Source organism: Ovis aries, chromosome 21 (genome assembly GCF_016772045.2).
Source record: "Ovis aries strain OAR_USU_Benz2616 breed Rambouillet chromosome 21, ARS-UI_Ramb_v3.0, whole genome shotgun sequence".
Taxonomy (NCBI): domain Eukaryota; kingdom Metazoa; phylum Chordata; class Mammalia; order Artiodactyla; family Bovidae; genus Ovis; species Ovis aries.
In genome coordinates, this window is record NC_056074.1 from 23,304,839 (window position 1) to 23,376,927 (window position 72,089).

Consider the following 72,089-nt stretch of genomic DNA (forward strand, 5'->3'; position numbering starts at 1 on the left):
ACACTGTCCCTGGACACCACCCTTTCCTCCCACCCCAGCCCCTTATTCAGATGTGAGCAGCCTGTGGAACACGAACTTGGCAGGGGTTGGTGAGCGAAGCAGAGAGGATATAACCTGACAAAGCCCACCTGCCCCGAAACGGAGAATCAGTCTTCAAACACCTCGGATCACATCATGTTCTGCTCAAAATCCCTTCAATTCCACTCAACAGATTCATTCAAATACTTACTGAGTATATACTACATGCTAGACAGTATTCTAGGTGTTTAGGATGCATCAGTGAACAGAACAAAGAGCCCTCATGGACCGTATATTCTAACGCGGTGGAGAAGGAGGCCGTATGCAGTAGACACAATGAATAAAGAACACAGTGTGTTAGAAGGCGGGAAGTGTTACGGGGAAAAATGCAGTGTGGGGCAAAGAGGAGGAAAAGGGCAAGAAAAAGATGCTACCACTTTCAAAATGTGGATGAAGGCAGGCCTCACTGAGAAGTGGACATTTCAAAGAAAGCTGGGAGGAAAGGCACTGTGGATTTCTGGGGTTACAGCAGTCTCGGCAGAGAGAACAGGGAGGGAAAGGCCTGAGGCAGAAGTGTGCAGGGTGTGTGGGATGATCAAGGGGGAAGCAGGGCAAGCGGCCAGCCCGACCCTGCAGGCCAGTCAGGGCTTCGCCTCTTCCCCTGGTGACATGCGGAGCCACTGGAGGACTCCTGAGTGCTGTGCCTCAGTCTGCCTTGTACAGGAATTACTCCACTGCTTGTAACCGGGTGAAGGTGGAAGCAAGGAGACCAAATAAGAGGGCTGTAGTAATGCAGGCAAGAAGTGATGTAACTCGGTGGCCACGAGTCACCCCCTTCTGGATATATTCTGAAGGTAGAGCCAGTAGGATTTCTCAAAGAAATGAGCAGGCAGTATCATGGGGAAAAGTGATCAAGAAAAAATTGTGAAGTTTTGGCCTCAGTAATGGAAAGGATTAGATTTCTGATCAATGGGTACAAAGAACACTGAGGGTAGGGAATAAGGTTGTTTACTTTTTATTCACTTATTTAAAAATGTATTCTCTGTTTTATTCTTATCTATTTTTAAAAATCTATGTTGTGGGGGCAGAGCTAGGATAGAAATCAGTTCAGTTTCAATTTGGACAACTAAGTTTTAACATGTCTACTATTAGACGTTGAAGTGGATACGTCAGGTACACAGTCTGGAGTTTGAGAAAGTCTCAACTGGAGTTAATAACCTGGGGTGTATGTCACCACGAAATCAGATGAGATTATCAAGAAAGAGGAAGTAAGTTTAGATAAAGAGCAAGGAGATCAAGGACTTGCCTCTGGGACATTCCAGCACAAAATGGTAGGGGTGGAAAAATAGCAAGATGTCAGACTCTCAAGAGCAACCAGTGAGATGAGCAGGAAACGCGGGAGTGCTCGCTTCTGGAGGCCGGGTGAGGAGCTGTCAGATGCTGCTGTAGGTTCTGTAAGATGGACCTGGAGCTAACGCTGAATTAACAACACGGAGTACTTGACAGGAGCAGCTTCCATGAAGTGCTGGAGGTCGAAGCCTGACTGCAGATGGGTCATGAGGAGGATGGGAGAGAGAACCTGGAGATACGACAAGGTTTTCAAGAACTTTTACTGACATCAGAGTAAAGAAATAGCTCCTTGGAACTTCCCTAGTGGTCCAGTGTCTAAAACTCGAAGCTCCCAATGCAGGGGGCCCATGTTCAATACCTAGTCAGGGAACTAGATCCCCAATGCTCCAACTAAACATCTCACATGTCACAACTAAGACCTGTGCAGACAAATATATATATATATATATATATATATATATATATATATATATAAAGAAATAGCTCCTTATTGCTCACTTTAATCTTACAGCTCCTTCAAGACCCCTGGTGATCTATAATAGCTCCCGTCCACCTTTCCAACTTGTTAACTGAGTTCCCCACTTCCAGCACCCTGTGGGCCCAGGGTGTCATCGTGCTGACCACAGAGTTTCCTGTTGTCTTTACTCAAAGTTCTTTCCATGAGAATGCCTTTCAATTCCAACTATCTATCTGCTTTCAAATTCAGTATCACAGAAGGCTGTGATACTTTCTAATGCCCTGTCATCCATAAACACTTCCCTGATCACACCACTGAGGCTCTCCCCAACCTCTAAACTCTAACAATATTTTATTTGGGTCCCTCTTATGGCTTTTAGTAGTTTCTACATTATCTTACATTTTTTCTTCTACATTCTAAATGTACATTCTTCTAAATGTAGAATTATCTTCTATATTTATCTTAGCTTCCCCTCTAGACTATAAATGCCAAGGTTAGTAATGCCCAACTAAATGTTTTCTGGCCTACAATACCTAACATGGTGCTCCATAAATATTTGTGAAAGTGAAAGTGAAGTCGCTCAGTCGTGTCCGACTCTTTGCGACCTCATGGACTGTAGCCTATCAGGCTCCTCTGTCCATGGGATTTTCCAGGCAAGAGTGCTGGAGTGGACTGCCATTTCCTTCTCCAGGGGATCCTCTCGACCCAGGGATCAAACCCAGGTCTCCTGCATTGCAGGCAGACGCTTTACTGCCTGAGCCACCAGGGAGAATGAAATGTGCTTTCCATGTTACATATCAATTAGATATGCTAGAATACAGTGGCTCTGGGAATCTGAATTATAAACAAGTGAGCTCCAGGTCCCTGCCCTATCCCTGTGGTTCTGATCGAAACGGTCTATGGATCACAATTTGAGAATATTTTGGGAGGAGTTGATAGGAAAGGAATGGAGAGAGGATATAGCCTGAAAAAGTCATTCTGCCTCTCAAATGAGAATCAGCCTTCAAGCACAATTCTGGTCACATCATTTCTTGCTTTAAAATCACACATTTAACAAGTTCACTCAAATATTTACTGAACACATACATGTTAGGTGATATTCTAGGAGGCCGGCACTCCAGAGTGGGTAGCTCACTTAGTATCCATGTGACCTTGGAGAGCATGCATACGTCTTTAGGCTTTACTTTCCTTATCTCAAAGGCTCTGTAGAAAAAATGAGACCAGACCACTGAGGAACTGAAAGTCTGTGTGGTTAGAGGACAAAGTGTGGTCCAAAGTAAGATGGTAAACAAAATAAGGCTCTAAAATGCAAGGCTATCTTGACAAGGAAATGGCAGCCCACTCCAGTATTCTTGCCTGGGAAATCCCACAGGTGGAGCAGACTGGCGGGCTACAGTCCATGGGGTTGCAAAGCAGCTGGGCATGACTTAGTGACTAAATAGCAACAGTACAGGGCCAGCAGGGCATGATGGGAATTTTAGCTTTTACCCCCAGGGCAATGGGAAGCTAAGGAAGGGTTTCCAGCAGGCAGGCGCCATGTCCAGGGATGTATATATATCTGTGTGTGTGTATACATATGTGTGTGTGTGTGTGTGTGTGTGTGTATGTATATAAATAATACCAAGAGTTAAAGTTGAACTAGCATTTCCTCCAGAAGGGGGAAATTAGCATTTACAATCACATCCATCTAATATTTTAAAAGTGCTAAGTAAAAATTCTAATTAGTCTTTAATATTTCCTATGTTCACTTTTCTAAGTAAAACAGAAAACAAAATAAAAACTTGCTTATTTGTATTAACAATGATCTCACCTCATTCCTGGAACTGGGAATGTTTCTTCAGTCCTAAATACACCTTTTCTTAATTTAAGATTCAAGAAGTGTCAAGTTTCAGAAACTAAATCTCAGCTACAAAAAAATTGTTTTATTACATGTGAAAGCAAAACAGGTACATCTATTTAAATATTTTTTTTACATATTTATAGATAAAACAAAGACAAATAATTTATCAAAAATTACAAGTTTAAAGAATAGTACTACTTTGAAACAGCCAATAAAGTATCTGAAAATACCACACTTTCTCCATAATCGGTGAATATTATCGCCAAAAAAAAAAAGGAACTTGCATTTTCTCGTGAAAAATATAAAAGTTCTTTTTAGACGTTGGCTAAGATTGTTCAGGAACAGTCCATCTTACTAAACCTGAAAACGTGTAAATGCTTTCTTGAGAACTTCTGTTTTTACCAAATGGCTTTAAAAGCCACCTGTGCCTTCCTTTGGGCTTAGGTGAACTCTCAGTCTTCATTTCACTTGCAGACCACAGAGCATTGATGTAAGTACAAACAAATCAAAGTGAGAGTTATGGGGTGCTTTTCTTCATACTGAGCGAAGAACTTTCTCTTTAGCCGGGTGAAAGACCATGGTGTACTGTGAAGTCCAGTCTACTGCACAGGGCTTGACCAAGCCAAAGCAGCCGCACTGGAAGAAATCTGCGAGGTTTTGTGTGAACCCAAGGCTGCCAAGAAAGGAACAGAACGTGTCTTACTACATTTCCTGTTAGCACTTGATAAACATTTACTCAAACCCTAAATGTGCGCTGAGAATTTACAATACACATCCTTCTAAGATCCCACAGAAATCCAGGGGTGAATCAAGACAGTTCCTTGAACCTGGGACCCTTTGGTAAAAACTGAAGCCTGGTTCCATTTCTGAACGTGAATCCCTATTCTGAGATTCCTGGCAACTTAAGTTCATTTTGGATCCTCACTTACTGGAACGGTCACCACCACTATTAAGTTTTTGTTTTTTCATTTCCACTGCTCTAATTCAGACCTGGACTATCTCGAAGGCCAGACGGGCCAGAAACACACACACACACACACACAATCAATAAGATGGGATTCTTCTAAGAAACTCTCTAAATGATGCTTCTGTCTCAATTCCTTCTAATTCATCTTACATACTGGAGACTGGGCCTCCAAAAACATGATACATCATAGCTCCTCACCTCCCAATCAAAACCCTTTAAAGACATTCCTCTGCCCAGAGGCTCAAATCCAAATTCCTCATCTTTGTACTCACAGCCCTACACAATAAAGCCCCAAGACTCCTCAGGTTTCCATGTTCCAAACGTACCTTTTGTGATAGCTACCATGGCTTTACTTTCCCCATGATCACAACTGCACGGGCCATTCTACTACCCTGGAACACACATTTCACTAATCTCGTATCAGGTAACACCGTCATCCTCTTAAGTCCTACCAGCTCTCAAGGCCCAGGGCAAGGCCCACTTCACCTTTGGAGCCATCCTGACTGCATGTATCTTCACCATCTTTATTGTCCTCCATTAAATTCCTGAGTGCTACTATCTGTTCCAGTTACCAGGAATATTCATTTTTACGCGTGTGCCCCATCGTACATGAGGACACATCTGTGAGTGAGGATGAGCGTGTGCTGCTGCTGGTTAGTGAGAGCCATTGGAAAGAGTTCCAAGGCTGCTCAGAAGGCAGCTTCCCAGGCAGAGGGCTGCCCACATGGAACTGACGGGGTAGAAGCGGGAAGGCATGCTGGAGATTGACAGGGCCCAGCTCAAGAGCTGGCTATGCGTAAAAGTAACTTAGGGAGGACAAATAAGACAAAACTTTGGGTTGAGCAGCATTTGGAAGCCAGATTCAAAGTGGCTCCAAGGCTTTACCTTTAGTTCCTCCAGGGATGCTGCTGTTACTCGTCATGCCCCAGCTCGCTCACCTCTGGCCCTTTATTCAGACTCTTCTCCAGGGCTTAGAATGCCCTTCCTTCCTTCTCCCCAACCCCATGTCTTTCAAGGCTCAGCTTAAAATTACACCTCTATCGCAAAGAGGTCCATACTTTGGTGGACTAAATATTTATTCTTCTGGTTACATCCCTGAGAAAGAGACTTATTACAGCTGCCAGTCTCCAGCAATCAACACAAGCTTAACACCAGTCTCTACTCTCCATCACTTTGGCCCCCTCTTCCCAATTAAGTCAATTTCTCTTCTCCAAACACACATCACAGTCATATTACGGGCTCTGACTTCCCTGTCTAACAGCCTAACAGTTTCATCTTGTACCATGAGTGTGCTTTAAAATAGACTGCTCATGAGATATGCAGTAAGCGTTCAAATCCCTGGAGGGCCCTGGGTCACCTCTGCAGTGCTCCCAGCCTCCAGATCCCGATATATGTGACAGGGAGATAAGCTTCAAAGCCTGATCATTCACATCATAAGAGGATGGCCTTCCTACAGACACACTCATTTTTGACAGAGGACGGGTTTTATACAGCTGGTGCTCTCGGGAGAACATATCCCAAACCTGAAAAAGTAGCTTTTCTTTGACACGGGTGGGCTCATTAAACCATAGGGCTAAAAGATTACTGGTGATAGAAAGTCAGGTTGAAAATCCTGGCAAAGCTCGCAATCTAACGCTTTCTGCAGAGAGCCCTGTGGCTGGCTTTCTCACCCACGTGCTCAGTTATCTCACACTGACTTCATGCCAGCAATATGCAACCTTGTGACCATGTGGCTTGACTGAAAAGATCCCCCGGCTTGGCAAAACTTCAAAGTCACTTACTGTTTGTGCTTGGTCCAGTAGACTAAATCCCAAATTCTTACCACCTTGGGGCTCATGACCTTACCACTCTTCTGCTATCACTGAGGCTTCCAAGAAAGAAGAGGTCCAACTCCATCAGGAAGCCAGTTGGGAGGATGGCAGCAGGGCCACAGGTGGTGACGGTGAGGCCAGCACCTTCCATAGACCCAGAGGGAGGAACAGGTCTCACTTACTTGTAGGGGGTCCTCCTGAGGGACAATGTCTGTTTCATGTGCTTGCTCTGCTTCAGCAGGCTGGTTCTCTCATAGGAGGTCAGGCCCAGAAAAGCAATCTGAAAAAGAATATTGGAAGGTATGCAAAAAAAAACCCCACCCCACCACACTGAGGCTCATCACTCTTGGCAGAGCATCACAGGACACTGATAAACAATCAGCTCTTCGCCAAAGACAACATCACCAAGCCTTCTAACCAAGGATCGTGGTAAGGGAAAGGACTTGATAGCTCAAACCCAGACTCTCCTATGTAAATCTAGTAGCTGGGCTTCTGTTTTTTTGGATTGTCTGCTTTTTATTAACCTTCAAGAAAGCAGAGGGCATTGACTGATAGTCCTAAAATGATTGCTTTAGCAATCACTGCTTGTGGCAGTGTTTAGATTCTCAACACATTCAGCATTCAAATTTCAGATGAATCAAGCAACATAATGTCAGTATTAATACAATTATCTCAACCTCTGTATGCTTCTTAGTATCTCTTTGAAAAGGGTCAAATAAAGTTAATCTGAAGTGAAGGACATTTGAAAATTGTCCTTTATTAGGACAGCTATAAATTTGGGGAAGGGTAAGAATTAAAGAAGCTAAAAAAATTCTTGAATCATTAAAACCAATATTACTCACTGAGGTATCTCATCCAATTCTCAAACAACTCAAACATCAAGTTCCTTATCTGTAAAACACAGATTATCACAGCACCCTCTTCAGCTTGTCTAAGGACTTGCAATAGTATGTTTAAAATGATCTAGTGCAGAGGTTGGTAGAGGTGAAGCAACTGGTCCAAGGCCACACAGCTTAGAAAATGACAGAACTGGGATGGACACCTCAGTCAGCATGAGAACAAAGTCCATGGTCCCTGTCAGCAGTCACCCTCTCAGTTTGACTTGCTACAGTCAAAACCATGACTCATGAGAGCACTTAGGAAATGAAAGACTTCAAATAACTGGACTATTTTGTTTATTAAGAAAACAACTTTACTCTGAATTCTCCTATTTGAAAACTATCCAAAACTTTGAGCTCACTTTCCGGCCTTAGAGAGTATAAACAAACTTTCTTTTAAAAAGCAAAGATATTATATCCTCAAATACTTGTACTTCTTTATAGAGTCCAGAAAGAAGAAAGAAAATTAGAACTGATGTCTCAAGTCTTAGGTTCTGCCTCTAACTGAGCCCTATGGCCATAAGCAAGGCACTCAACATCTCTTAAGCTTGGCTTTCTCATCCATAAAATGGACACACGGCTTTGGCACAGTCTCCATCTCAAATGTTTGTGAGGCCACTGACGCGAAAGTGCTTTGGAATACGTAAACCATATATAAATAATCATTTGCATTAATAATACCTAATATATATATTATTTATATATGCTTTACATATTCCAAAGCGCCTTCCCGTCAGTGGGCTCCTCAACATTTGAGATGAAGACTGTGCCAAAGTTGTGTGTCCATTTTACGGATGAGAAAGCTAAGCCTAAGAGATGTTGAGTGCCTTGCTTATGGCTGAGCTTCCCTGGTGGCTCAGATGTTAAAGAATCGGCCTGTAATGCAAGAGACCCAGGTTCAATCTCTGGATCTGGAAGATCTGCTGGAGAAAGGCATGGCAACCCACTCCAGTGTTCTTGCCTGGAGAATCCCATGGGCAGAGGAGCCTGACAGGCTGCTGTCCATGGGATCACAGAGCGTTGGACACGACTGGCTGACTAATACCTTTACTTAGTCAGAGGTGGATTTAGAGGCAGAACCTAGGATTTGAGACATCAGTTCTAATTTTCTTTCTCCTTTCCTGGACTCTTAGAACTAACTTATAAATGATTATGGCTTTCCAGGTGGTGTGAGTGATAAAGAATCCACCTGCCAATGCAGGAGACACAAGAGACAAGGGTTTGATCCCTGGGTCGGGAAGATCCCCTGGAGTAGGAAATGACAACCCACTCCAGTATTCTTGCCTAGAAAATTCCATGGACAGAGGAACCTGGTGGGCTACAGCCTATGGGGCCACAAAGAGTTGGACACGACTGAGAGCACACACATTATAAATGATTATTATAATATTAATAATCATTGACGCTAATATTCATTCTTTTTTTAAATTATTTTTTGGCCACACCACATGGCATGTAGGATCTTAGTTCCCATACCAGGGATCAAACCCACACCCCATGTAGCGGAAGCAAGGAGTCTTAACCACTGGACCAACAGGGAAGTCCTGCTAATATTTATTCCTACTGCCCGAGTCTACAGATGTCAGATAGGAGATTAGGATGAATACTCAGAAACCTCAATTCAGTCAGTATTATCAGCTTAATTCCTTTCTTCAGCATTTTCCCCCTTTTCCTTCCTTTACTTTTTATTATTATTGCAGAATTGGTTACTTCCTCATAAAAATGGAATACATTTTGCTTTTGTTGAGTAATGCTCTAATTATCTGAGGTCTGGCAGTAATTGGCTCAGACTGATCATGGCTGTCCATTCCATGAGGGAGGCCATAGCAACAGTGGGAATTAGGTTACGCTCTTAAAGGCAGGCACGCAGCAGGGAAGGAACAGAAGCTTCACAGAAAGCTGAAGGTGGTGGCTACTGCCCTGGAGCATGACCTTTCTATGGTCATGACCTTCTCTGCAAGTGTATGTCCATTGGTTAGTGATGCATCTTTCATTTCTTCTCCACTTCCATGCCCTTAAGTACCACATAATAATAAGGATAACAAACAGGGCTAGGAAAAGGGAGGGAACATAATCATCTCACGTCTGCCTAATGCTTTATAGTTTATACCATGCTTTTACACACCATATAGTTTAATTATATGACAGAAAAAGCCCTTGAATGGAATTGTCAGAAGACCTAAGTTACCAGTTCTCATTTTTGCCATTCAGTGGGTGATCTTGAGCAATTCAATTCACCTCTCTGACCTCTATCTGTTAAAGAGGTCAGCTTAGATAACTCTTAACGACTATACTAACACCTTATTACTCTAACCTTTAAACCATTCTGTTAGAGTTGACAGCAATTACTACCCCCCCCAACCCCGCCCATTTTATAGGAAACTGCAATTCAGGGGTCAAATGACATGCCCAGACCCACAGGGTAAGTGACAGAGGCAGAGCTCAAATCTAAGTCTTCTGATTTGAAATTTAAGTCCTTCTACCTCACTACATGTTACTGTATATGCACTATAAGAAAATAAATAAATACCTGAAAAAGTTGATTTATTAATAAAAACGCTGACCATGAGAAATGAAAACCTGCTAACACGAAGATATACATGACCCAGGGGGAGCAGGTCACAGCCTGATTGAGGTAGGTCCACAGTCCGTCTTCTTTGAATGTTGTGGTGCAATGATTTGACCAATCTGTGAAGTCACAAAAGAGGGATCCACTATTTAAAATGGTAACAAGCTAGTGGTCATTCTTCAAGAAGATAAAAATCGCTGCAGTTCTATTTAGGGAGAAGAGAAAGTAACACATAATAGCACAGATCAGAACTCAACTTAAAGACTTTATCTTCCAAATAAATGTCAGCTCAACAAAGATTTTTTTTTTTTTAATGGTATTGTTAAGGCTATGACAATACTGCATTGGTAGTTGGCAGTGAAGGAATAAAAACCAAAACCTTTATAAAACCATCACTAAAAGCATACTCAGCATAAAACAGACTGGTCAGAAGTTAGTTATTCAAGGACTTGATAACTGAGAATGATTATATATTCAATAAATATTTGTCTGAGAATATTCTCTATCTTATCCGTGTTACAGCAAGACAAGGGTCTATTACAGAATTGAACATAAATTCTTATTAAGGGCTCAGCTCAACGGGCTATTGTTGAGGACACAAGAAATCCTATAAGCACCTGGGTATCACTGTAACACAACCTATAGCAGGCAGTTACTGACTGTACTTGTGCAATGGGACCATAATTAATCCCGCAGAGGGAGAAAAGCCAGGTGAGAGAACTCATGAGTCAGACACCCCTAAGGAAAAAAAGAACAAGATTCATATGGCTGCAGCTCAGTTTCTCTGCAGGAATATCTATTCATATGTCAGTCCAAAGTGAGGTCTTCATGATACTGACCCCCTAACCCAGGAAGCCAAGAACATCAGTAGGGAGAACACAGGCAGGAATAGGCAGAAAAAAAGAAACAGATCTTCCAGGTAGCAAAAGTGAAAGTCACTCAGGCACATCAGACTCTGCAACCCCATGGACTGTAGCCTGCCAGGCTCCTCTGTCCATGGAATTCTCCAGGCAAGAATACTGGAGTGGGCTGCATTTCCTGCTCCAGGGGATCTTCCCAACCCAGGGATCGAACCCATGTCTCTCACATTACAGGCACATTCTTTACCAGCTGAGCCACCAGAGAAGCCCCATGTAAAAATCAGTGACATCAAACAGGCATCATGGGCATTCATAAAGGACAAGGAAATAAGAACTGTATAGATGTGCACCTTGAGGCTTTATAAATGCCTCTGACAATTCGATAAGTAGTTTCAGACATTTTCCCAAAGCAGCACTTAAGAGCTCCTGGGACAGAAAGGAAATGCGTCCATGACTTAACTATCAACTGTCTGACCATTTTAGTCCTGAAAATCTTTTTTTTTTTTTTTTTGGAGTCCCATTTGATTTCCAACAATCTTTCATGAATATATGCCAGAAGCATTCTAAGGGCAATCATCACAGAGCAACAATCAAGGTAAAAAAACTTTAAGGCAAATTACACTCTTTTTAAAGCTGCTCATTAGGACAGCAAACAAAGATGCATTCCACATACACACCTGATACGACAAAAAATATATATATATAATTTCCAACAGCAGGCTTAGGAAACAGCTGCTGAGTGGGAAAGAACATCTACTTTCTTTCTGCTTCTGAACGTCTACTGCTCCCTTCTGGGAATTTTTTTGATAACACTGCATGACTTCGAACAGGAATTTTCACAGGACTGATTCTAGATTTATTGAAGATATGGCTGCAAATGGCCACATACATTATGTTATGCAATACAACACTTTAATGTGTACTAATAATACATTTTTATCAGGTGGCCACTGGCTAATAACAGGGAACTTGTGCTCTAGATCAATCACTTTCATCTTTAATAGTTTTGACAGTTATGATGTTCTAACAATGATCTAAAAATCTTTGTCCTGTAGCTTGTAGGATGTTGACACTTTGAGTGACTTACCATCCACCCTGAAAACAGACCTCACAAAAGGGGAAATGCACAGAGGCTGCTCAAAGCCAGAGTAGCTAGAACTGGATCCCACGAGAAGGAGGGTACACAGCAGTGTTCTAGCATCAGGAGTGTTGATAATAAGGAAGGTGGGATGACAATGAGGCCTTGTTAGAAAAATGGAGTGAAAATTCACTTTTGACTTCTGTGAAGTAATGATAAACGGACATAATGCTCTTGTTCAGTGTAAAGAAATACTGCGGTGGTCACAAAATAGCAAAACAATACATTAAAGTAACAAAATATGTTCAGCTAGTCTACACAGTTGTTAGTGAATGTAAGGTGGGACTGTTTCTAAGGAACAAAAAACGTAATACAAAAATTGCTTTGGAGCCAGAGAATAAAGACAAAGAGGAGGGAAGAACCAAATGCATGTAATAAGAAAGCAACTTGGAAAGGATGAATGTGATGGAAAATTACTTCTGTCCTTATCAATGCAGTCTTGTGCTGGACACAGCCCCCGCACAAAGGTGACTATTTTTAGTGACAAGAGAGTGCGGAGAGACAAGAGCGGCGTAAAGCCTGGCTCCTCTCCCTGAGGATCAAGCCCAAGGGACAGGCTGGTCCAGGGGCCCAGCTCCAAAAGGGTTTCCAGGAATATGCTTTATTTTCAGGCCTTTAAAAGGGCAGCTCTTTCAACAGAAAGAAGCATTTAAAAAAAAAAAAATCTTTTATTTCTTATTCCACAGGACATAATAATCTAAGCAGTTTTAAAATTTCAGTGCTCAGGATTACTGATGGTCTTTGACAAGAATTGAGATCAGGGATCACAACCTTCTGACTCAGCTCCATCTGAGATGGTGGCGGTTACACTAAGCTCCAAAAGCATTCCCTAGTGATCAGAGACACCAAAGGGGTCTGGTAGAAACAGGGCTGTCAAGGTAACTGGGTCCTCTCCGTGCCTATGGCAAGGCTAAAAACAGACAATTTCATGAATATCAATTAACAATCTCTAAACAAAACAAAAGGGACTCTTGAGAGTCCTCTGGACTGCAAGGAGATCAAACCGGTCCATCCTAAAGGAAATCAACCCTGAGTATTCATTAGAAGGACTGATGCTGAAGAGGAAGCTCCAACACTCTGGCCACATGATGTGAAGAACTGACTCACTGGAAAAGACCCTGATGCTGGGAAAGACTGAAGGGAAAAGGATAAGGGGGTTGCAGAGGATCAGATCCTTAGATAACATCACTGACTCAATAGACATGAATTTGAGCAAACTCTGGGAGATAGTGAAGGACAGGGAAGCCTGGTGTGCTGCAGTTCATGGGGTCAGAAACAACTGACATGACTGAGCGACTGAACAACAACCAACAACCTGTAATCCTGGATGTTTCTGGAAGGAGATTCGAGAGGCTGCGGACAGCATGGGGAAATTACCTTTCAAAAATGAAACAAAATTTAACCTAGAGAAAGCCGGCTGGTGAGTGGGGTGGGGGGAGTAAGGAGTGGTGGGACTTGGGATGCTAAAGAGGAAAAGAAAAAATGTAGGAATAAATTTTCCACATCTGCTAGAATCATTCCACATTTTAGCTCAAGCAACAGACTTGTATTCTACTGGCAAAATCCAAGACTTGAGCATGAATATAACAGGAGTGTGCATGGAAACAGATCAGAAGTAAAGCCTCTGCCTCTAGAACCAAATGCTCCTAAAACCTTCAGAATAAATAAATGATATACAGTTAAACCAATAAAATCAAAATAAACTATAAGCTCTGTAAGTTTTTCCAGTTAGGTAGCCTATTCCTAGGTCTGAAAAGCACAGGCATGCAATTCTTAAGAGCTAACCAAAATCCTCGCTTCAATTTAAACCCTGTTCTTACTCGATCACCTTGGAACAGCTGGACATCACTCCCTACGTGAGTCCCCCCACCCCTGCCAGCCACTGACAACCTCCTGCACAGCTACTGAAAAGTTGTTTTCCTTTCTCAGAGAAGCAGAATAAGTGATCTGCTGTTTTCTTCCAAGTTATTGTTTCCAACCTTTCAATCACTGTCACTGTTTTCCCATCAGTTCTAAGTCCTGACTTGATATTTTATCAAATGGTACGAGCTTTCAGAGTTCTGTGCCTTAAGTACTATGACCACCTCCACCCCGCTCCCTCAACCTCTCGACCACCAACTTTTGCCCCCTATTTCATTTACTTATCACTTCCCCTTGCTTTGTACTTGAGCAACTGATTTTTACTCATCTCACTGAGGGATAAATCTGCACTTATATGAGTCTATTTTTGACCACTTCTCAAACTTATCAAGGTTACTTCAGAGTTCAATCTCTTACAAATTACTGACAACTAACCTCTCCTAGCATTTCTTACAGCTTCCCGATGCTGAAAGTCTTAAGAGCATTCATTTCACTTTTATTAGGGTATGGTTTATAGTCATCCAGCCACAATGTGATATAAAAGAGTTTACAAGAAACAGTGCATCGAGTGTGGGTGTCTAAGTCTGCTATAAGAAAAACGTATACTTACAGATGAAAGATTCATATATAAACCAGTCACACACGATGGAAAGGAAAAATAAGAAGAATATGTAATAGTGATGGTTGCCAAAACCTACATCGAAAAAGAAAAACAACATATTTAACACTTTCTTACAATGATTTTCCAAACAAGGTCTTATTAAACAATTTCCTGTCAAAAGCTTTCACTAAAGTAAAAAAGAACTAAGCTGTTGTTTTGCTTTTAAATGCCATTAAACCCAAACCAAACAGCTTTGATATGCCCTGTTCAAATGCCCACATCAACTGAACTAATATTTATTCATTACTTACTAAAAGAAGACACTTGTTTTTTTGGAGAACAAAGCTTACTAAGTAAATCCTATACAGCCCTAGGATGGCCTCTACAGTGTTGGAGGGAAATGAGTAGGCAAATCATACCCTGTGTCTCTTCCTTCCTTCCATGGAATGAGTTTATACAAGTGTGACTTCTGGACATCAAGGACGGACTCAATCAGGGGAACCCAGAAAACAAACAGGGGCAACAGATATCTTGCACGGAGCTGGATACAGCAGAAGAGGGGCAACCTGCAGTACCTGAGACAGGTCTACAGAAGCAGGGAAGGGCGAAGGTGCCAGGTGTCCAAGCCCCACTGTTGCACGTGCTGCCCCTCCCCATGCTGGAAATGGCCACATTTTGACGCTAATGACACAAAGCTCCTTAGCCACCATGATGTTCCCAGCTTCCCAAAGCCCAGCAGAAGGAACAACACCCATTGGAATCAGGAGACCCTGATCTACAAATGACAAGTTGTGTGACTACAGGTAGGTAGGTAATTTAACTTCTGATTCAGTGTTCTCATAACATGAGGAAAATATCTCTTCTGTCTACTTCACAAGCCTGTGGCAACCAAAGAGGATGATGTAAATGAAAATACTACGTAAACATGGTGTGATAAAAATACGTGGGCTTATACTATTGTTTTCTCAGTGCCATTCAAGGCTGCCTGTCATTAATGCCATTCATCTCACCCCTATGGTGGGATGGGGTCCACAAAGCCTGGGCACACAGGAATGATCTCTTCACCTGTACTGTAGACACAAAAGCTCACAGAAGTGTTAAGTCATTCAGTCATGTCTGACTCTTTGTGACCCCATGGGCTGTACCCCACCAGGCTCTGTCCATGGGATTCTCCAGGTAAGAATACTGGAGTAGGTTGCCATTTCCTTCTCCAGGGGATCTTCCCAATAGTAGAGAATATCAAAATGCACCACGGAAAGGTGCCTTTTGTTCATCAAGATTCTACACGCATAGCCTCCCCTTGAAGACTCATGAGACTCTGAAGTTTCTCATAATAAAGCCCTGCCTTTTACTGTGATGGCTCAGAGGAAACCCAGGGCTGCAGATCAGGACAGTAAATACTCCCAGGGAAGGCAGACCCCAGACCTCTGCCATCTCTGGCTCTGGTGCCTACTTGAGCCTGGGAGGCAAGGAGAAAAGGTGAATAAAAGGGATAAGATACAAATTATGGAAAGAACATGCTATCTGGAGTGGAAAACTGATACTACTAAAGTGAACTCAAGCAAATAATTTGACCTTTAGTATTTTTTCCAACTCTAAAATGAAGACAGTAATACCAACTTCTCATGATAAAATAGGATACTATCTATAAAGGTGCTTTAAAATTATTATCAACCTCAACAATCAGTGTTCTGAAAGTATTAAGACCACAGAGCTGATTTCTGACAAGCAAAAGCTACAGATGCTTAAAGTCACACGTATTAAGACAGAGCTGAACTTCAGATGGAAACTTGACACTCTCACCTATGCACCGTCCAGTCCACAGGCAGTGTTGATCGTACCGAGCCACACAGGAGTTGCACACGTGGCAATGGAGTGATCTTAATGGCTTCCTTATCTAAGGCGACAATTAAGAGAGCGAAAAGCAGATATCAGAATCCCAAAGTGGTAACAAATCAAAAGCAAAATTTTATTTCTAAATTATAAAGACACACTGGCACAAATAATCCTTTACTGATCATCAATTCACTTAGGCTCTGGAAGGCCTTGTTACTCTTACTTCCAGGTGTCTACTTTAATTAGGTCATGAATAAAGGGGATTTGGAGTCCAGAGCCTACTGACACTGATGAAGGGGAAATGTGGCAGCACCACACAGCAGGATGAGTATCAGCTGAAGAAACAGCAAACACGAGTTACATTTCTGGCTCTGTCAGTAATTTGGGGAAAGTTACTTCTCTTTAGGCCATGAATCCTCAGTTGCTAAATCAAAGGTTTCACTAGGCGGTTTCTAGGGTCACCATGATCCTGAGACTCCAAGTTAGCTCTAACATATGCTTCATGGCAGGAAAAAGCAAACCAAACACAAAAAGAGATTCAACCATAGGCAACTTCAAGAGATTATAAACATCATTCTCTCATATGTTCAAGGCAGAAAATTGTTCTGACAGCAATGTGAAATTAAAAAAAAAAAAAAAACAGTTTTATACCTGGTAAAAAGAAAGGTGTATAAATATACCAGAAGATGCAAAAAATGCATACATGAGCATTGTAACAAAGAATTTGCTTTTACTATGGGAAAAGAATTATAGAGGAAAAGATTCACTCACAAGACAGGATGTACAAAATGTTCTGAAGTCCAGACAGCCGGTCTCTGCAAGGGTGATGATACTCTGAAAGACATTAAGTTTGACCTTACGTTTGCTTTTTACTGGGGAAATGGATGATGCATGGTTATATACCATTCTCACAGTTCTCTCTCCAAACTGCAATAGCTAGAAAAGCAATTTAGAAGACCTGCCACCATATCATTCTGTGCCTGAAATATGTGACTTTTCAAGGCTGCATTTTCAACCACAGTCAATAAATTAGAATGCACAAAAATTGCACCCCCTCCCTGTATTCCATGAATGGCAACGATCTCTCAGTTATAATATGCTAGAGAAAAATAAACACATACATTATACACTCATAAAAAAGGAACAAAAACCACCTACACATCAGAATTGATGGTTATAAGTTTCAAAGGCAGGCTTTCAGGAATACTGGCTTTAGATAACAGAGAAAATAATAATCTCCCCAACTTCTAACATTCACAAGCAATGGGAAACACACCGTGACTCCTGACAATTTCAGTCTGAGGACAAGAAAGGGCATCTGCTCAGCCAGTAAGTAGAAGGACTCCCCTTGGCCTCGTCCTAGATACTCTCTATATTTCATAAGGGAATTTAAGCTGTATGATCATTACCTAAGTATTATTATAAAGAAGCAGGAGCTCATATCTACTGACAGAAATTGTATCTGAAAAGTCTTGGTGGTATATTACTGTAATGGAAAATAAAAACACTTTTTAAACTTTCATATAAATAAATGACAGTGAAGAAATCTGTTTGCTGATTTAATTATTCCACATTTACGCTGCACCTATTATGTGCCAGGCTTCCCTGGGGCTTGGATGGTAAAGAATTCGGCTGTAATGAGGAGACTCGGGTTCGATCCTTGGGTTGGGAAGATCCCCTGGGGAAGGGAATGACAATTCACTCCAGTATTTTTGCCTGGAGAATTCCATGGGCAGAGGAGCCTGGCGGGTGACAGTCCATGGGGTCACAAAGGGTTTGTCACGACTGAGGCGACTAACAGACTGATTAGCTGCCAGGCACTAGAGATGCAGTCCCAATAAAAACCGACATAGTTTACCATGCCCTTCTATAAAACAAGTCAGTAACATTACAGAGAAAGCTCACCATTTTCTTTTCCTCTTCTGAAGCCTTAGTGAACCCTGGATCAGTTGTCCAAGTCTTGTAGAAAAAATAGAGAAAGGCTACTATGCTGATAATGAAAACGAAATACAAAGGGGTGCCTGCTACATGTGAAAGCCAAGTTAAGGAACATATCAGATTTCTAGTAAGAACAGCCTAATTATGATGCAGGCACATTTCATCACTGGTGCTTAAGAGTCTCTTTACTCTGCACTCTACCCGTGCCTTTCTTACATACACACACCACTACACAGACTAACCCTAAAACCTGGTCCCACCCTATGTTCTGCTCCTAGAGGAATCTGCTCATAGTTGGCTAATAATTATCTCTTCTCATTAGCTGAAACTCATATAAAAGACTGAGAGGAATAGCTGCGGTACATGAAGAACCTCCTAAATACTGAAAAACCTTCCAGATCCAAGCAAATTAATATCTAATGGTGTAACTGTGCCTCTCCTGTGTGCATCTAAAATAGTATTTTCTGACCACCTAATAAATTTTAACAAAACTATTCAAAGAAACAAATCACTGAGTTCAGAGATTCTAATTAAAAATACTTCCCTATATATTAGATTAATGCTAGCAAACATTCCTTACATGGAAGTTTAATAACATAATTCTTGTAGTTGTATTAGGCTGAGTTAATTCAGAAACAAAGAAACTGCTCTCCTTGCAAAGTGGTTACGAATTAGATACTATTTGGAAAGGCAGATATTATGGGTAAGTTAAGATAAAGTGTTTCAAAGATAGACATTACCCACTTTGAAGTCCTTTTAAAGTGGTTCAAATCGTTTCCATCAAAAAGGAAAATTTTGCTCCAGGGAAGGACAAATGAATGTGCAATAATGAACCAATAAGCCAGGAATAAACCAGTTCTCCTTGTCCAATTAAAATCATTATATTAAATTTCGAGAAGAGCTAACACCTATCCTCCTCAAACTCTTCCAGAAAATTGCAGAAGAAGGTAAACTTCCAAACTCATTCTATGAGGCCACCATCACCCTAATACCAAAACCTGACAAAGATGTCACAAAAAAAGGAAACTACAGGCCAATATCACTGATGAACATAGATGCAAAAATCCTCAACAAAATTCTAGCAATCAGAATCCAACAACACATTAAAAAGATCATACACCATGACCAAGTGGGCTTTATCCCAGGGATGCAAGGATTCTTCAATATCCGCAAATCAATCAATGTAATTCACCACATTAACAAATTGAAAAATAAAAACCATATGATTATCTCAATAGATGCAGAGAAGGCCTTTGACAACATTCAACATCCATTTATGATAAAAACTCTCCAGAAAGCAGGAATAGAAGGAACATACCTCAACATAATAAAAGCTATCTATGACAAACCCACAGCAAACATTATCCTCAATGGTGAAAAATTGAAAGCATTTCCCTAAAGTCAGGAACAAGACAAGGGTGTCCACTTTCACCGCTACTATTCAACATAGTTCTGGAAGTTTTGGCCACAGCAATCAGAGCAGAAAAAGAAATAAAAGGAATCCAAATTGGAAAAGAAGAAGCCAAACTCTCACTGTTTGCAGATGACATGATCCTCTACATGGAAAACCCTAAAGACTCCACCAGAAAATTACTAGAGCTAATCAATGAATATAGTAAAGTTGCAGGATATAAAATCAACACACAGAAATCCCTTGCATTCCTATACACGAATAATGAGAAAGTAGAAAAAGAAATTAAGGAAACAATTCCATTCACCATTGCAACGAAAAGAATAAAATACTTAGGAATATATCTACCTAAAGAAACTAAAGACCTATATATAGAAAACTATAAAACACTGATGAAAGAAATCAAAGAGGACACTAATAGATGGAGAAATATACCATGTTCATGGATCGGAAGAATCAATATAGTGAAAATGAGTATACTACCCAAAGCAATTTACAAATTCAATGCAATCCCTATCAAGCTACCAGCCACATTTTTCACAGAACTAGAACAAATAATTTCAAGATTTGTATGGAAATACAAAAACCTCGAATAGCCAAAGCAATCTTGAGAAAGAAGAATGGAACTGGAGGAATCAACTTGCCTGACTTCAGGCTCTACTACAAAGCCACAGTCATCAAGACAGTATGGTACTGGCACAAAGACAGACATATAGATCAATGGAACAAAATAGAAAGCCCAGAGATAAATCCACACACATATGGACACCTTATCTTTGACAAAGGAGGCAAGAATATACAATGGAGTAAAGACAATCTCTTTAACAAGTGGTGCTGGGAAAACTGGTCAACCACTTGTAAAAGAATGAAACTAGATCACTTTCTAACACCGCACACAAAAATAAACTCAAAATGGATTAAAGATCTAAATGTAAGATCAGAAACTATAAAACTCCTAGAGGAGAACATAGGCAAAACACTCTCAGACATAAATCACAGCAGGATCCTCTATGATCCACCCCCCAGAATTCTGGAAATAAAAGCAAAAATAAACAAATGGGATCTAATTAAAATTAAAAGCTTCTGCACAACAAAGGAAAATATAAGCAAGGTGAAAAGACAGCCTTCTGAATGGGAGAAAGTAATAGCAAATGAAGCAACTGACAAACAACTAATCTCAAAAATATACAAGCAACTTCTGCAGCTCAATTCCAGAAAAATAAACGACCCAATCAAAAAATGGGCCAAAGAACTAAATAGACATTTCTCCAAAGAAGACATACGGATGGCTAACAAACACATGAAAAGATGCTCAACATCACTCATTATTAGAGAAATGCAAATCAAAGCCACAATGAGGTACCACTTCACACCAGTTAGAATGGCTGTGATCCAAAAATCTGCAAGCAATAAATGCTGGAGAGGGTGTGGAGAAAAGGGAACCCTCTTACACTGTTGGTGGGAATGCAAACTAGTACAGCCACTATGGAGAACAGTGTGGAGATTCCTTAAAAAATTGCAAATAGAACTACCTTATGACCCAGCAATCCCGCTGCTGGGCATACACACTGAGGAAACCAGAATGGAAAGAGACACATGTACCCCAATGTTCATCGCAGCACTGTTTATAATAGCCAGGACATGGAAACAACCTAGATGTCCATCAGCAGATGAATGGATAAGAAAGCTGTGGTACATATACACAATGGAGTATTACTCAGCCGTAAAAAAGAATTCATTTGAATCAGTTCTGATGAGATGGATGAAACTGGAGCCGATTATACAGAGTGAAGTAAGCCAGAAAGAAAAACACCAATACAGTATACTAACACATATATATGGAATTTAGGAAGATGGCAATGACAACCCTGTATGCAAGACAGGGAAAGAGACACAGATGTGTATAACAGACCTTTGGACTCAGAGGGAGAGGGAGAGGGTGGGATGATTTGGGAGAATGACATTCTAACATGTATACTATCATGTAAGAATTGAATCGCCAGTCTATGTCTGACGCAGGATGCAGCATGCTTGGGGCTGGTGCATGGGGATGACCCAGAGAGATGTTATGGGGAGGGAGGTGGGAGGGGGGTTCATGTTTGGGAATGCATGTAAGAATTAAAGATATTAAAATTTAAAAAATAAAAAACTAAAAAAAAAAAAAAATCATTATATTGACACAGTAACTGTATCTGCCTTCGGAGGTGTTGCCAAGCTGCCTGGTGCTAAACTTCAGAGTGGAAAAATGTAGCCACAGAACAAACTAAACTCTTGCTATTCAAAGTGTGGTCCGTGGACCCACAGCAATGGCTTTACCTGGGAGCTTATTAGAAGGGTAGAGCTCCAGACCTCACCCCAGACCTGCAGAAGCAGACTCTGGAATTTACCAAGATCCCAAGGGGATGCACATGCACATTATAGTTTGAGAAGCACTGCTCTTACCCACAAAAAAACAGCAGAACCACATCTGGTTCCGGTAGGCAGGAATGGATCTTGTTGGTTTAGCTTACTGGTTTATCTGCAGATGGGCCTGGCTTTATGAAAAACACAGGATCAAAAAAAAAAAAAAGCTGTATGAAATTGAAATTGCATTCCCCTAAAATCCTGATCAACATATACGACACAGTCTCAAAAACCTCCAACTGAATCACAGGATAATCTCCCGTACTGAGTGGAACAAATCTGGGGCTCCTGTTCTGAATAATCTTTAAAACAAGTCCTGCAGAAATTGATGGATTCTCTCCTTCCAAATGAACGGATCCCTTCACTATATTCCCTCACATAAAAGCCAAGCATTCCTTGTTCCCATGCCCTTGCTTTGTATGGTTCACTGCTCTCAAGTGTTCCCCACTTTCCCCATCTACTTCTAAAATCATACTTTTAGGATGTCCAAGTCCTAACTGCCTTCAAGACCTAACTTACAGCCTTCCTTTCACTTGAGGTCTTTCCCTGTGGAAAAGGATTCTCTCCCTTCCCTGAACCCAAGAATGTTAATTCTATGGCACTCAGCCCTGGATTATAGTTATCTGTAGACAATTTAACCTCCCCAGTTAGCCTGTGACCCTTTTGCAGCTAGAATATTTCTCAACATGGATCTGAGACCTGCCATTGTATAACTTGGATTAACTGGTTTTCGTTCTTTAGCTCCTTTATATCTACACTGTAATCTACACTATAGTTGCCCTATAGGCAGATGCTACAGGAGCTGCTTCCAACATTTTTCTTGAGTGCCCATTCTGTACAATGCACTGTCTTCCAAATGACAGACTTTCAGGCACTTGAAATTGGAAGGCAGAGCTTACACCTCCAGGATAGGCAGCAATATCACTGCTCGTACAACACGCTTTCCTGCATACGTTCCTCTGTTAGCCACTGTCTCTTTTCGAAAGAACAGAATTTGAAACAGAGCAAACACATCTCAGGTGTGTCCTGACCAGTGCAGTCGACAGTGAGATGCTGATGTCTTTTGCCTAGACACTCACATCCTAATAATACTAGACAATACACTGGTTTCCTTGAAAGCCACATCACTACACATACCAGGCTTCTGGTCAAAGCTCCTGGTTCTTTTTCATCCGACCTGAAGCTGTGTCATTCCTCACCACGATGTGTACTTGTATCACGCTGATTGTCTGAAACTCAGTATTAGGACTTCACATATTTATTCCTCTTAAACTTAACTCAGCTACAGCTGGAATCCCAAACGTCATGTTCAGTGGTTCACCATCTCTTTGCTGAATCTTAATCTTACTTCCAAGCTCATCACTAAGGCCTTCTCTCCTTCTCTCAAACCTGCCTCATAAAAGCCACATATCACTTGCTGTACACACAAAAGGCACTAAAAGAAAGTGTTCATCTCAAGAGCTAACCTAGAGCTGCTCTTAAAATTCCAACATACAACCTTCCACACAGATTTTGTTCATAAGAGTAATTGATAATAATAAAATAATAGGTATTATTTACAGAATGGGGACTATGGTCAGCATTTTACAGACATCCTAACATAGTAATACTTGCAGGCACCTGATGAACTTGGTACTGTTATTCCTAATTTAGGAAAACTGATACTCAGTGAAATTATTTGCCCAATGGTACCGTGGCTCAGCAGGTAAAGAATCTGCCTGCAATGTGGGAGACCTGGGTTCGATCCCTGGCTTGGGAAGATCCCCTGGAGAAAGGACTGGCAACACCTTTCAGTATTCTGGCCTGGAGAATTTCATGGACAGAGGAGCCTGGTGGGCTACAGTCTATGGGGTCCCAAAGAGTTGGACACAACTGAACAACTTTCACTTCACTTCACATAACAACTAGTAAGAAAAAAAAAAAAAAAAGCCAGAACTCCAATTCATTCTGTCTGATTCCAAAGACCACATTCCTTCCACAATATTCCCAGGCCCTCTTCCCATGACGGGCAAAGTGGCTATGGGAGTGGAGGCCCCATGCAATCCAGACACGGCAACACAACTAGTCTACACCCTCAGGATGGGTCTTTCCAGGGCAGCACCTCAGTGCACACAGATAACATTTAGCACTCAGCTTGGAAAACACTGATCTGATGGCGCCACCTACTGACTGACCTGGACCCACCAGCAGCAGCCTGCGTGCTTATTAGAACTGGTTTCATGCTGTACATGTCAGTAAAAGACCTTCCTGTCAACTCCAACGTCTTTTAAGATTCTGTCCAGCTATGGAAATCAAATCAGTCCTTCTCATATTATGACATCTTCACAAATATTGAACAGCAGTAAACTCAGCTGAATACTAACTAAATACTTCTGTAATCGAGGTTTTCAAACTATGGTGGAGTAACACTTTTGTTAATACTGACACTGAAAATTTGAAATAATTCAATGTAAAAACTACCACACTTTTTTAGTGCAAAATCTAAAAGAGCATGAGTTACCCACATTTTAAAAAGTCATCAAGAAACACAATTTTAAAACTATGTTTACTCCACTGTGTATGAAATCATAAATAAAATATCAGTCAGCCCTTTCAGTACTACGTCAATTACCAAAACATTTACTAGCCTTGGGACTTCTATAAGTGATAAAGTATTTTTGTATCACATAATATCACCCAAGCCTTTATTAAGTGGTGGTCATAAGGCCAGTGCTTAAAAAGCTGCCCTCAAATCAATAACTGAGATGAAAGTTAATGCAATAAAATCTTTTGAAAAGTCAAAATGACCCCCATGGTATACTGTGCCATTTATTTAAAGGAATCTGAAAAGTACTAGAGATAACGCTCAGAAATAAAGAGCATCACTAAAGTAAAAACATGCTATAATGAAGGGTGATAAATGCACTCAGAATTCATATGCCTCTCTCACTTTACATTTATTCCGATGAAACAATAAACTGAGTGAACGCATCTCTCTTATAAGCAGTATTCTTTCTTTAAAAGTGTATCACTCCCAGAATGAGAAATAACAGAGAGTTAGAGGAATATGCTTAAAGGTACATGTCTATCCACCACATCCATTCTCCTGCCCTGTAAGGAAAGCAAGGCTTTTAATGGTTTCCTAGGGCCCTTTGAGGGAGAGAAAAGAGCCTGGAAAGAGGTGGGAACTCTGAAAACTGGAGAAAACGCATCCTTCCTAATGGGAGCTATAAATAGCCATAAACTAAGAAGTAACCCCTATCCTCACTTTCAGGTGACTGGATTTGGCCTGGGCCCTGCTCCTCAAGTAATAAACCAATCCCTTGGATGAGTTGTTTTTTTTAAACTACAAGTTGCCATCCACTAGTAGGTCATGAAAGATTTAAGTGGCCTATGACTTGCATTTTTTAAAAAGAAAATAGAATAAAAAACAAAAATGTTAGAGTAAAGCACATATTAGGATGTGCTTTTGTCTCACATATATTTTGGGTGGCAACGCAAATTTCTTTTTACTGTGCACTGAAAATCACTGCCTTGGATGATAACACTGCACTGACTACTGCTGAAGAGGACACATTTCCTTCAGTATTTCACCTGTACAGGTAATCTTGGCATCCAGATTTATTAATCACTATAACTGCTGACCAAGTTAAAAGAACCATCTGACCTTAAAGAGAACCTCAAGGCAACACAGTAATTTTTATGGATCTAAATAATTCACAGTTCATTTACTGTTTTAATATATTGTTAAACTGTTTCCTTCCTATGTGTAATTAATATTAAACACCTGCTGTTTCCATAGTGTACCCTGAGATCACGTCCAGAATTCAGTAGATTTCCAACATTAAACACCATCAATCAGGACCATTAAATTAATATAAATTTGATTTGCATTCCCTGGATCTCATCTAGTATCTAAATTTTAGTCATTTTTAAAAGCTAAATGAGATATGCATTTAAATGTAAACTTGAAGGATATCAGGAAAGAATAAGATGAACCAAGTCATAAACATCCAAAAAATGGAGCTCAGCAGAAAGACTGTTGGTAAGTATATAAGGCTCTTGTACCTGAGCAAGAACCTAAAAGAAAAAAAGTATAAACATAAGGTATTAGTGATTCTGAGCGTTATCATATTCATCTTAGTTCTAAATTCCCTTAAATAACAACAACAGTGAAAATAAAGAAGACCTCAGATAACAGCAGCAGCTTTCACCAAGTGCTACGTGCCACCTTCCATGTGGTAAGAGCTAGGCACCAGCATCGCTTCATTGTACGTGTGGAAAAACTGAAACACTGAGACTCTCAAAGTAAGTTCCTGTGACGAACCTACACGTTATTTCACTCCCAATAACATTATATTTTCAATTAATCTTTTTCATTTCTATTGAAACACATATTTGTATTTTTGGCATGTTGTATTTTCAAATACACATTATATTTCCAAAATGCAAAAATTTAAATCCCTGGAGAGTCATCTTCACATTTAACAAGCTAAATGCGAAGATAGCAGTGTATTTTTGAAACACACAGAGGCACACAACCTTGAGCATTTTTATCCTACAATCAGCTTGTGAAGCAGACACGTAACATAAAAAGATACATACAGGTTATGGGTGGCTCTCGTCATCAAACCCCAGCCATCTTGCTTGGATCACAAGCAACATGGAAGTCCACATAAAACTTACTCAAATGTTTACTATTATAGTTTCAAAAGAAAAAAAAAATATTTTACATTAAATACTCAATACAGTAAATCATGCATGAATATAGTTTACCTAGATCTATTTTTAAATTCATATCATAAAATGATTGAACACACATATTAAAGGGTTTTTAAAAAGCTATCAAGATCCTAAGCACAACTATGATGAAATAACACTTGGCAACAAGTATAAAGATCCCAAACCTCAGGCCCCCAATATGTTGCAGAATAGGCCAACTGGATCCCACATAACCTTCATGGCATGGCTTGTCTGCAGCAAAATTTGTTTGACCTAATTAAGTGGTGCAGTGAACTCTCTTATTTGTAACAGCCTGCTACTATGACCTGTCTACTCCTGACAGGTATCACATAGCAGCCTGGATCAACAAACAACCTCCTGTGGAGCCTAGTAATAGTGGAAGTTCATAGCAGCTTACTCCGTGAAACTGGGACTCTGAAGAGTGGAAGAAATAAAAGCAGAATGGACAAGACTGCTGCTGCTGCTGCTAAGTTGCTTTAGTGTGTTCCACTCTGTGCGACCCCATAGACGGCAGCCCACCAGGCTCCCCCGTACCTGGGATTCTCCAGGCAAGAGTACTGGAGAGGACTGGAGTATGGACAAAGCTACCATATGCATTTGTCTCCCATTTGAACAGTGTCCATATGCTAAGCCTAGCATATGAAGCCCTCAACTCACAAAGTTTCCATATAAATTTTTTATAACATGAGTTTCTATTAAAACAAAATCTCAAATGCCCCTATCCTAGGTGAGTAGATACTGTGCCAGCCTTTGCTTTCTCTCTGGAAAAAAGAAAAAAAGTGATTGCAATTTGGCTTAAAATTTATTTGAAAACCAAGTCAATCCAATTAGCGGAAAATGAATGAATATCTCTAACTTACAAATTTTCTGCATAGCAGGCAATTTCAGGCATTTTACTATTTTTCAGAAATTTGAGCTTTTAAATTCATTTCCAGCCTACTGTCCTGCTCTTGAATGACTAAATGGTAATATTCCACCAATGCTTTTTTTTTTTAAATAACAAAAGCAACTCATGCTTATTCCACAAAATGCTGGTAAGCAGACAACGGACATAGGAACACTCATAATCACACCCTGAAGACAGCAACACGCACTTTCTTTTAGATTCTCTCTTACAGATCATCACTGTTACATTTTCCTTTCCTTCAGTGACTGAAAACATTTGACAGGAGAGACACGCGTCCTGCTTGTACTGGCCTTACATTCCAGGAAACAGTAATTAAGTGCCATGAAGCAAATACAAGGGGAGGATACAGCAGAGCCAGTCAGACATGGCTTGGCTGAGGAGGGGATGCAGGGAACTGAGGTCCATGAGACGTCTCCCGCTCCGTAACAACACGGTACAGACAGACACACAAGCAAGAGCCAAGGCCCCAGATGGGTATGAGCGTCATATGTTCTAGAAACAGAAAGAAGGCTGCAGGGCAGTGAAAGTAAGAGATAATGCCAGAGGGGAAGGGGTGATTACATAGCACCTCACTGGCAAGGAGTCTGGACGTCATTCTGAGGACAAGGAGAAGCCACGGGAGGGCTCTATGCAGGGAGAGAAGACAGAAACTGGCTTGCTTTTTTAAAGCCCACCCTTGATTGCTGAGTGAGGAGGAACTACAGCGGGGTAACAGCTGGAGTCAGGAGATCAGTGAGGCGGCCTGGCCTAAGGAGTCAGCGGAGGAGAGGGTGCGAGCAGACCAAGGGGGACAGGGCAGGGAGGGCCTGGGAGGGCACTGGGTGTGGGGGGTGAGGGGCAGCAAAGAACAGCGGGGGCCAGTGATCTGAGGATGGGACCCATTATTCATGTAGAAACTGGATGCCGCTCTACTGGGAAAGGAAGATGAAAAGCAGCGCTGGGTACTGATTACTGAGTACTGGGCATCAGTCATGGTTTTAACCATTATATTTGTACTAACCACAAGGCAGGCATTGTCATAAATATCATCCTCATCTTAGAGATGAAGAAATCGAGTCACAGAGAGGTAAACCAACTTGCTCAAGGTCAGACTGTCATGTGATAAAGCGTGACTTGAACCCAGGCAATCTGACTCTTAACTAGTGACTACATATATATGTGTGTGTGTGTGTATACACACACATATATAATGTATATATGTAAATTGTATACATATATACAACATACATTGTATACAATAGATATACATATATATGTATATGTATTACATATAAATATGTAAATATATGTGTGTATATATATATATAATGTATGAATATTTTATTAAAAATAGAACTATACCACAGTTACTATTTTATAACTTCCTATGATTTACTTAGGTTGTTTCTTACCTAAAAAACATTATGAGCTAAAAACTAGCTTAAAATGAATTTAGATTTAGAATAGAAAAAATCAATTTCCGAAAAATGGGCAAAAATGCTTCAAGATGCAAAATAGTTACAAAAATCTTCTCATTATTCATTAACAATTCAAAAAGTGACCCAGGAAAAAAAAGTGAGCTAGGATATTTATTTTCTACCAATTGTCAATGTAATTAAATTATTGGATTGACCAATTTGCTTTCAGTCAAATCATATACCACCAAAGCCCTGCCCTCCCACCTTGAGGATCATTCTATGTGATAAGTAACATTCACAGCTCAATAAAAATCTGTGGCTCCAGCTAATAACAGTAAAAAAAAAAAGAGTACTCAAATTTGAAATGCAATAACCAGCTTTGCAAAGACTAATACATACCTTGGAAACAAAGACATCAGAAAAAACAATATTATTAAAAGAAATCCTTTTAAAAGCCAAGAATCTGAATCGAAGTCCAATATGTATCCAACAGCCCACATGGTAATCACAGAAAGTAGCAGCAGCAGGAAGACCTATTGAGATTCAGAATTTTAGAACTTAATGGATTTTACCTCCTAAGCATCTAATAATAGCTAGCTCAAAAGTAAAACTATTTCTTAAATATATAGTAAGTTAATACAACAGCACAACACAGTTTCCCTTCAAAATTGCTGATAGATAAATCTGAACTTTAAGAAATTACAAATCCTGAAAGCAATCTTTTAAATCTTGCATTAATAAAATGTTGCTTAAACATATTTAGTTTTGCTATCTTCCACTCCAAGAAATGTTGATCTTCTGGAAACGTGTTAGTGATAGCTGACATTTAAAAAAATAATTTCTTTCAAACAGTATTATATGCCAGAAGGCATAAAGCAGGACAAAAAGACCACACAAAAAATCAATATACCCAAGCTTCAACAAAGAAAGTACAAGAGTTCCAACATGGGCACTGCATGGTGCCATGCCCTAATAAAGAAGGTCAGAAGGAACAAGTCTGCAGAAAAGATGACTTTCATTTAGGGCATGTGGAATTACAGACATCTAGGAGATAGCCAGGACTCAGTCAGAAAAGCAGATCTACCATACAGGTCAAAACTTAAGTCTTTAATTAGTACACCGACTGGAAAGACAAGAATGAAAAGCATCCTGAGGACTGTGGGCAGGTGAATAGGGCAGAAGCTTGGCCAACAAGAACACTCAAGGGGAAAAAAGCTAAGTCCCAAAAGGCAAGTAAGGAAGTGTGACCGGTATGACCAGAAAGGCAGGATGAGGACCAGAAGCAGTGTTCCAGTCAAGCCAGGGAAGGGACTTGCAAGAAGAGAGTACTTCTGAGTGTCACATGTCACATGGAGGTCAAAGTCTGAAACACATCCTTGGATGCTAAAAATAGGAGTTTATTCCACAAAGTTAAAAGAAGGAAGCAACACTGTGGCTGTCTGTATTAAAGCTGGATGCCACATGCAATGTGGTCCCTTAACTCCAGTATGCATGACCTTTGTATGGATGTGAGAGTTGGACTGTGAAGAAGGCTGAGAGCCGAAGAATTGATGCTTTTGAACTGTGGTGTTGGAGAAGACTCTTGCGAGTCCCTTGGACTGCAAGGAGATCCAACCAGTCCATTCTGAAGGAGATCAGCCCTGGGATTTCTTTGGAAGGAATGATGCTAAAGCTGAAACACCAGTACTTTGGCCACCTCATGCGAAGAGTTGACTCATTGGAAAAGACTCTTATGCTGGGAGGGATTGGGGGCAGGAGGAGAAGGGGACGACAGAGGATGAGATGGCTGGATGGCAGCACTGACTCGATGGACATGAATCTGAGTGAACTCGGGGAGTTGGTGATGGACAGGGAGGCCTGGCGTGCTGCAATTCATGGGGTCGCAAAGAGTCGGACACGACTGAGTGACTGAACTGAACTGAACTGATCTTCTACAATCTTTACTCCTCTAAACCACATTCTGAGGATGGCTAATTTCAAATGATTGTCCGATTCTTTGCGACACCGTGGACTGTAGCCCACCAGGCTCTTCCGTCCATGGGATTCTCCAGGCAAGAATACTGGAGTAGGTTGCCATTTCTTTCTCCAGCGGATCTTCCCGACCCAGGGACTGAACCCAGGTCTCCCACATTGCAGGCAGATGCTACCAGGGAAGTCAATTTCAAATGATAGGAAGTCTTTAATATGCTTCCAATTCTAATTTGCATGATAACACAAATGAGCAAGTCTAGGGTTGTTTTTTTAAAGGTAAACTTAGAATCTACATGCTATATAATCTCAGAACAGAAATAATAATTAAATGTGAATCTCACAATTTTAATTGCAGATACAACACTCACGAATGAGCCACACTATTTCCTTGTTCAACAAATATTCCAGTGTACATCATATGCTAGGCACTGTTCTAGGCACTTGGGAACACATCAATAAATTTAAAGTCTTTCTCTCATGGAGCCTAAATTCTAGCAGGGGAAGACAGACAGACCAACATACTAAGAGAATTTTAGAGTATAGAGAAAGCTGAATGGAAGCTTTCTCTAAAATTCACTTAGTACGTTTGTCTGTTCTAAGGTTTTTGGCTTTTATTCTGGGAGAAAGGGGGAAACATCACAGGATTCTGAGCAGATAAATGATAGGATTTGACTTACATTGTAAGATTCATCTGATGCTCTACTGAGATGAGACTAGAGGTGAGTAGAGGCAGGAAAATGTCAGAGAGCTGCAGGAATTCATTTTGCTGGACCAAAATTTCATGGTAAAGTGGTGAGAAGGGTCAGATGCTGGATATACACTGAGGGCAGAACTAGCCGATATGTTTTTCTGATGGACTGGATACGCGATATGACAAAGAGGCAAAGGTCACTGGAGAGTAAGTTGCCACCTACTGAGATGGGGAAGCTCTGGACGGAATAGTTGGGGGCAGTGGGGAGGAGAGATGAGGAGCTCAGTTTTGGATGTTATACTGACAATGCCTTTTGGATGGTGAATGGATAAATCAAGTAGGTAACTGGATAGGTCTGAACTAGAGATACATTTGGGTGTTGTCAACATATAGACAGCATTTAAAGCCATGGGAGCACATGAAACCACCAAGGGAATGACTAGACAGAAAAGAGGTCCCAGGACAAAATTATTAATATTTAATTATTATTTCTGTTCTAAGATTATATAGATTATTATTTCTGTTCTGAGATTATATAGCCTGGGACACTCTATTAATAAAGCAGGGGAGGGAGCAGAGGAGATGGCAATGGAGACCAGGGAGTAACTGTTATTTCTGTTTTTCTCCCTTGCAAAATTGGTGTAGTATTCGTGAGGATCCTCTGCAAAGAAATCTCATGCCTGTTAATCTAGAACCTGAAGGTATTCTATACGTTCTGAAGACAACGCTATCATATGTGAAGACGTTAAACAGTAAAATCAATCCAATATCCATTTTAATAATACATTCTCTATTACAACTTAGATTTTGCTGGACATAATGGCAAGCTGACCATTCTAATCTAATTTTTCTATCATTCCATTCACTTTTTTGTTGTTGTTGCTCACTTTTAACTTTAGAAGACAACCACTTAGAAGAACTGCCAAGTTAAAAAAAAGAAGAATAAAGGTTGGGTTTCATCTCTCAAAATTCTGGGTGCTTTTAATTTTATGGAGTGACATCATACGCCTGAAGCTTGCAACACTGTCATTTTTTAAGTTTAATTCCTCCTGATTCTGAGAAAACGTTTTGAATGTTATGATTTCCCCTTTGAAAAAAATTTTAATAGGAACAAGTTCTTTAAGAATAACTCCTATAAAATTCCTTGCAACAAGGATTTTTCCTTTTGCATCTCTAAGAATCTAAACTATTTGTGTTTCAATTCACTCATGAAATAAACATGGAAGTATGCTACGGTATTCAAAAGTTAACATGGAGCTGTTCAGCCATCTAGCTGAGAACCAACAATAAACTGCCATTAAAAGCGCCAAATTTCCAACTCTGGGTTACAGGGTATATGGGAAAGATATAATTGGCAGATACAATGCAGCAGTAGGCCAACTCCTTGGTTTTCCCTGATGCGTTCAAACACAAAAACAAATGGACAAAACAGTTCTTAGAGCCCACAGGACAGGCCCTGCATGAAAATACCTCGCATTTCTGCAGCCATCTCCAAAGTCTGAAATTTTTGTTGGCTCGAGTTTTGGCCTCCGTTTTTAGCATGTGAATAATGAGCCGATTTTTGTTTTGCAGGGCCATGTCAAGAGGGGTTTCTCCCTAAAAAAGAAAGAAAAAGTTCAAATTTATTTTTGATACAGCATAGGTACTAAACTTTTTAAAAAATATTTATTTATTTGGCTGAGCCACATCTTGGTTGCGGCACATGCAATCTTTAGTTGCACATGGAGGATCTATTATAGCTGTGGTATGCGAACTCTTGGGGTATGTGGGGCCTAGTTCCCTGACCAGGGATTGAACCCAGGCTCCCTGCACTGGGAGCGTGGAATCTTAGCCACTGAGCCACCAGGCAAGTCCCAAAGCTAAACAAGTTTCACAAACTCACAAGAATCATAGATTCAATGTATTTATTCCAAGGGTAGCCAACTATTATTGTTTCTATGTATCTTGTGGTAACTGAAGACATAATAAACTAAGAGAGATAAACACCTGGCCATACCTTAACATTTCGGACATCCAGGCTAGAACCAGCTTCCAAGAGCTTATCAACAGCACTAACATTTCCTGCTGCAACTGCCCAGTGAAGTGGAGTGTTTTGATGTATTTTATCAACTATATTGAGAGAAGGATTAAACTTTAAAAGAAATCCAGTTGGTTCTGGCCTGTCTCAAAACAATAAAACACCAAAACAACATTTATTAGAATGATTTGAAGGGTAAATGTAAACAATGAACCTGTTTGATAATGTATCAATGAACCAATCAGTAAGCACTCTGAAAACTGCAGAACTTCTCTGTGCAGAGTTTTATTCTAGGTGCTAATACTGGTGAGGCCCAAGTTGCTGCCCCAAGAGAAATGTATTAATTGTCTGCTACATAATGTAATTTTAACATCAATAGAATGGAATAATTGCTTTTGTTTTTCAAATTTTTGTTTTCATGCTGCTGATCTAATGGTTAACTTTTTTTTTTTACTTTGGCCAACACTAAATGCTATGTTATTTATCCAATTAAAAAATTAAACGTACAATATCATATTTGAGGAGATAAACCAAAAGCTAACTTCACATTCTCCCTCCAACCACTTATTACATAGGGTGTTATAAAAATGCCCTAAATTATTTATCATAGAAAGTTATGGACTTGAAAGTAGAATTCAATGAAATATTTTTTACTTCATCTTCAACACCTTTACTTCTTTCATGACTACTCAAGAGATTCCTATAATAAAATAATAATCTATTTTACTCATTCTATTCAAGATTTTTAAATATTATACATGACCTGAGAGTTACTAGCAAAGATGACAAAATGCTTTTTGACAAAATTCTACCCCAAATTTGAGCCCTATCACTCTAGGAACTAAAAGAAAATAGCATCAGAACTAACTCAGTTCCTAGGAGCAACATCCTAAGTAAAAGCAGACTCAGAAACTAAGTACAACACTGGAAACAAAACTGATAAAGGACAAAGTGTGGCATGTATTTGAGCAGAAGAATGACAGAAGTTGGACAATATGGTGGCCAATAATCACAAGTAGTAAGCGTATACTTAGTAACAGAATTTGTATTTCTTAGTTTACGTTTCTGAAGAATGGCTACAATATCAGAGAACCCTCAAACTTATTGTTTTTTGAAATGCATATTTATCATTTACATGTCAAATTATGGGAGCATTTAAACCTGTAGCCATTCTTCAGAAACGAAAACTAAGAAATGCAAATTCTGTTAACAAGTTTACACTTCGGAATCTCCAGGTGTTCTGTAAGGAAAGTTTTTTCTTATTAGTAGCTTTCAAACTTTTCCCCAAAGCTATCAGAAAAGAGAAAATTTATTTCAATGCTGCTTTTATAACTGCAACTACATTAAAAGTGCACGTCACAGTCACGAGACGGAAAATCTTACTTTCTTCGGAATGTTGTGTCGCCTCACATAGAATAAGATACTTAAATTGCTGGAATCAAGAGTCAGAATAAGGCAATTCAATTAAACTTACTTACCCAAGTACTTTGTTAGCTGATAACATGAGAGGTGTCTGCCCGTTTACATCTATCGTATTCACACTCTGTTAAAAAAGAAGAGTTGATCAGCCTAACTGTAAACACAGTCAAGTTTCCATTTCCTCTCTTAGTAGAAGTATCTCTTTAATACATTCACACCATAGTGTGTCTATAAGTGTTCAAATATCATTTGAATAAAATAATGTTCTGTTTCACATCCATAGGGTAAAAATCCACTGATTGCTACAAAATATTTTTAAGGGGAAAAATCTGAATATATGATTTTAAATGTTGTATGTTGTGAGTGGAAGATGACTAAGGGACAGAAAAATGTTGATAATCACCATCAAATATGAGACAGTAGAGACCTTAGAAGTTATCTAGTTTAGACTTTAACTGACACATTAATTCAAACTATCACTTCTTGGACAAAATCATCCAGTCTCTACTTAAACACTTTCAGTAAGAGTGAATTCTACCTTCTGAGGCAAGAATACAAAGCATATTGTATTTTTGGATTTACTATGTTTCAAAGAGTAAAACATGAAAAATTCTTTTCTATTTTTGAGATCACAGGAAATAAAAAGGAAACCATAGCTCCAAGAATATATACGGCCCACTTAAAAAAATGGGTCCAGAGTTGAGGTATATAATGCCTCAACCAAGGGGCCCCAACCCCCCCAAAATTCAGTGACTGAATATTCTTACAGGCCTTGGAGGAAGAAGCCCAAAGTGAAGTAGAAAAGATGACTCTTCATATAGTTTTCCAAAATGAGAACCAAGAGGTTATAATTATTCTACTTGAATTGCTAAGTCTAACAGAAAGTGCTTATTTAAACAGAATACAGTTATTCCAACAGCATTTGTGCAAACATGCTTCCATTCCTGCTACACAAAACTACTGATATATAAACTAGTTGTTACCAGAAAGCATATCCCAGGCAAGCAGAACTGACAGTGAAACTCCCACTGCCAACAACCCATAATTTAACCAGTGCCATAAATGAATATCTCTTAAGGCAAGTCATTTTCCATGGGATTACTTCAGGGAACAATAAGAAACATGCATTCAAACTGGTCTCCACTTGGCCTCAAATAATGAAAGCAAATGATGGGTTAATTTAGTGATCTGACTACCATTTCCACATTCAACCAAAAGAAAAATACAGGCTTTAAAGTCATGTTTTTTGAAAAACTCTGCAAATTACTGGGATCACAAGAAAAACTATTATAAGCTTACAAGTTTCAGAAACAACTATTATATGTTACTGAGCTAAATGACCTATCCTTTTTGCTCCAGTGAAGCTGGAAAAGCAGTATTCAATAGCTAGACTTACTGAGGCTAGTATTTGAACATTCAGGTATCTGTAAAATGATTTGTATACCTTAAAAATGAGGACTATTACTAACGATACCTCTGAGTCCTTTCAGATTTACAACAGCTGCAATACAAAATACGTCTCAAAACATACCTGTCCTTTAGAGATGAGATATGCTATAATGGGCATGTGCTGAAATAACACTGCCAGGTGGATGCCACAGAATCCCTCTCCATCAATGAGAGCGGGGTCGGCACCATACTGCAGTAATAATATGACCATAGGTAAATGCCCTTGTCTGGAAAAAGAAAGAATAAGAATTATACTGTACTCTATAGTGCAAAAGAGAAAAATTTAGGGAGAAACTAGCATTTCTAAGACATAAGGGACTGTGGTTAGATAGAAAGAGTATTTCTTAACAGTGCACAGATTTTTAAAACACTGGAGCGTCTCTAAATATCTTTTACGAACACATTCGAAACTTAGAACTATCTGGACAGTCCTTCTTGAGTGCAGGTAATAAGATTATTAATAATAACCTCCCAATCTACCTTAAGGACTTCCCTGGTGCCTCAGATGGTAAAGCATCTGTCTACAATGCGGGAGACTCGGGTTCAATCCCTGGATTGGGAAGATCCCCTGGAGAAGGAAATGGCAATCCACTCCAGTACTACTGCCTGGAAAATCCCATGGACAGAGGAGCCTGGTAGGCTACAGTCCATGGGGTCGCAAAGAGTTGGACACGATGGAGCGATTTCCCTTTCACCAATCTACCTTTTTAAGAGTACTACCATGTATAAATAATTTTACATAACTAACAATAAAAACGGAAATTAAAAATCATTTGGACTTTGCCATTGTTACTTTAAAAACAAAAAATAATCATGAAACAGGTATGCTGAATGAAGGGTAACAATTCCCAGACCACAGGTGATAATACTGTTCTTAGGAATTAAGGGGATGAGCTAATTCCAGATTCTTCAAAATTCTCAACTCCAGAGAAAAGATTCAACTCTTTGCTTTAAATGAACAAGTATCCACTTCACTTTCAGGTTTGTATCAATTCCACCGATCACAGAGCATGGAGTTAAAATGAAAGATGAAGAAGTTGCTAAGTGTCCAAATAGACACTTACTAACTTCAGCTTCAGATACCAGTACATATCAGGGAAAAGAACTGATGGGAGTTTACACTCACTAAACTACCACATTTGTCCATGTGATCAAATATTAAAAATATTTACTTTGATTTAGTTTGGGCCCTCAATTAAACACAAAAACATCATCTATGGAAACTCTTTAAAACTGTATTTTTTTTAATGAAGGAGTAAAAACAAAAGAAAGTCTTTCAAGTGGTCTGTAACTGCAATTCCAATATGAACTACTAGCCATATATAGTTATTTAAATGCAAATTAGCTAAAATTAACTAAAATTAAAAACGCAATTCCTTAGTGGCATTAGCCATACTTTACATTTCACATGTGGCTAGTGGCGCTACTTTATTGGACAGCACAAACATTTCCATCTTCACAGAAAATTCTATTGCAAAGTGCTGGTCTTTAATGTTCAGAAAATACGTAAGTCAGTTTTGATTCTGAACAGCAATTTCAGTATTTAAAAAAACCTTTACCTGATGGCCCAGTGAAGAGGAGTTGAATTTAAATCGCCACCCAACTGATCTACCACAGCGCCTTTTGAAATATAAAACCTGTTAAGAGCAGACATAAATGAAAATAAGATTTAAAACTTAGAATTCATTTGAGAAAGAAAACATCCATTTTTCTTAGTAAAAGTATTTGAAACAGAAATTATAATAATGCCCCTCTCTAAAACACTCAGATCTGCAGAAGTCTGAAAGATTCACATAACAGCATCAAACAGATCCCTGGTGAAATATTCTCATCATGTAAGTAATTATTCCTGCTGTCATGAGTATTTCTCTACAACTAAACACATAATAACTACTCTCTGCTTATTCTAACCACAAAATTCTTGCAATGGTTTATATTTAAAAGGTTTCTATTACAGATGTTCTACTTAACTTGCAAGAAGAAAGGTGAAACTATGTCACAGCTAACAGCTTAAAGTTAGAATTACTATGTGGAAATAATGATGCTAAAAGTAGGTAGCAAAAAAATAATTCAAAATTCTTCCAGAAAAGTTAGACATTTTGAGCATTTCACTCTCTATTTTGGAGGCAAAATACATTGATGGGATACATTGTACAAAGTGAAACTATAAGGTAAAGAGACTTATCTTCTTCTGTGGCTTACAGGAATTAATCTCATTATTTCAAAGTTGTGCTTCATATATATTATCTAAACAACACACCAGTTTATTTCCACAGAAAAGGAGTATGGCTGTGAGTATATCTCATTATTCTAACCTTCAGTATATTTTTACTCTCCTAAACCACAAGGATTTTAAATGTATATAATACATAACATGTACACATACACATTTTACACGTTAAGATGTAAAACAAAAAAAACCCACAGTAGTGCTTATGTAGGGGAATAATGTTATACAATCTAATACATGCCTAATCTAAAATGTATTCCATATTTAATTTTGCTATTAAATTATTCCCCTACCCATCCATTCCTCCTGGCATTATTACAATATAACAATTTCAGTGATTCTTTTAAACTTGGTGAAACTATCTGTTCCACTGTGAAAAACATGTTGTTATTGTTCAGTCACTCAATCATGTCCTACTCTGTGTGACCCCATGGACTGCAGCACACCAGGCTTCCTTGTCCTTCACCATCTCCTGGAGCTTATTCAAACTCATGTCCATTGAGTTGGTGATGCCATCCAAGCATCTCGTCCTCTGTCATCCCCTTCTCCTCCTGCCTTCAATCTTTCCCAGCATCAGGGTCTTTTCCACTGAGTCAGTTCTTCACATCAGGTGGCCAAAGTATTAGAGTTTCAGCTTCAGCACCAGTCCTTTCAATGAATATTCAGGATTGATTTCCTTAAAAATTGACTGGTTTGATCCCCTTGCCATCCAAGGGACTCTCAAGAGACTTCTCCAGCACCACAGTTCAAAAGCATCAGTTCTTCGGCGCTCAGCCTTATGATCCAACTCTCATATCCATACATGACTACTGCAAAACACATAGCTTGGACTATACGGACCTTTGTCGGCAAAGTAATGTCTCTACTTTTTAATACACTGTCTAGGTTTCTCATAGCTCTTCTTCCAAGGAGCAAGTGTCTTTTGAAACTTTCAAGGTTGCAGTCACCATCCGCAGTGATTTTGGAGTCCAAGAAAAAAAAGTCTGTCACTGTTTCCATTTTTTCCCCATCTATTTACCATGAAGTGATGGGACCAGATGCCATGATCTTAGTTTTTTGAATGCTGAGTTTTAAATCAGCTTTTTCACTCTCCTCTTTCACCTTAATCAAGAGGCTCTTTAGTTCCTCTTCACTTTCTGCCATAAGGGTGGTATCATCTGCATATCTGAGGTTATTGATATTACTACCAGCAATGTTGATTCCAGCTTGTGCTTCATCCAGCCCAGCTTTTCGCATGATGTACTCTGCATATAAGTTAAATAAGCAGAGTGACAATATACAGCTTTGATGTACTCCTTTCCCAGTTTTGAATCAGCCTGTTGTTCCATGTCCAAAAATGTTCAAATTCATTGCCTGAACTGTGACTTCATTTTTAATTTTTCTTTTTGGGCCAGTGAGAGTCCTGGTCCAGATGATTCCTGAGGTCCTTTTCAATACTATGATAACCACTGTGCATGGCACAAAGTTCAAGCATTCATTTATAATAAAAGATTAGAGATGGCTCAACATACATACTTGCACTTGAAAAGAGAAAAGACAAATGAAGGAAGGGTTTAGAATTATAAAACACATACTTAACACACATATATCTCATCTTACTTTACAAGATCCAGCCTGTTATTAATGGCAGCCCAATGAAGAAGAGACACATTTTCTTTGTCTGGTTGCCTGACATCATATCCTGCTTCTACCAACTCTTTACATCGTTCAAAAATTCCGTATCTGCAATAAGATGGAAAATAAAAGGCATAACTGATACCATTAAAACAATTTCAGCTATCAAAATTTCTTTCTTTTACCATGTCTTTATCCAGTGTGTCTTTTGGTCAACACAGAAATACAATAATTAGCAAAGGTATTCACAAAGTGGATGGAATGTAAAGCCAAACAACAGAAGTAAACTTGGCTTCTAGCTGATGAGACAGATGAATCTATCTGGACTTACCTAATTTTCTGGAATAAACTTTTACCATTCAGTTTTCCTCTTTCAATAAGTTTCACTGGATCTTCCACTATGCACCAGGAATGCACGGTGCTGACTCTGGACAACAATCTTACCCCCAAATCAAACAAAGCCCAAGCAATGATCTCACAATAAGGTAGCGAGACTAAAAGCAAACTGGAATGGGATAAATTCAACAATAAAACATGGACACGGTGCAGGCACAGAAAAGGAAGGAATGATTAGCCCTTCCTGAAGTAGATGGAACACGATATACAAGCTATGAAGGGAAGACATTTCAGGCAGAGGGAATAGCATGTATGAAAACCAGAGATCTCAAACTACACAGATACTTGGAGAAATAATAAGCAATTCAGCACCACAAAAGCATAAAGCATAAGAAAGGCAATGGCAGGAGATGAGGCTAGGAGAGGCAGGCAAAGCCTGCATGATCCTTCTCTGCCATGCTTTGAAATTTAGTCTTTATGGCTCAAGGAGAAGCCAGCGCAGATTTTAAAGAAGAAAGCACTCAGGCTTTGGGCTATAAGAAAGATCACATTGGTGCAACATGGAAGCTAATGTTAGGTGAGGACTGAGAGACCAGTTTAGAGGCTCTTATATGACAGACAGGTGCTCAGCAAAGGGCGCCTCAGGTAAAAGGAATGGAAAAGGAAAACGAGGGAAAGAGTGAAGGGATATTTGAGAGTTATTTAACTATCAGAATGAAAAGCAGGAGAGAAATATCTCTTTTTAGTTCTAAAATAATTTTCAAAATCATTCATTAGCTCTATTTCTTTTCAATAGAAACTATTATGTCCTACTAGACCATTCAGTTTCTTTGAAACTTACTTTTATTTAGAGGGACCTGAATGTTTCACTATGCCTTCAAGGGTCAAAATCAAAACAAATGGCAGAATGTCTGTTTCCCACACCATTAAATTAAATAACTTCCACCTCATCAAAAATGTGTACCTGTCTGTCTTTATGGCATTTTTAAAAAGATAGAGATACCCATTTGACAATGTGAAGTGAAGATATTAATGAGAAAATGAGTGTTGATAATGATACATATATATATGTTCTCCATCTTTTAAATATCAACTTTAACACTTTATTGGAAAAGAAATACTCCCCTGTGATGACCTAGAGGGGTGGGGTGGGGAGGGGAAAGAGGTTCAGAACAGAAGGGATATATATATATATATATATATAATTATGACTGATTCGTGTTGCTGTACAGCAGAAACCAACACAAAACTGTAAACCAATTTTCCACCAATTAAAAAATATTTTAATTAATAAAAAATAATTGGAAATCAGAAAAGAGAGATACTCCCTTTACACGAGAAACATAAAGAGTACACATTATTTAGGACATTGATGATTTAGAAAATACAAAAACACCTATCCTAACTAGCTCTTTTTCACCCTTCCCAAATACTACCTAAATATCTTTTTACAACCATTTAAGAAAGTCCAAGATCTGAAGAAAATTTTAGGAAAGATACATGAGTTTTTATTGAGATTCCCTGTGATGGAGCCTAATTTTTCACACTTATTATAACAGAGCTTTACTGGAAGCAGTGAAACATTTAAATGTTTCCATTTTAATTCAAGCAAATATCTATTTACCTTAAGAACACTCTCATCTTCATATAAATATAATAATACAAACAAAATTCAACTAAAGTAGTGGTTGACTCATTGGAAAGGACCTTGATGCCGGGAGGGATTGGGGCAGGAAGAAAAGGGGACGACAGAGGATGAGATGGTTGGATGGCCATCACTGACGTGATGCACATGAGTTTGGGTGAACTCCAGCAGTTGGTGATGGACAGGGAGGCCTGGCGTGCTGCGATTCATGGGGTCGCAAAGAGTCAGACACAACTGAGCGACTAAACTGAACTGAACTGAAAGTAGTGGTTCCCAGGGCCTCCAGAGTTAATGTAAATTAGTAATTAGAATATTCAAATAATTGTCAATTATTCTTTAACAAACATAAAGCAATATATTAGTCTACATTAAAGCCAAACAAGCTAACTAATCACCAAACATCTTCATTTTTGACAGAAATGATATATATCAAGTTTGTGCAGTAACATCAGTGTCTTTCATGCAGATTAGAAGCGATGACAGGCAGGCCTATATTTGATTACTAATAAAGTGGCCAACTAATTAACATAATCTGACAGGTAAAATATTTCAAAACATATTCAATGGAAAGAGATGTGGTAGATGTTAACAATCAGTGAGATCCATGAAGGTGATAATGCTGGAAATGATTTAATACAAATACCCACAGGTGGAAATCTTAAGGAGAAACTCGAAACATATTTCATTTTCAGTGAAAGCAAAACAACTGACTATAGTTTCGAGTGGTCAGAAAACCTGTTTCTATTTTACCGACTTTCTTCTAGTGCACCCAAGACAACAGCTACACAGAAAGTAATCAATAAATGTTTAAAATACTCATAAATGTGTGAGTTATATTCTTCTATTTCATCTTCATATTTAGGTTGTAGTATATTTTAAAAGCCTAAGATGTGTGTTTCAAACTCAGAGTCTAGCATGAGTGTCATTTAAAACCATCTGCTCACTCAATGAACACTTATTGAGCACCTAATACAAGACAAACTGTGCAAAAGCACTGGGGTTACAAAGATGAAAAAGACACGCTTTTGCTCAGAAGTTCACAATCTAATGGAAGAGATCATTAATAAAAAACTAAGCGGCACTGTATCAAATGCTCTGATGCTGGTATGACAAACATACTATCACTGGAGTATGAAGGGAGGAAAGTGTACACGGAAGTGCCATGAACTGCACATAGGTTATTAAAACTCAACAGAAACTAAGGATAAAACAAAGCATTAGGAAGACTTACTGAGTAGCTTTTACAATGTCACAGTTACTAGAATCCTCTATAAGAGGAACAGCTTCTCTCGCCTTGGCAAGCTCTTTGTTTTCGTGTGCACAGACTCCATGTCGACCAAATCCTGGAGGGTAAGGGCCATGGCTGTGATTCCTGCACTGAAGAGTAAGAGTAATTTGACAAGGCACAGTAAGAGAATCAATATCACATTCAACTACATCATAAAGCATTTGGTACTATCAACAATATCTATCAATTAAATGATTTGTTTTTCATTCTTAGAGGTATATCCTACAGAAGATTTTCATTTTAATTCTATGCACTAGGATTAGATGCTTAATATTAGAAAAGTCCAAATTATGTATTAGGTTGGTGCAAAAGTAATTGTGGTTTTGCATTGTTGAACTCTGCCGTTCAACGCTGGAATACATTCTTAAATAAATGTGGTTATGTTATACATCACTTTAATGCACCCTTCTCACTATGTATTTTTGCTAATGACTTATTACCTACTGTTTATATTAATCTTAGACTATGGAAACAATGTTAGACAAAAAGTAAATTCCAGTGATTTTTTAACTCAAGTTTAAAATGGATCACAAAGCAGCAGAGACAACTCGCAACATCAACAGCGCACTTGGCTCAGAAACTCCTAACGAACAGTATGTGCAGTGGTTCTTCAAGAAGTTTTGCAAAGGAGACGAGAGCCTCGAAGATGAAGAGCGCAGTGGACAGCCGTCAGAAGTTGACAGCGACCAATGGACAGACATCATCAAGCTGATCCTCTTACAACTACTGAAGGTGCAGAAGAACCCGACATCGACCATTCTACAGTCATTCAGCATTTGAAGCAAACTGGAAAGCTGAAAAAGCTCAATAAGTGGGTGCTTCATGAGCTGACTGCAAATCAAAAAAATCTTCTCTTATTCTACACAACAATAACAAACCATTTGGTGATTGTGATTGTGATGTGCAACAAAAAGTGGATTCTATACAACCCCGGGTGACAATCAGCTCAGTGGCTGGACTGAAAAAAAGCTCCAAAGCACTTCCCAAAGCCAAACCTGCACCAAAATAAAAGGTCGTGGTCAGTCTGGTGGTCTGCTGCCAGTCTGATCCACGTTAGCTTTCTGAATCCGAGTGAAACCATTACATCGGAGAAGTACGCTGAGCAAGTCGATGAGATGAACAGAAAGCTGCAATCCCTGCAGCTGGCATTGGTCAACACGAAGGGCCCAATTCTTCTCCATGACAATGCCCGACTACACGTCGCACAACCAACACTTCCAAAGTTGAACAAACTGGCCTACTAAGTTTTGCCTCATCCACCATATTCACCTGAAGTGTCAGCTGCTCAGTTGTGTCTGACCCTTTGCAACTCCATGGGCTCTAGCCCACCAAGCTCCTCTGTCCATGGAATTCTCTAGGCAAGAATACTGGAGTGGATAGCCATTCTCTTCTTCAGGGGATCTTCCCAACCCAGGGATCGAACCTGGGTCTTCTGCATTGCAGGCAGATTCTTTACCATCTGAGCCACCAGGGAAGCCCTCGTTGTCACCTGACCTTTCACCAATGACTATCACTTCTTCAAGCATCTCAACAACTTTTTGCAAGGAAAATCCTTCCAAAACCAGCAAGAGACAGAAAATGCTTTTCGAGAGTTTGTTTAATTGCAAAGCACAGATTTTTACACTACAGGAATATACACACTTATTCTCGTTGGCAAAAACGTGCTGATTGTAATGGTTCCTATTAATAAAGATGTGCTTGAACCTAGTTATAATGATATAACATTCATGGTCTGAAACTGCAACATTTACACCAACCAAATATTTCTGTCATAAAACAAAGGCCATCTGCCAAAGACATCAAAGTATTCTGTTACTTGTAATAGGTCAAGAGCCATGGCAGGAAGGTCACCAGGCATCTGCTTCAGGAAGTCATGGCAAATACACCCTAAGGCTACATCCCAATGTATAAATGAAATCCCAGAAGAGGAAGAGGAAATACTTTTAAATAATTTCACTAAAAAATAGACAAAAATCTTCCAAATTTGGTGAAAATTATAAACCCATGGCTCCTACAAGCTCAACAAACCCAAGCGGCACCAAGCTCATAATACTACACCAAGGCATATAAAAATCAAACTACTCGAAACCAATGATAAAGATAGTGGTCCAAGGAAAAAGACACATTATGTTCAAAAAAACAAAGATAAGAATGAACTCAGACTTCTAATCAGTAAGTACCAGCCAGAAGACAAAAGCAAGACAGTTTTAAAAATCTAAAAGAAAAAAACTTAACCTGCAAACACTAACAAAAATATTCTAGAAAAATAGGAATGAAAGAAATACTTTTTTCAAACAAATCAAAGCTAAGAAAACTGCCAACAGACACTATCTTACAAGAAATAATAAAGGATGTTCTTCAGGCTAAAGGCAAATAATACCAGATAAAAATCTGAATCAATACAAAGAAACAAAGAATGACAGCATTACATGGGTAAATATGTGTAATTATGTGGGTCAACATAACAGAATTTTCCACGTTTTTTTAATTTCTTGATGACAAAAAACAGAAGTATATTGTTACAGGAAATTCTTAAAACAGTATTTGCCGATAAACAGTGATAAGTAAACCCAAGAGCAACTTCTAAATAAATACAGTCTTGCAATAAGCCAATAGCAGAAATAAAATAAAATACTTAAAACATATTCAGTATTTTTCAAACTACAGGAAAAATAGAGGGAAAATGAACAAGGAACAGAGAAGGAATAAAACATACAAAGTAATACATTTATATGAAACTATACTTATAATCACATTAAATGCTAATGGTCTAAAGAAAACCAAATGAAAGACAGTTTGTTAGACTGGATTTTTAAAAAGGCAAAACCAACACAGTATTGTAAAGTAAAAAAATAAAAAATTAAAAAAAAAGCAAACACTAAGAAAACTACATGTCATCTACAAGAAACTCACATTAAATACAAAATATACATAGGTTAAAAGTAAAGGATAGAAAGAGATATGCCATGAAAAAAAAATAAGCATAAAGAATTCAATGGTTATATTAATATAAGACAAAGTAGACATCACACAAGAAATATTACAAGAGATAAGGAGGGACATCTCAAAATAATAAAGAAGGCAAATTTAGCAAGAAGATACAACCACCTTAAATACACGTGTACCCAAAAGGAACTTCAAAATTCATAAAGCAGAAAAGAAAAACAGGAAGATTCATTATTACAGTTGAGAATTTTAACACTTCTTTCAGCTACTAGAAAAAGAGAGAAATTAGAAACAGATGCATGTGTGCGTGCTCAATCGCTCAGTCATGTCCGACTCCTTGGGACCCCATGGACTGTAGCCTGCCAGGCTCCTCTGTCCATGGGATCCTCCAGGTAAGGATACTGGAGTGGGTTGCCATTTCCTACTCCAGAGGATCTTCCAGACCCAGGGATCAAACTTGTGTCTACCCTCTCTCCTGCACTGGCAGGCAAATTCTTTACCACTGTGCCACCAAGAAGACTTAACACTATCCACCAGTTGGATCTAACTGACATTTTCATAAAATCCCACCCAACAACAGAATAGATATGTGTTCCAAGTACACATGGAATATTCATCAAGACAGATAATATACTGGGCCATAAAACATGTCTCAACAAACTTATATGGGTTGAATTCATACAGAGTATGTTCTCTGGCCACAGCTGGAATTAAATTAAAAATCAATAATGAAAGGATGTGTGGAATATTCTCAAATATTTGGAAACTAAACAACACAGGTGTAAATACAGTGAATTTTTAGCTTTAAATGCTTATAATGGGAAAAAGACTCTTGAGAGTCCATGGCAAGGAGATCAAACCAGTCCATCCTAAAGGAAATCAGGCCTAAATATTCATTGGAAGGACTGATGCTGAAGCTGAAACTTCAATACTCTGGCCACGTGATGCGAAGAACTGACTCAGTGGAAAAGACCCTGATGCTGGGGAAGATTGAAGGCGGGAAGAGAAGGGGACAACAGAGGATGAGATGGTTGGATGGCATCACCGACTCAATGAACATGAGTTTGAGTAAACTCTGGGAGTTGGTGATGGACAGGGAGGCCTGGCGTGCTGCAGTCCATGGGGTCACGAAGAGTCGGACACAACTGAGCAACTGAATGGGAAAAAAGAAGAAACTAAATGACAGAAGCTTTTGCCTTAAGAACCTAGAGAAGGAAAATAAACCCAAAATAGAACAAATGAAACAATAAAGATAGGGAAATCATGAAATATAAAAAAGAAGAAAAATGCAGAATCACTGAAACCAACAGCTATTCTTGGGACTCCCCTGGTAGTGCAGCAGATGGGAATCTGCCCGTGGTTCCATCCCTGGTCTCGAGATTACATGGGCCATAGGGCAGCTGGGCCCATGTGACGCAACTACTGAGCCCACACGCCACAGCTACTAAAGCCCACGTGCCTAGAGCCTGTGTTCCGCAACAAGAGAAGCCACTGCAATGAGAAGCCCACACGTCGCAATGACAAGTAGCCCCCTGACTGCTGACATTCAGAAGCCCGCCAAAGCAATGAAGACCCAGGGCAACCAAAATAAATAAAAATTACTAAAAACAATAAACAAAAACAGACTGTAAAGTTTTTCTTTAAAAAGCTGGTTCTTTGGAATAAATCAATAAAATTGATAAACCTCCAGACTGATCAAAAATAAAGATGTCAATGACATATAGCAGGTTTAAACAAGAGGACACTATTACAAGATTCTGCAAACACTAAAAGGATAATACGGGACTTCTGTGATCATGTTTATGCCGTTAAATTCAATAACCTAGATGAAATGCAAAAAATTTTCTCAGAACACATAAGTTATCAAAATGGAATTAAAAAGAAACGAGTAGCACTCTATCTATTAAAGAAACTGAGTTCATAATTTTAAAACTTCCCAATAGGGGCTTCCTCGTAGTCCAGTGGCTAAGACTCTGTGCTCCCAATGCAGGCGGCCCAGGTGTGATCCCTGGTAACGGAACTAGACCCCACACGCCACACCGAAGAGTTCACATCCCACAGTGAAGACCTGGTGCAGTCAAGTAAATAAATAAAAATATTAAACAAAAACTTCCCATTAAACAAAAGCAAAACAACTCCAGGCCCACATAACTTTTAACCGGCAAACACTATGAAAACATTCAGGGAAGAAATGATAGCAGCTCCTTCAGAATACAGAGGAATTGCTTCCTAGCTCATTTTAGGAGGCAGCATGATCCCAAAAATAAAACCAACAGACATTCACAGTAACAAAAACTACAGACTTAATACCCTTCATGAACACACATGTAACGATCCTGAGGAAATGTCAGCAAAATTGTATTCAGTGATTCAAATATAAAAAGGATAATATACATTACAACCAAGCTTAAACATTTCAAAAGGAATCAGTACAATCCATCGTCTTCACAAAATAAATATACTCAATTCAGCAGAACAAAAGCATCTGACAGAATTCAACACCCATGCATGACAAACACTCTTTGCACGGTAGGGAAAGAAGGGGACTTCCTCAACCTGATAAAGAGCATTTCTAAGAAATCTACATGGCTTCCCTGGTAGCTCAATGGTAAAGAATCCACGTCAATGCAGGAGACACGGGTATGATCCCTGGTCTGGGAAGATCCCACATGCTGCCAGCAGCTAAGCCCATGCACCACAGCTACTGGACCTGTGCCCTAGAGTCCAGGAACCACAACTCCTGAGCCCATGCACCCCAACTACTGACGCCTAAACACAAGAGAAGTCACCGTAAGGAGAAGCCGACAGGCTGCAATAGTCTCTCCCTGCCCTCCGCAACCAGAGAAAGCCCACACACAGCAACGGAGAGCACGCTATCTATTAAAGAAACTGAGTGTTTATTTGGCTGTTCTAGGGAACAGCCAAAAAATAAATAAATTATTTTTTAAAAATCTACAGCTACCACACACTTAACGGTAAAAGACTGAATGCTTCAACTGTAAAGACGGAGACAAAACAAGAATGCCCACTATCACCGCTTGTAATCAACAATGTGATGAAGTCCTGGACAGAATAAGAGTAAATGAAAGAAAAAATGCATACAGATTAGAAAAGAAGCAAATTCACCTTTATTTGCAGACAACAGGATCATATACACAGAAAACCCAAAGGGATCTTTTTTAAAATTTACAATAGCATATGCAATATAAAATACTCAAAAAGATTTTCTACTGTATCCAGCATGTTTAGTTGCATTTAAGGGAGAGGTTCATCAAATATCCAGCAAGTCATTCCTAGAAATCCAAACTGGCTTATTATTTTCTAGTCCCATCTATGGTAAAGATACCATAAAGTTGTTACCAGACCTTTATCCACCTTATTCACCAGCCCTGACTCTGAACTTCTCATTGTTTGAAAACAACTCTGAAAGGATGAATGCACATCAAGAATAGAAAATTGAAGATATGTGAAATGCGCTTACATCAATTCTTCAGGAGTTCCAAAAAAGATTAAAGAAATGATAGGTTTACTGAAAGAAGTTCATAATCCCTCAATGGGTTACTCATAAGGGATCAGCACTTTTGTTCTAAGTTATCTTACAGTTAAATTGAGCTTTTGGTGTATAGTTCTGTGGATTTTAACACATGTGGAGTCTTGTAACCACTACCAAAATCAGGATCCAGAACAGTTCCAACACCTCAAAAGACTCCCTTGGGATATTCCTTTTAAGCCACATCTCTAGCTCAGCTACCTCAGCTCCTGGCAACCACGGATATGTTCTTCATTACTGGTTTTTTTTCTTTCCCAGACTGTCAAACAATGGAATCATGCAGAATATAATCTTCTAAGACTGGCTTCTTGCACTCAGCATAATGCTGAGACTCATCCAAGTTACTGTATGTTAGTAATAGTTCCTTTCCTGCTATATAGTATTCCATTACATGAATATATCACAGTTTATCCATTTAAACAACCCACCTGGGTTGTTTCCAGCTTCTGGCAATTATAAATGGAGCTGCTATAAACATACATTTTGTGTGAACATATGTTTTGCTTCTCTAACAGCGAAATTTGCTTGACCATCTGGTAAGTAGATGTTAAATTTATAAGGAGTTGCCAAATTGTTTTCCGGAGTGGCTGGACCACTTTGCATTGCCGTCAGCAAATTATGAGAGTTCCACTTGCTCCGCATCCTCTGACACTGATACTCTCCCGTCAGTATAACAGACGTGTAGTAGTGTTTCATCAGGGCCTCAGACTGCATATCCCTGATGGCTAATGGGGCTGAGTGTCATTTCATGTGCTATTCGCTATCTGTGTTTCTTCTTGGGTGAATTGTCTTTTTACTTATTTTTTAATTGGGCTATTTTCTCACTGCTAAATTTTGAGAGTTCCTTATACTACACATGCTAGACGTAAGTCAGTCCTCGGTCAGATATGTGATTTGTAAATATATTCTCCCCATCTGTAGCTTATCTTCCAATTTCTTAAGTCTCTTTCATACAGCAAACATTTTCAATTTAATGAGGTATAATGTAGCGATTTTTTTTTTCTTTCATGGACCATGCTTCTGCTGTCACTTCTAACAACCACTGCCTTGGGACCACAACTCCTCTGCTCAGAGAGGAAGTTCTCCTCCCTCAGGGTTTCAGGTGCTTGCGCTGCCAGAAGACCACTTTCCTGTTCCTTGAACCTGAACTAGAGGGCTTCTCCATGAGCACTCCTGTCTGGAGGGATGCTCACTGCCAGGATTCGAGTCCCAGGGTTGGGGGTGGACAGGAGGGGACTCAGATGGGAAAAAGGAAAATTAGCTGCTGGTTCAGTGGTTTTTCGAATTCCGGTCTTTCCCCCTGCTCTGCCTGCTACAATTTTCTTTCAAGAATCCTTAAAGAGCATTCTATTCTATCCAGTCCATTCATGGGGACAGACAGGGTGGAGTGTTCTTTGCTCCTTCTTAGCCAGAGCTAGAATCACAAATGTTTTTTTGAATACACAAGTTCTGACTTCTCTGGTAAATTCAACCTCACTGCATGAAACTCTTATTTTAACATGCACACACTCACACAGATAAAAATAAACATATATGTAGTGAGATTAAAACATCAAAAAGACATCAGGATTCTCTTCACCATATCACACGTAACTACCTTCAACTGAAAGAAGACAAAAGATCAAAGAAAGAGTTAAACTCTACTCAGAATTTCTACAGTCTCAATAAACAGCAGATGGAGATGACAGAGAAATCAGTCTGCTTTTTATATAAAACTTAAATTTTTTTAAATCATAAAGTAATTCACACTCATTTTAAAGCTCCAGCAATACAGACATGAACACTTTAGCTGATATTCTGGACTCTCCCTTCCAATCTTGTACCAGTAGAGATACTAGTATTAACACTTTGGTATATATCTTTCCTCACTATCTGTATATACTTTAATATATATAACATCATAGAGCATACACAGGTTTTTATGATTTTCTTATATTTAACAAAACATCTTCAAACATGGGATTTGATTATATAATTATTCATCAACTTGCCTGTCTCACCTAACAATATATCATGTACAGCCCTGGGGTCAGTAAATAATAGTTGAATCTTATTCCATTGTAAAGATCTAGCATAGTTAGACGTCAGACATGCAAGCTGATTTCAGCATTCGCTCTCTAAACAACCCTATAATTAACATTGTATACATTCTCTAACGTTGATTCACCAACACAGGACTGCTGGGTGAAAAAAATACATATATATTTTAAACATAAACAGATATTGACCAATTATCTTCCCTAATTCACATTCCCAGCAGCAAGTATTAAGTGTTCCTTTTCCCCAAAACCTCCCCATAACTGATTATTATCAATCTTTTTACAATCTTTCCAATCTGATGGCTAAAAAACATGGCATCTTGCTTTGCATTTTTTGTTTATCATTTATTGTCTCATATTTTCTCTTTTGTGGGTTGCCTTTTCATAGTCTGTTCTTCTAGTGGATTGTGTATCTTTTTTCCATTAATACATTAAGAAGATTAAGCCTTTCTTTATATACAGATTCTTCATCACAAATAAATGTTGTATATTATATAGATTAAAATGTATTACTTCTCATTATGCCTCAGGGCTTTAAGGACATCAGTTTCATTTTTCATGCAGAAAGTTGAGGAGGATTACACATTTCAATATAAAGAGCATTTATTTATTTATTATGAACAGTTTATTCAGCAATTAATTACTGTGTTTTTATGAGCATTATGCTAGGAACACAAGGCATCAGTGCATATCCTCTAGGAGCTTAAGTCTAATGGGGCAGCTAAGTCAGAGACAAAGAGATACTTCAAGTGATAACTGAAGCAGTATGTGATGGAACGGCAAAAATTGGTGACCAAGAGTAGATAATAGGAGGTACTTTGTGTTCACGTCGTTTTTGCCTAAAGCCAAATCAGAGTAAAAGCTAAAGAGGATTACATAAACTCAAAGCCTGGTTTCAAAGCCAACGGTCTCCAAAGTGAGGCAAGTGCACTCAAGGCCAAGCACTCAGTCCCATTCAGTCTAACAGAAGAAAATGTTAAAGCTGCTATTATAATAACTTCTGTATTTTTTAGAAAGGGGGGAGGGAAAGCCACAAAAGTTTATAAATTTGTCTTCTTTAATCTTTATGAGTTTTTAGTCCTGGAAGACTCATGCAATCTGTATATCAAGCAGGTCACTCCTCACGGTCTGTGTTTACAAGGTAACTTAGGGGCAGCGTAAAAGCCCACACCCAGAGGGGTTACAATGGGACCTTTACCATTCTGTGGTATTCATCAGGCTAAGTAATTCTCAAGGTATATTACCTAATTTTAACTACTAACTAATTTTAAAACTATCCTTCCCCAAATAAGCAAGTGGCTTACACTGATTACTGCAAAGAAACGATGAACTGAAATAGTAACAGTAGTATTGATACAAGTACAAGCAAACAAGACGATGGCAGAGCTGACCCTTGTCATAACAGGTGCTCTCCACTGGCCACAAGAAGTGAAACAGAGACGGTCTAATCTGATCTAACAAAAGGCCAGCCTTCCTCCAAAAAAATTTCAAATTATCAAAAATGCTGATCTGAAGCAGACTTATATTTAGTATTTTTAATTCAAAACCTTACCATGAGTATATACTGAGCTATTCACTTATGAGTATAATTTAGAGACATACTGTCAAATCCGGTAATAACATGACAATATGGATTTGGAGACTGGCTCCTTCTCCCAGGCCCCAGGTACATCAAACAGAGGGAGCTGAACTTTTTACGTCCCAGCTCACCACATGCCCCAGGACTGTCCCTGTTAACACATAAGTTAACTGGTCAGGGGCCAACAAGGGACAGCAAACTGCGGTCAGTAGTATCTGGATGATCTGGACTGTGCAGCTGGAAGCCTGAGCTTCCAGCCAGCATGCAGTGCACGTGCCTCTCATCATTCCCTTAATCTCACAATACAGGTCATTTTACAACCATGAAAACTTTAATTCCTGCTTTTCACATTGCGGGGTGCTTTACTCTAGGGGTGCAAGCCCAAAACTGCTCTACTGACAGGACTGCATGATCAAAAAAGCTTAGAGGACACAGCTGTAAGCTATGTTCTTTGCTCTAGATACCACTCCCTCTCAAAATTCTGCCGTAGAGCTACAGGTGAGAAAGGAAATGACCTGCTTTGGGGGGAGGTTAACTTCAGGGACAGTCACATAAAATGATTATAGAAAACAACCATGGAGTCCCAACACAAAGGTTAAAGCAAAGTTTGTTGTGATCCTACACCCTTCTTAGAAACTACTTGCTGGTTAGCTTACAAAATGTTTTTTAAGTTTTCTCTAGTGGTTTCCTTTTTACCATGTTGAAAGGAAAAATCTCCCTGAGAACAAGGTCCAAGTCTCAGATTTCAGGTTGGCTGTATGATGGCTGCTAATCATCTACCTGATTTGGGGCTTCAGTTTCTACATTTGTAAAATGAAAGGAGGAGATCAATGTAGCTATAAAGTTATTTCCAAATCCATGTTTACGGTTCTAAGAAGAGCTGTTACAGTAGTTACTATTGACATGTGTACTGGTAAAGGCATCACTGCATAAACAAACACCCTTCGTGGCAGTGGAAGCCTAACTGATAATATGACTGCCTACAATATTAAGGTAACAGAATAGGCTGAGCAATAGACACCACCAAACTCATAAGAGTTTCCATTAATCATTCACTCAGGGAAATGTAAAGAACACCTGCTGCTGTTGCTGCTGCTGCTAAGTCGCTCCAGTCGTATCTGACTCTCTGCGACACCACAGACGGCAGCCCGCCAGGCTCCCCCATTCCTGGGATTCCCCAGGCAAGAACACTGGAGTGGGTTGCCATTTCCTTCTCCAATGCATGAAAGTGAAAAGTGAAAGTGAAGTCACTCAGTCGTGTCCGACTCTTAGCGACCTCATGGACTGCAGCCTACCAGGCTCCTCCGTCCATGGGGTTCTCCAGGCAAGAGTACTGGAGTGGGGTGCCATTGCCTTCTCTGAAAGAACACCTACTATATACCAATCAGGGTACTAGGTACTTAGGGATAAAGGATGAATAAGACAAAATTCTTGCTACAATCCACTCATTCGTTCACCAGGTGTTTCTTGAATGCCTACTCAATGTGTCGGTCACTGTTTGAGAAACACCTTGATATGGCCCTGAACACAACAAACACAGTACAAAATAAGAAAAAGAAAAGGAGGGGCAGGGATACCAGAAAAAAAAAAAAAAGACTTGTAGCTAGCTGAATACTCTCCTCTACACAGAGCAGAAAAAGCAGAACAAGATATTATAAAGTTCTATAAGACAGCTATGAATACATCTGTGGTGATTATTATAACAAAGTCCCCAAGTTCTTTGATACTTCTCCATCAAGAGGAAAGAATCTATGTCCCTCCCTCTCAAATCTGAGCTCTCTGACTACTTCAATAATAAAATACCACAGAAGTGACACCTGGCCAGTGATACTCGGCAGGCTCAGGCCTCAGAAACCGGCAGCTTCCTCTTTCTGTCTCTTGAAATGTTCACTCTTGGAGCCCTGCCACCATGCTGTCCAGAGGCCCAGGCCACGTGCAGGTGTCCCTGCTCAAAATCATCATGACATGTGACTGAGGGTACCACCAAATGATATTAGCCCGAGTCATCCCAGGGGACAAGTCTTTCCAGCAGAGGCTCCGGACATGGTGGAACAGAAACAAACCATCCCTGCTTTCCGCTGGCCAAAATCCTGACTGCTATGATTTGGGGTGGTTTGTTACACAGTAGTAGATGATTTGGAGAAGGCACTGGCGACCCACTCCAGTACTCTTGCCTGGAAACTCCCATGGACGGAGCAGCCTGGTAGGCTGCAGGCCATGGGATCGCTAAGTCGGACACAACTGAGCGACTTCACTTTCACGCATTGGAGGAGGAAATGGCAACCTACTCCAGTGTTCTTGCCTGGAGAATCCCAGGGATGGGGGAGCCTGGTGGGCTGCCGTCTATGGGGTCACACAGAGTCGGACACGACTGAAGTGACTTAGCAGCAGCAGCAGTAGATGACTGGAACATCTTAAGATATAAGAGGTATTTCTCACCTCTTGAGATATCTTGAATCCAATTACTTTTTCTAAATAGTATATAAGTACCATTAAAGTTAATTAACTAAAGCGAAAACCAAGAGCTAGAAAACCATATTTAAACTCTCATGAGGCTCAAAATCCTGACGATTATCAAATAAAGACAGAAAGAGAGATTGGACAGATAACCACTAAAATTTCTCATGGCATTAACAGAGTTAAGTATCCAAGTTTATTCACTAGGCAATTATTTACAGAGTATGTTAATGACATTAAATGCGGAGAAGAAACATAAAGGAAGGAAGGGGGTTAGGGAATGCTGCAGATAGTGGTTATGATGGGGAGGGCCTGCCAACATTGCCATGACATTTGTGTCCAGACTTTACAAAAGTGGAGGGAGTAAGCCATGTGAATATACGAGAAGAGTTTTCCAGATAGAGCAAATAGTAAGTACAAAGGCCTTGGGGCTAGTGTGGCTTTGGTTGATTGAGCAAGAAAGCAGTATTAATAAAAAATGAGGTCAGAGAGGAAACTGGGGTCCAGAGAATAAAGGCAAATGCTGGTAAAAAACCTTTCAGCTGGAATCAGAGGAACCAAATTCAACCAGAGCAGGAATGTTCTTGTCTGTTTTGTTCACCAATTAATCTCCAGTACCTGTAACAATGCTTAACCCCTGGTAGAATGAATGAGGTCTTGGCTCTGTCACTTAACAGCTATTTGACTTTTAACAAATGACTTTTTTTTTTTTTTTTTTTGGCCTCACCACAAAGCTTGCAGGATCCTCAGTTCCCCAATCAGGGAATGAACCTGAGCCATGGCAGTGAAAAGCACTGAGTCCTAACCACTGGACCTCCAGGGAAATTCCATGACTCCCAACTTTTTGAGCCTCAATTCTAATCTCTAAAACTGAAGCAACAATCCCTCCCCACCGCACAGAGTCACAGTGAGGATTAAGAATACAGAAGTATTTTGCAAGCTGTAGAGCATCGTAGGTAAGCTCTTTATGTTATTATTGAAAAAGTTAATAGCAATTATTATTAACAACAACAACGATTCTACCTTGTCCCATTTAATCTCAACCTCTGAATCATGCTCTCCCTCCATGTGGCAGGGAATTCAAGCAGGGCAATCTTTCCTGAAGCACCAGGTAATGAAGTTTAAGCACTTAAAGGCTTCTGTAAATGAGTGGTAGTAATTAAGATATGATAATCACTCCTACTAACTTTTCCTTGAAACTCTAAGGGGGAAGAAAACAAACAAAGGAGACAGTTTCCATGTGAAGGTTCTACCCTCTTTTGTAATATCTGGTCTGCCTGCAAACCTTTTTTATTCTATCAAAATTCAAGAACATTTGACAACTTCCCTCCTGTTTTGTTCCTCACTTGATCTTACATCAGCTTGCTGAAAGAATGGAGGGAAAAGGGGAGCATGAGGAACATTCTCAAGATGACAAAGATGTTTTTTAGAGAGGCCCACTGAGCCAATCATCTCAAACTGGTTGAGTCTCACTTAGGGACAGAAAAATCTGCTACCCAATTCACTCCAGCTGAAGACAGCTTCAGTTTTCTCATCTGTAAACGGGGATTCTATCACCTTCTTAAGGATGTTTCAATTCTGTAATTAATAATGCACACAAAAGCATTTGGCATATATATGCTAAGAACTCACTAGACCCTGGCTGAACCAGAGTATTTTTCATATATTCAACAAATACTAAGTAAACAGCTATAATATGCCAGTCAGGACCATAAACAAAAAGGACAAAAATCTAGTTCTCCTGGAGCTAACATGTACCTCCTGTCACTCCCCATTGGCCCCTTCTGTTTTCTTAAACTACATCTGGCTTCCAGCACGACCTCCGCCACACACAGAGTCCTTTGGGATTTTGCAGACAGCTATCACGCACCTCCCTCTCCACCCCGTTTTCTCCGGCCTAAACAAACAGCCTCAGATCTTTCAAGGAGTAAGCAAGGATATGGCAACAGGGAGCTAGAACAGGGCTGGGTGGGGCGAAGGCAGGTTCCCAGGCGCCTCGGCCTAAAAAGAAATGAAGAGAACCTCACAGACTTCAGGCCAAGGTCATGAAGGGCTGGTCCAACTCAGGTGTGTCACCTGACACCTCTCCCAGGAACGGCTTCCCTCTCCTCCCAGGCCCCAGAGCAGTACCGGCCCTAAGGTGGATGGATGCGGAAAAGCCGGTATGGCACTCACCCTGTGTCTTCGCCTTTTCTTCGCGGTCGCCTCAGAGAGAATTCCCTGCATCATTCTCGGCGTTTCCAGGTTTCCCCCTCCCTGGACCCTGCCCCTCCGCTCCCTGAGGCCCCTCTGGGAGCTAACTCACACCCAAGCCCTCCGTCTCTTCCTCCCCTCGGCCACCCGCCGGGCCCCTGAGACGCTTGCGCCCAACCGCACTCACCTGCGAGCCCAGTCCCGGCCCCTCCATCTCCCCAGTGGCGACGGCGACTCGACAAAGTGGCGGCGGCGGCCCGCTGGCCAGCCCGCCTCGAGCCGTCTCTACTCCCACTTCCTTCTGTGACTCCGCCTCCACCGCGTCCCTGTCTCGAGCGCTGCGCCGTCAATCGGCCTCGAAAGAGCCAATCCATGCCCTCCGCTCGGCTGGGGGCGGGAGTCTCGCGCCGCCAGGGAGGCTAGTGGAGAAGTGCGAGTCGGAGGCCCCGCCCACGCCTCGCCCACGCCGGGTGCTAAGAGCCGCTGGCCAAGGCTGTGCACTGCTTGCCCAGGTAGATGTCCACCTGTCCGCATGCCTCATCCTGCCTCTAGTACAGGTCCAGGATCTGGCTGTTATTCCAACTTCAAGCACCATCTGCCGAGTGCAAATCGGGACTTGGCTGTTTAATAGCTAGATGGCCTTGTGAAACCGTCTCTTAGTTCAGTTCGGTTGCTCAGTCGTGTCCAACTCTTCCTGACCCCATGAATCGCAGCACGCCAGGCCTCCCTGTCCATCACCAACTCCCGGAGTTCACTCAAACTCACGTCCATCGAGTCGGTGATCCCATCCAGCCATCTCATCCTCTGTAGCCCCCTTCTCCTCCTGCCCCCAATCCCTCACAGCATCAGAGTCTTTTCCAATGAGTCAACTCTTCGCATGAGGTGGCCAAAGTACTGGTGTTTCAGCTTTAGCATCATTCCTTCCAAAGAACACCCAGGGCTGATTTCCTTTAGAATGGACTGGTTGGATCTCCTTGCAGTCCAAGGGACTCTCAAGAGTCTTCTCCAACACCACAGTTCAAAAGCATCAATTCTTCGGCGCTCAGCTTTCTTCACAGTCCAATTCTCACATCCATACATGACCACTGGAAAAACCATAGCCTTGACTAGACGGACCTTGGTTGGCAAAGTAATGTCTCTGCTTTTCAATATGCTATATAGGTTGGTCATAACTTTCCTTCCAAGGAGTAAGCATTTTTACTTTCATGGCTGCAATCACAATCTGCAGTGATTTTGGAGCCCCAAAAAATAAAGTCTGGCACTGTTTCCCCATCTATTTCCTATGAAGTGATGGGACCAGATGCCATGATCTTCGTTTTCTGAATGTTGAGCTTTAAGCCAACTTTTCACTCTCCTCTTTCACTTTCATCAAGAGGCTTTTCAGTTCCTCTTCCCTTTCTGCCATAAGGGTGGTGTCATCTGCATATCTGAGGTTATTGATATTTCTCCCAGAGATCTGGATTCCAGCTTGTGCTTCTTCCAGCCCAGTGTTTCTCATGATGTACTCTGCCTAGAAGTTAAATAAGCAGGGTGACAACATACAGCCTTGACGTACTCCTTTACCTATTTGGAACCAGTCTGTCATTCCATGTCCAGTTCTAACTGTTGCTTCCTGACCTGCATATAGGTTTCTCAAGAGGCAGGTCAGGTGGTCTGGTATTCCCATCTCTTTCAGAATTTTCCACAGTTTATTGTGATCCACACAATCAAAGGCTTTGGCATACAATTTCCACATCTGTGAAATGGAGAAAATGAGGGTACTTATTTCACAGAATTGTCAGAAGGATTAAACGAGATAAAGCATGTAAAGCCCCTTAGCCAATGTTTGACATAAGAAGGAACCAATAAATGTTAACTATTAAAACATTTGCTACTCTGTTCCTGTGACTTTTGGCAAGTCTCTTTCACCTCTGGGGCTCTGTTTCCTCAGCAAAAGAAAAAAAATATATGAGTTCCATCTCTCAGATGGATTGGGAAGAGCTGCCATCCGCACTCCCCACATCCTTTTGTGAACTGCACCGAAGTAGCTGACACCTAACCTCTGTTCAGCCTGAAGGACAGATATGAAGCTAGGTGAAGACTTAGCTTCTGCCCTTGGGAGTCCACTGGGGAAATGGGGCTCACCTACCTCAGCCTCCAGAAAACACTAGGGCTTCTTCTAACCCAGCACTTAATATAGTCTTTGCAATTATTCCTTAATGTATCTGTTGCCAAACCAAACCTTTGGAAGTTAAATTGGAAAAAGATTGAAAGAATTATGTCTCCTCTATTCTACTATAATAGTTCTAAACCATAAAAGTCTAGAAAAAAAACAAAGTGCTGGTTTTTCCTGTGATAAATACTGTAATATGGTATAATTGTAAAGCTTGACTGTTATTATTATTATTATAGTGCCACTACCTATTGGGAACATCCAGTCCTGAGTTTCCCCAAAAGCCCAAGGTCTTCGAGGCTGGGGCCTTACTGTATCCACCTGTGAACTCCTGGTGCCTGGCACAGCACTGGGACATGGAAAATGCTTGGTACAATTTTACCGAGTGGATGGGTGGATGGATAGGTGTGTCATCAACTTCTATGATACAAGGAAGGACAAATTAAGTGGCAAATAGAAGTGCAAGCAACTTCCCTTGAGAGCCAGTGGAGCAAGCAATCAAGTTGAACACCCTAGGATGAGACACTGGGCAAGGTTTCACAGAGGAGAGAGCCTTTGGGCATGGTCATTGTGCTTAATAAGAGCTCTGTCTATTGATCACTTACTACGTTTCCAGAAGGAGAAACTGTGTTTCAGACTGATTCCATAAACCCCAAATCACTCAGCTGGTAAGTGGTGGAGAAAGGATTCTAACCCATGTCTCTTACCTCAAAGTGCTTTGGCAGAAGCTGTGTGGTTGTTTCACTCTCGAGTCTGTCTTTTTTTTTTTTTTTTAATGCCTCTATTGAGCTTCTTCAGATTGGGATGGGTATATCCTTAGCTAGTGGCTGAAGGAAAGCAAACCCAGTGAGGCCTTGAAATGCCATCCTTACCTCTCATCTTTGGAAGTGCCTCTGGCTCAGCGTGTTGACATAGCACTGGAGAATAGCCTAATGGTAGGGGGCATGTTCCTGGAGCGGACCATCTGGGCCTGAATCCCAGTGCCAGCACTGAGTTGTCATATGATCTTGGGCAAGTTGCTCAATCTCTTTGTGTTTCAGTTTCTTAATCTGTAAAATATAAAAGTGGGAAAATAATAGTACTTACTTCACAGGGCTGTTGGGAGAATTACATGAGCCATTGTACATAAAGTTCTTAGAGGAGTGCGTGGAACCTAATAGGCACTGTATATGGGTTAGCTGCCATTGTCATTGTCATCGTCCTCCTCAGCAGTGGGTGGTGGAGAGAGTACCAAATGGGCCAGCTGGAGGAGGCCATGTAAAGGACTGAAGACACACACTCAGCAGACCTGGCTTCTAGTCCAAACTTTGCCATTATTTACCATGTATATTAGTTGGCTTAGAGCTGCCATAACAAAGTACCACAGGCTGGCTGGTTTAAACAGCAGAAATTAATTTTTCTCAAAATTCTAGAGGCCAGAATCCAAGATTATGGTGTCAGTAGGGTTGTTTCTGTGGAGAAGGCAATGGCACCCCACTCCAGTACTCTTGCCTGGAAAATCCCATGGATGGAGGAGCCTGGAAGGCTGCAGTCCATGGGGTCGCTGAGGGTCAAACATGACTGAGCGACTTCACTTTCACTTTTCAGTTTCATGCATTGGAGAAGGAAAGGGCAACCCACTCCAGCGTTCTTGCCTGGAGAATCCCAGGGACAAGGGAGCCTGGCGGGCTGCCGTCTACGGGGTCACACAGAGTTGGACACGACTGAAGCAACTTAGCAGCAGCAGGGTTGTTTCTCCTAAGGCCTCTCTCCTTGGATTCAGATGGCTATCTTCTTCCTGTGTCTTCACATTCCCTCCGTGCATGTTATCTGCACCCTATCTCCTCTTCTTATAAGAACATGAGTCATAATGGGTTAGGGCCCTAAAATGACCTCATTTGAACTTCTCTCTTTAAAGACTCTACTTCCAAATTCAGTCACATTCTAAGGTATTAGGAGTTAAGACTCCAATATATGAATTGAGGAGAGGGGCAAAATGCAGCCCATAACACTGTGTTCAGTTCAGTTCAGTTCTTTTCAGTTCAGTTGCTCAATCGTGTCCAACTCTTTGTGACCCCTTGGACTGCAGCACACCAGGCCTCCCTGTCCATCACCAACTCCCAGAGCTTGCTCAAACTTACGTCCATCGAGTCAGTGATGCCATCCAATCATCTCATCTCCTGTCGTCCCCTTCTCTTTCTGCCTTCAGTCTTACCCAACAATGAGTCAGTTTTTTTCCATCGAGTCAGTTCTTTGCATCAGATGGCCAAAGTATAGGAGTTTCAGCTTCAGCATCAGTCCTTCCAGTGAATACTCAGGACTGATCGCCTTTATGATGGACTGATTTTATCTTCTTGCAGTCCAAGGAACTCTCAAGAGTCTTCTCCAACACCACAGTTCAAAAGCATCAATTCTTTGGTGCTCAGCTTTCTTTATAGTCCAACTCTCACATCCATACATGACTACTGGAAAAACCATAGCTTCGATTAGATGGACCTTTGTTGGCAAAGTAATGTCTCTGCTTTTTTACTATGCTGTCTAGGTTGGTCATAGCTTTTCTTCCAAGAAGCAAGTGTCTTTTAATTTCATGGCTGCAGTCACCATCTGCAATTATTTTGGAGCCCCCAAAATAAAGTCTGTCACTGTTTCCATTGTTTCCCCATCTATTTACCATGATTGATGGGACCAGATGATGCTGAGTTTCCCAAATTTGCTGGCATATTGAGTGCAGTACTTTCACAGCATCATCTTTTAGGATTTGAAATAGCTCAACTGGAATTCCATCACCTCTACTAGCTTTGTTCGTAGTGATGTTTCCAAAGGCTCACTTGACTTCGTATTCCAGGATGCCTGGCTCTAGGTGAGTGATCACACCATCATGGTTATCTGGGTCCTGAAGATCTTTTTTGTATTGTTCTTCTGTGTATTCTTGCCATCTCTTCTTAATATCTTCTGCTTCTGTTAGGTCCACAACACTTCTGTCCTTGCATGAAATATTCCCTTGGTATCACTAATTTTCTTGAAGAGATCTCTAGTTTTTCCCATTCTATTATTTTCCTCTATTTCTTTGCATTGATCCCTGAGGAAGGCTTTCTTATCTCTCCTTGCTATTCTTTTGGAACTCTGCATTCAAATGGGTATATCTTTCCTTTTCTCCTTTGCCTTTAGCTTCTCTTCTTTTCTCAGCTATTTGTAAGGCCTCCTCAGACAACCATGTTGCCTTTTTGTATTTCTTTTTCTTGGGGATGGTCTTGATCACTGCCTCCTGCACAATGTCAGAATCTCAGTCCATAGTTCTTCAGGCACTCTATCAGATCTAATCCCTTGAACCTATTTGTCACTTCCACTGTATAATTATAAGGGATTTGATTGAGGTCATACCTGAATCGTCTAGTGGTTTTCCCTACTTTCTTCAATTTAAGTCTGAATTTGGCAATAAGGAGTTCATGATCTGAGCCACAGTCAGCTCCCGGTCTTGTTTTTGCTGACTGTATAGAGCTTCTCCATCTTTGGCTGCAAAGAATATGTTGTGAAAGTAGCTCAGTTGTGTCCAGCTCTTTGTGACCACATGGACTCTACAGTCCATGGAATTCTCCAGGCTAGAATAATGGAGTGGGTAATCCTTTCCCATCTCCAAGGGATCTAATCAAAGAATATAATCAATCTGATTTCAGTATTGACCATCTGGTGATGTCCATGTGTAGAGTCGTCTCTTGTGTTGTTGGAAAATGGTGATTCTATGACCAGCGCATTCTCTTGGCAAAACTCTGTTAGCCTTTACCCTGCTTCATTTTGTACTCCAAGGCCAAATTTGCCTGTTACTCCAGCTATCTCTTGACTTCCTACTTTTGCATTCCAGTCCCCTATGATGAAAAGGACATCTTTTGGGGGTGTTAGTTCTAGAAGGTCTTGTGAGTCTTCATAGAACCATTCAACCTCAGCTTCTTCAGCATTATTGGTCAGGGTATAGAGTTGAATTACTGTGATATTGAATGATTTGCCTTGGAAATGAACAGAGATCATTCTGTCATTTTGAGACTGCACCCAAGTACTGCACTTTCAACTCTTTTGTTAACTACGATGGCTATTCCATCTCTTCTAAGGGATACTTTCCCACAGTAATAGATATAATGGTCATCTGAGTTAAATTCACCCATTCCAGTCCATTTTAGTTAGCTGATTCCTAAAATGTTGATGTTCACTCTTGCCATCTCCTGTATGATCACTTCCAATTTACCTTGATTCATGAACCTAACATTCCAGGTTCCTATGCAATATTGTTCTTTACAGCATCGGACTTTACTTCCATCACCAGTCACATCCACAGCTGGGCATTGTTTTCGCTTTGGCTTCATCTCTTCATTCTTTCTGGTGTTATTTCTCCACTCATCTCCAGTAGCATATTGGGCACCCACCAATCTGGGAGTTCAGCTTTCAGTGTCATATCTTTTTGCCTTTTCATACTGTTCATGGGGTCCTCAAGGCAAGAATACTGAAGTGGTTTTCCAGTGCCTTCTCCAGTGAACCACATTTTGTCAGAATTCTCCACCATGACCCATCCATCTTGGGCGACCCTACACAGCATGGCTCATAGTTTCATTGAATTAGACAAGGCAAGTTCTCCTTCAAGAACTCCAAAATTACAACTCGCTGCTGAACAACTATCGACAGGAGAATGTTGGATCCCACCAAAAAAAGATACTCCACATCCAAAGACAAAGGAGAAGCCCCAGCAAGATGGTAGGAGGGGCAAAATCGTGTTTAGAATCAAACCCCATACCTGCCAGAGATGCTCAGAGGACTCAAACAAAACCTTGTGTGCACCAGGAGACTCCACAGAGACTGAACCAGACCTGCCTTCGAGGGTTTGAGTGTCTCCTATGGAGGTACAGGTCTGCAGTTGCCTGCTGCAGAGGCAGGGGCTCTGGGTGCAGCAATCCTAGGTGCGGCATAAACCCTCTTGGAGGAGGTCGCCGTTAACCCCACCATAGAGCCGCAGAGCAGACGATGCACAAACTGCAGAACAATTATACCAAATTCTCGCACTGTTAAGAAAGTTCTAGGACCCACAGCAGATTTCCCAACCTGGAGATCTGGCAAAGGGATGGAATTTGCCCAGGGAATTTGACTTTGGAGGCCAGTGGGATTTGATTACAGAACTTTCACAGGACTGGGGAAACAGACTTTGGGAGGGCACAAACAAAACCTGTGCACACCAGGACCCAGGAGAAAGGTGCAGTGACCCCACGAGAGACTGACCCAGGCTTGCCTGTGAGTCCAGGAGTCTCCAGCAGAGGCGTGGGTCGGGGCTGGCCTGCCTCAGGCTTGGGAGAACTGAGTGCCGCAGTGGATGCATGGGACCTTTTGAAGGAGGTCGCCATTACCTTCATTACCTCCACCATAGTTTGGTCTCCAGTCAAACAACAGGAAAGGAACACAGCCCTGCCCATCAACAGAAAATTGGATTAAAGACTTACTGAGCATGGCCCCACCCATCAGAACAAGACCCAGTTTCCCCCACAGTCAGTCTCTCCCATCAGGAACCTTCCATAAGCCTCTTATCCTTATCAGTCAGAGGGCAGAGAGAATAACACTGTGTGACCCTGGGCAAATCCTTCTCCCTCTCTGTGACAGTTTCCTCATCTGTAAAATGGGTCTGAGAGCAACAGTGGGAACACTAACCCTAATTTTTACAGTCCCCCCGCCAGTTTTGATCAGGTGATGTCTCCAGCTGAGACTAAGCTCTACCTCTCCAACCCCCATAACATGTTTTTAAAATCTCTTTCATTTAAAAAATGCAGGTCAGGAAGCAACAGTTAGAACTGGACATGGAACAACAGACTGGTTTCAAATAGGAAAAGGAGTACGTCAAGGCTGTATATTGTCACCCTGCTTATCTAACTTATATGCAGAGTACATCATGAGAAATGCTGGACTGGAAGAAACACAAGCTGGAATCAGGATTGCCAGGAGAAATATCAATAACCTCAGATATGCAGATGACACCACCCTTATGGCAGAAAGTGAAGAGGAGCTAAAAAGCCTCCTGATGAAAGTGAAAGAGGAGAGTGAAAAGTTGGCTTAAAGCTCAACATTCAGAAAACGAAGATCATGGCATCTGGTCCCATCACTTCATGGCAGATAGATGGGGAAACAGTAAAAACAGTGTCAGACTTTACTTTTTTGGGCTCCAAAATCACTGCAGATGGTGATTGCAGCCATGAAATTAAAAGACGCTTGCTCCTGGGAAGAAAAGTTATGACCAACCTAGATAGTATATTCAAAAGCAGAGACATGACTTTGCCGACTAAGGTCCGTCTAGTCAAGGCTATGGTTTTTCCAGTGGTCATGTATGGATGTGAGAGTTGGACTGTGAAGAAGACTGAGCACCGGAGAATTGATGCTTTTGAACTGTGGTGTTGGAGAAGACTCTTGAGAGTCCCTTGGACTGCAAGGAGATCCAACCAGTCCATTCTGAAGGAGATCAACCCTGGGATTTCTTTGGAAGGAATGATGCTAAAGCTGAAACTCCAGTACTTTGGCCACCTCATGCGAAGAGTTGACTCATTGGAAAAGACTGTGATGCTGGGAGGGATTGGGGGCAGGAGGAGAAGGGGGCTACAGAGGATGAGATGGCTGGATGGCATCACCGACTTGATGGACATGAGTCTGAGTGAACTCCGGGAGATGGTGATGGACAGGGAGGCCTAGCGTGCTGCAATTTATGGGGTCACAAAGAGTCGGACATGACTGAGTGACTGAACTGAACTGAACTGAACTCCTGTAAGTATACGGTAGAATTTCCTTATGGGACCTTCTGGGCCAGATACTTTCTCTTTTCTTTCGGCTGTGTTGGTTTTTTGTTGCAGCATACCAGATCTTCATTGCGGAAGGCAACAGCTTCTCTCTAGTTGCAGCCTGTGGGCTTATTTGTCCCTGAGCATGTGGAATTTTAGTTCCCTGACCAGGGATCGAACCAGTGTCCCCCGCATTGTAAGGTGGATTCTTAACCACTGGACCACCAGGGAGGTCCCTTTAATCTCTTTTAGATGACACTCCTTTTCTCATTCTGCAAATATACATTGGATGCCTACTACAGACCAGAAAATTTGGAAAACTCAGCAGTGGCCACAGGACTGGAAAAGGTCAGTTTTCATTCCAATCCCAAAGAAGGGCAGTGCTAAAGATGTTCAAACTACTGTACAATTGCCCCCATTTCACATGCTAGCAAGTTAATGCTCAAAATCCTTCAAGCTAGGCTTTAATAGTACATGAACTGAGAACTTCCAGATGTATAAGCTAGATTTAGAAAAGGCAGAGGAACCAGAGATCAAATTGCCATCATTTGTTGGATCATAGAAAAAGCAAGGGAACTCCAGAAAAACATCTACTTCTGCTTTATTGACTACACTAAACCCTTTGACCCTGTGGATGACAACAAGCTGTGGAAAATTCATAAAGAAATGGGAATACCAGACCACTTTGCTTACCTCCTGAGAAACCTGTTGCAGATCAAGGAGCAACAGTTAGAACCAGACATGCAACATCAAATTGGTTCAAAATTGGGAAAGGAGTACATCAAAGCTGTATATTGTCACCCTTCTTATTTAGTTTATATGCAGAGTGCATCATGGGAAACACCAGGGCTGGATGAAGCACAAGCAGGAATCAAGATTGACGGGACAATTATCAACAACCTCAGATATGCAGATGACACCACCCTTATGGCAGAAAGTGAAGAGGAACTAAAGAGGCTCATGATGAAAGTGAAAAAGGAGAGTGAAAAAGCTGACTTAAAACTCAACATTCAAAAAACGAAGATCATGGCATCTGGTCCCATCACTTCATGGCAAATAGATAGGGAAACAATGGAAACAGTGACAGACTTTATTTTCTTGGGCTCCAAAATCACTACAGACAGCCATTACAGTCATGAAATTAAGACACTTGCTCCTTGGAAGAAAATCTATGACAAACCTAGACAGCGTATTAAAAGCAGAGACATCACTTTGCTGACAAAGGTCTGTCTAGTCAAAGCTATGATCTTTCCAGAAGTATTGCATGGATGTGAGAGTTGGTCACAAGAGTCGGACACGACTGAGCGACTGAACTGAATTGAACTGAACTGTGAGAGTTGGACTATAAAGAAAGCTGAGTGCCAAAGAATTGATGCTTTTGAACTGTGATGTTGGAGAAGACTCTTGAGAGTCCCTTGGACTGCAAGGAGATCCAACCAGTCCATCCTAAAGGAAATCAGTCCTGAATATTCATTGGAAGGACTGATGCTGAAGCTGAAACTCCGATACTTTGGCCATCTGATGCAAAGAACTGACTCAGTGGAAAAGCCCCTGATGCTGGGAAAGATTGAAGGAAGGAGGAGAAAGAGCGACAGAGGATGAGATGGTTGAATGGCATCACCGACTCAGTGGACATGAGTTTGAGTAAACTCAGGGAGATAGTGAAGGACAAGGAAGCCTGGCGTGCAGCAGTCCATGGGACTGCAGAGTCGGACACGACTAAGCAACTGAGCGACAACAACAACTACAAACTCGGCACCATTTAGCACTGGGGATTCAGTATGGAGCAAGACCAAAATGCTGTCCCCTGGCTTCCTGGGGCTTTACTGTCCAGCAGCAAGAGACAGACTTTAATCAAATGGATTCACAAACACTGCCCTCTTAGAGTCAGCCTTGCAGTCCTTGGGTAGACTCTGTACTTGGCCATGGGCTTCTGGCACACATTGTCTTTACGTCCCTCACCATGCTTTGCACCAGGTCTGGCACGTGCTAAAGCCTGAAAAAGAAGTGCTGTCCAAACAAATGAACTGATGAATGAATACAGCTCAAGTGATAGTTTTCAAAAGGAAATCAAAAGTGGTTCAACTTCATACACCACTCTAAGAAGTGCTAACTGCACAATGCTTAACAATTCTTGGCTTGGAAAAAAATTTCCACATTATGGTTTACTAATCATCACTGTTACACTATGGGCAGCAACTGACTTCGTTCTGACTCAACTTCTGAATTTGGCCTCCTCGTTTCTTCCATAGCCCTGGAAAGGACAGGGGCAATTTTTTTTTTGAAACAGGGGCTCATTGTAGTCATTTCAATGTCAGCACCAAAGTGACCCTTTGCAATGTCAATAACAACAGGGAGAGAAAAAAAAAAAAAAACAGAAAAACCCACACGTTTGTTAGCACAGAGATTCCCACAGATACCACTTAGGAATCCCCAGTGCTCTCTGATACCAGGCCAGCGGGGCTGGGGTGAGGAGGAGTATTTGCTAGGAACACTTCAGGGAACAAATGTTTACTGAGTTCCTAATGTGTGCCAGACACAGGCTAAAACACATGAGTATCGCGGTGAATAATACAATCGATGCTCCTGTGGAGTTCAAGTATTTTGGAGAGGGCAAATACTGATAAATAAATCAATTTTTTTTTTAAAAAAGAAGAAGAAAAAGTAAAATGACAAGTGCTAACAAGGAAAAGCACCAAGAATATAACCTAGGGACCTGCTTTAGCCTGGGCAGGGGTGGGGGGTGGGAGGTGGGGATAGGGTAGGGTAGAGGGTGGGTTTCATAATTCATAAACCAGCTCAAAGGACTTTTCTAACTTCCTCTGTTAATAAATGGGGAGGCTCGGGGAGGGAAGTGACTTACACAAGATCACCTTGCAAGTTACTGATGATGGAGATAGGATTAGGGCAACCCTCCTGACCCATCACGGCTATCTCACCAGGCTTCGGCAGTCTCGGCTTTCTAAATACCACCAGTCTCACAGATTTTCAGAACTGGAGGTTGAGGGACAGGACAGGGATTGCTTAGAAGTCTTGCTCGATTACATGTCTTCTATCTTTGAAAAACCTTCGCAGTTAAAAATGGAAAGTGAGTCTTTCACTTCCTTTTATGTACTATTTATCAAGATCTGGTGGTGAGGTACTCTAAAAACCTCAGCTAATATGATCTGGGTTGGGAGGACACAGCACACATCTTATATTTTACTTGCTAGATTAACCAGATTCATACGGGTGTGTGTGTGGTGGGGGGTAGGGATAGGAAGAGAAAGAAGGTGAAGCAGGAAGTATATTTTGCCAGTTGCTGTTTTGAGTCTTAGTCACCTGATTGCAGTCCCACATTTAAATACCTGCTCCTAAAGAAAATGTTCTGGTTGTTTCCAAATCATGACAGCAACACTGAGGATTAGGTAATACATCTACCTTGACTCTAGTGTAGCAAGAATCCCTTCTCTACCTACTATATCCATCCATCAGAGCGCTGTATTTGTTGGTTTACATATCCACCTCTCCTAGGCTCTGTGCTCCTGGAATACACTGAAACATCACTTTCTGAGGAAAGCCAATTGACCCCAGAAGCATCAGGCTAGAGCTTGTGGAAGAGACCTTAGCACTCTCATCTGCAAAATGGAACTAGTAATAAAACCTACTCCACAGAGTAGTTGTAGGGGTTAAATGAACAAATGTACATAATGTGCATATAATAAGTGCTGTATAAATGTTGGATGTTACTAGGTACAGAAGAAACTGAGAAAACCTGAGATCTTAGGGAAAACTCAGCCTAAACAATGATCATGAGCCAACTCTGGAATATTCCTGACTTTAAAGCAAATATGATCAAGGTTCCCCCAGCCAGTATTTACTCCTTGTTTCAAAAAGAACATGGGTTGTGACATTTGATAGAACTGTCCTCTTTCCTTCACCTCCCTGTTCGGCACACTAAACTATTTATGTTAGTGAGAAAAGCTACATTTTCCTTAGCTGTGCCTTCCCTAGAGGACAAGACACTAGTTAAATCTGCTGTTAGCTGCTGCCTGTCGGCTCTGATTATACTGACAGAGTGGTGTCCATGGTAACTGGCTAAGCTGGCTTGCTCCGGTGCAAGTTGTTCAAGAATATAGAAGGAGGGACCATAAGAGGCTGAATTGGTTGTCATCTCAGTTTCTAGATGAAAAAATTCCACACTGTGCTTTGATTGGGTGGTGAATCCAGACAAAATCTGGATTTCCTAAGCAGGAGGGACTGAGTTCACTCCCAAGGCCACTGAGTTTCTGATGAATCTGACCAGTAGAGATGATAGTTGGCTAGGGCAGTAGTGGGTGAGATGGTAGAAGGGGCAGAACTCCAATTGAAATGATAGACAGAAACCCTGCCACTCCCTTGAATCTTCTGTGGCTCCCTACTGCCTGCTGCAAAGTCTTTTGTGGGACTAGAGTTAAGCACTGAGATCCTCTCAAAAACAAAGGTAACCACGGTCACTATTTTCTCTCTCGTGTTTGTGCCTCTGGACATTGGTCCTCTTCTCTCTGTAGAGCAGGGCCCTCTGCTTTTCCCCACTACTTCTGCTAGCATGTGACACTGACTCCAGCCCTGACCCTGTAAGAGTTTACAGCTCCAGTACCCACTACCTGCTTATCATCATCTCTGTGCCTCTTCATTCAGAATTTTGAAAAAGGGAATCCATTTGGTTGTTCTTGTTCAAGGGCTTAGATGGCTCTGGGTTGCTTATCTACCCTGACCAGTTGGTGGTGATGGAGTAGCTTGTTTTTGCCATGAT

General features: G+C 40.6%; 1 protein-coding gene across 3 annotated transcripts; it reads right to left on the reverse strand.

Moving 5' to 3' along the window:
* Positions 1–3,727: 3,727 nt before the first annotated feature.
* On the reverse strand, positions 3,728–58,692 carry ZDHHC13 (zinc finger DHHC-type palmitoyltransferase 13). Of its 3 annotated transcripts, none has more exons than XM_060403983.1 (17): positions 58,575–58,692; positions 43,567–43,707; positions 40,340–40,462; positions 38,070–38,147; positions 36,593–36,737; positions 35,121–35,185; positions 33,622–33,784; positions 33,096–33,221; positions 29,363–29,496; positions 25,894–25,996; positions 18,091–18,213; positions 16,957–17,019; positions 16,153–16,246; positions 14,359–14,442; positions 9,852–10,009; positions 6,626–6,723; positions 3,728–4,338 (listed from the first exon to the last, which is right to left on the reverse strand). In XM_060403983.1, exons 5-17 carry the CDS (start codon positions 36,719–36,721, stop codon positions 4,200–4,202), a joined length of 1,479 nt encoding a protein of 492 aa, XP_060259966.1. In that variant the 5' UTR covers positions 36,722–36,737; positions 38,070–38,147; positions 40,340–40,462; positions 43,567–43,707; positions 58,575–58,692; the 3' UTR covers positions 3,728–4,199. The 3 variants fall into 3 exon arrangements, with proteins under 3 accessions (XP_060259966.1, XP_060259965.1, XP_060259967.1); XM_060403982.1 differs by having other exon boundaries at positions 43,567–43,712; XM_060403984.1 differs by lacking the exon at positions 43,567–43,707.
* Positions 58,693–72,089: the final 13,397 nt, after the last annotated feature.

Coding starts and splice junctions, on each gene's coding strand:
- ZDHHC13 (XM_060403982.1), bottom strand. CDS start 58,601: ATGGAGGGGCCGGGACTGGGCTCGCAG. Junction 38,148..40,339: donor AACAGGCTGGATCTTGTAAA/GTAAGATGAGAT, acceptor TGCTCTTAACAG/GTTTTATATTTCAAAAGGCG. Junction 35,186..36,592: donor ATCTCATCTCTAAAGGACAG/GTATGTTTTGAG, acceptor CTTTTTTAACAG/AGTGTGAATACGATAGATGT.